The 63760-nt window shown below is 48.5% G+C and overlaps 2 protein-coding genes across 3 annotated transcripts in view; both read left to right on the forward strand.

The window, feature by feature from the left end:
- Positions 1-8351, forward strand: part of TMEM127 (transmembrane protein 127) — an 11201-nt gene extending 2850 nt beyond the window's left edge. Inside the window, exons 3-4 of the mRNA XM_039872565.1 lie at positions 5119-5283; positions 5983-8351. Coding sequence (XP_039728499.1) covers positions 5119-5283; positions 5983-6290 — 473 coding nt within the window. The 3' untranslated portion in view covers positions 6291-8351. The remainder of the gene's footprint in view (positions 1-5118; positions 5284-5982) is intronic.
- A 15896-nt stretch (positions 8352-24247) lies between these two features.
- On the forward strand, positions 24248-41575 carry STARD7 (StAR related lipid transfer domain containing 7). Of its 2 annotated transcripts, XM_039872564.1 has the most exons (9): positions 24248-24852; positions 32218-32426; positions 32759-32808; positions 34147-34257; positions 34338-34420; positions 34840-34939; positions 39477-39561; positions 40371-40565; positions 41404-41575. In XM_039872564.1, exons 1-8 carry the CDS (start codon positions 24548-24550, stop codon positions 40553-40555), a joined length of 1128 nt encoding a protein of 375 aa, XP_039728498.1. In that variant the 5' UTR covers positions 24248-24547; the 3' UTR covers positions 40556-40565; positions 41404-41575. The 2 variants fall into 2 exon arrangements, with proteins under 2 accessions (XP_039728498.1, XP_039728497.1); XM_039872563.1 differs by having other exon boundaries at positions 40371-41575.
- The last annotated feature ends 22185 nt before the right edge of the window (positions 41576-63760 follow it).

Genomic DNA, 63760 nt, shown 5'->3' on the forward strand with positions numbered 1-63760 from the left:
GGTCCCTAATTGCTTCTCTTCTTCCTTTTCTCTGTATCTATTGGTTTCTTGGTACCCAGTGGGCCTTCAGACATGCTGTCCTGTGCGATTATGCTGATGCTCAGGGCCTAACAGATGTCTTAGTATGGAAGCCCAGTATAAGTGCTTCCAGGGGGACAACAGACCCTACTGGGTCTCTGTAGGTGACAGGAGAGTTCTCTGTCTCGGCCCCCTGCCTGGGCGCCAGGCACTGTGCTTAGCACACTCCACGCCTGACTTCAGTTTCTCCTAAATAGCCCTTTGATTTGGTAGCTACAGTCATCACCACTACTCCGCAGCAGTCCCAGACTTGGAAGGTCAGGTGACTTGCTCAGGATCGCACAGCTGGTCTGTCTGGCATGGCCTCCACTCTTAGCACTGCACCTTAGTGTACTCCGGCTTGTCCTTCTGTCAGAAGCTGTCCAAGGCTTACTGCCTCCCCATGCCAGCTATTTGATCATGAGCCCCACCAAAGCTGTGGACCTTAGCCTGCATCACCTCAGCATTCTGGTTCAAGTTGGGAATCCTGAGGCAGAGCCACTCACCCTCCTGTTGTCACTCACCTGCCTGAGGTGCAGCAGATTCCGCTCTGAATCCTCTCTCTCTCTGGGCTTCCTGCATGTCACACAGCTCTACAACTTAGGCCTAGGCCCACAGATACGCTCAGATCTCTAGTGGCCCCAAGCAGAGGGCCCCAGATCCTCCCTGCCTCTCAAGTGTGGCCAGCAAAGGCAGCACCCACAGCAGCCTCCAGAAGCACCCTTGCAGAATGAGGAAGTCTGGGATTTGAAGTCTGGTGAATCATGATTGACAACAAGCATGGGAAGGTCAAGGGCCAACCAGGGAGGGCAGGTGTGCCTGAGGGGTGGTGACTGATGTCACAGGCACTTCCAGTCCTCAGAGGCAGCTCGGCTAGGACCTTTGGTATCTGTGATCCCTAGGGGACTCTATTGGCGACTTGTATCAGAGCCTGTCTTGAAGCTAAAGTCACAAGTGGGAGATGAATGCTAAGAAGTGCCTCTAACTCACAGGGACTCCAGTGAAGGGGACGGGAAGGGAGATGGGACAGAAAAAAGGAACTGGCCAGAAGCCACTTTAATCTTCCTACCTGCAGCCTGTTTGGGTCAGCAGGGGGTGAGAGAGCAGTGGGCCCAGTAGACCGGAAGAGCCAAACAGGTGACTCACCAGTGACCTTGGGCAAAGTCAGTGCCTTGGGATCCTATTACAAGGCAGCTGCCTTCTTCTCTGGTGACTGGAGGGGATAGTCAAGCAATAGTTACCAAAATAAACAGGCCACAACTGGAGGATAGAATGTGTCTCTTTCTTACCAGTGTGTAGTAGACTGCATTACTGGTTTGAATTTAAAATGGGCACCCTGATACTTATGCCATTTCTGCCCACAAATAAAATAATGCCTACACAACATTTGGGGATTCTGTTTCTGTTCAGCAGCCCTCTCAAAGGAGCAGATATTCGTGGCCCTCCTTCCATACTGATGTCTGGCAGGGGAGGAGAGAAAGAGACACTGAGGTCCTGACCCAAGAGAGCCTGAGCTGGGTTCTGAGCGGGTCCGGGATACTGCCTGTCCACTCTGTGTGCTGAGACCCTCCGAAGAAAGACTGCCTAGGCTGTGGGTTGTCTGTGAGCATCATTCCAAGGGAAGTGCACCTTTGGTTTCTCCACAAAGCCCGAGGGTTTACTCACACCTTTGGAGTGGAGAAAGGCAGTCCCGTTGAAACAAACCTGTTTGAATTTTGGGTCAGAAGGACACATCACCACCCTGGTGGGGCAGATCCTCAGTCTGGCTTTTGTGGGCTCTTTCTCTATCCCACCCTGGCTGACGTGTGTGTGAATGTGGAAGTCTCGGTGTCAGGAGGAAGGACACTCAAGGGCTGCCGATGCTGTGGCCCAGCTGAGGGAGTGGGCCATAACAGCACAGACTGCTTTGCACATGGGGCAGGAGTTGCTGCCTTCACTTGACAGGTGGGAACGCAGAGGCCAAGGGCAGTTAAGTGACTTGCTCAAGGTAACACATAGTCTGTGGTGGGTCTAGGATTTGATGCCAAGCCCATTGCCTTCCTGGTGTCCCCACTGCTTCCAGGAGCCAGACTGATGGCTGCAGAAGCTTAGACTGCACCAAGCAGGTCTTGCCCAGTAATTCCCAGTATGAGCTCTTTTCATTGCTTAATGGCTCAAACCTATTTTGCCTAGAAGAGATTTTGTACTTCCAGGTGTTCTCTTAGCTCAGCTGCTGCTGGCTGTGAGGGTGGCTCTGACAGCATTCTGTTAACTTCTGATTTTTCATTCAAATGCTTCTCTTTAGCATTGGATGGATTATTCCAATAGGGAAAGATAAAACTCTGGTGCTTGGTGATTCCAAGGATCACATGCAAGGAAGCCTATCCCAGGCTTCCCAGCTCTGCGCCGCCGTGGGACCTGGAGGAAGCCACTTAACCTCCTGGAGCCTCCAGTCCCTTATCTAAGCTGCATGATTGATCCCCAGAGTGAGCGAGACTTAACTAAGGATAACGTTTGACCTGTCGGTGTGCACAGGCCATTCCTGAATGGAACATGAGAAACTGCCAACAATGTTTGTCCCTTGGGAAGAGCAGTTGACATCTGGAGGGGAGGGACCTTCTCTCTGAAGCTTTTTATTATGTGTGACTCATTAAAATAAGTGTCCTGTGAAACACGAGATACATGGGGGTGTATGTAATAGACATACGTTTTAAAGGATAATAAAATGAACATTTTTACTTACTATGCCATGTGGACCCCAAAAAGCCTAAGAACTATCTTTGAAGCCACTGAGTATGACTTTTTCCAGTTAAGACTGGTTGTTAAATCAAAACTTAGTTGATTTGGAAGAACCATAGTGAAAGCCCCACTCTGAATGCCTGGCCACATTAAGGAATCGGAACACAGCCCGCTGTGGAGCACAGTGCAATGTAAGCCCTTACACTTTACCTTTAGCAGGCGATTCTTGGAAGCACTAGAACATTTTTGTCCTGCTCTATCCCTGCCTCATGCCATGTGGACCCCAAAAAACACAATATCAGAGCTTTTAACAATACTAAGCCAGAGACAGCCCCAGATCCCAGGAGCCTTCTTTTGAGCGAGGCCACCTGTAGGCCCACTGCCAGGGCTTGGGCTGGGTGGGGCTGTTTGCAGACAGAGCCAGCACCCAGGCAAAGCCTCCTGGCAGTAGGCGATCACCAGGCTGGATGATTGGGCCCAAAACAGATGGTCTGCTGACAAGAGAGAGACAGATAGCTCCAAGAGCAGCTCAGAGGATGACCTGAAGCCAGCTTGCACCATGGGTCTGGTGTAGGCTCAGCCACCATCTGGCGAATTCTGAGCCTGAGGCAAAGAATGTAAGCTGTCACCAAGGCCAGGGTCTCCTCGTGTCTGCTCTGGTCCTGCAGTGTGGAGGCCGGCCCTTAGTTAAGTCTCGCTCACTCTGGGGATCAATCATGCAGCTTAGATGAGGGACTGGAGGCTCCAGGAGGTTAAGTGGCTTCCTCCGGGTCCCACAGCGCAGAGCTGGGAAGCCTGGGATAGGCTTCCTTGCATGTGATCCTTGGAAAGAGTTTTATCTTTCCCTGATGGAATAATCCATCCAATGCTAAAGACCCCAGAATATGTGTAGGTTTGAGTCTGCTTTGTTGGGTTCAGGCCCTCTCCCTGGGTCCTTGGACTTTTTTCTCAGCCTCTCTTCCTGCAGGCCCAGGATCAGTGGCCACCTGCACGGGGTATTTGAGCTGCTCGTTAAATCCAGAGTTCTAGGCCCTGCTCCAGACCAACAGCTCAGTCTCTGGGGCCTGGAATGTGCTTTCGGCCAGTGCTCCGGGGGCAGTCAGTAATGTGCCCTGGGGACTAATGGCGCCAGCCTTCAGCCTGAGGGCAGGAATTAGGGAGGGAGCCTGCAGGCTAGGTCCTGCCAGCCCTTCCCAGATTCTCCTCCTCACTTGGTGACCAATGACCTGAGTGAAAGAAGAGCCTGCCAGAGGCCCGAGGGGAAGTTGGAGAGGAAGTAAAGGCCCATTTTCTACTTTTGTTAAACACAGTGGTTTCTTTTTGGATCAGCCTTTATTTTGTCTGTATGTTTCTGGGAGATTAGGCAGGCAGCTCACATAGCTAACGAAGGGTCTGACAGTGTTGCCTGGATGAGATTTAGAAGGAACAAGAATGGTGTTGCGATCCTAGAAGGACACTTTAAGTTGCTGTCTGGTGACAGTCCTCATCCTAGGCTCTCCCTCCACCATGACCCTGAGGACCCTGAATGTCAGCATCCTTTCCCTTGGTTCAATCCCTCATTTGAGTGGAGCGAACCCTTTAGTGGCTTCACGTCATTTTAGAAGGTATTTGGTGCTGTCAGTTTCTGAACCTTACCATGCCTGGGTGGAGTAAATCTAGTAGCTTCTTAGCTTTCCCACTTCTGGCTTCCACTTCAGCTTGTCTAGTCTTTGAAGTTGATTCCAAGTAGCTCCAAGTTCCTTTCCAGTTTCCAGAATTTTGTGCCCCTTTCCTCTTTGTGTGGGTTTATGCCTTTAAAATTTTTTTGTTTTGTTTTGGTCGGGAGTGAACAAAAATCAATGTGAAGGTCCCATCTACCTTCTTTCCTGATTGATTTAGTACTCTTGTGGAGGGTGCATTTCTCTGGCTTCAACATCTTATTGAACAAAAAGGGGACAAATGAGTGGCCGGGTAAAGGATGGACGCTGGGTGGCCTCTGCCGTGCCTCTCTTGCTGTCTCAGCTCAGAGATCAGTGGGCGCTTCCTGCAGTGCAGTTTCACAGAACCTGATGACACATTGGATTAATTGTTAGGGTCTTTAAAAATGCTTAGAAGAGCATGGCAAGTATGTCAGAGAGGCGTGCACTTAGGTTTTGTTGGAAGAGAAGGAGCTAAGCACCTGGGAGCAGCGACCTGGGTTCCTGTCTGCTAATTTGGAGGCTGTCTACCTCCTCTGTGGGTCAGCCAGGAGCAGGAGCTGTGACCGCTCTGTCCAGGCCCCCCACGACTTTGGCAGAGGGAGACAAACTCCCCCCAGGTGGGGACTTCCTGTTTGGAGCCCTGAAGATTTGGTTCTCCCTACAGATTTCTGTATGAATCCGCAGACAGTGCTGCTCCTGCGGGTCATTGCTGCCTTCTGCTTCCTGGGCACCCTGTGTAGTCTCTCCGCGTTCCTCTTGGATGTCTTTGGGCCCAAGCATCCAGCCCTGAAGATCACTCGTCGCTATGCCTTTGCCCATATTCTCACAGGTAAGCCCGGGCCTGCTTCTGGTGGGGGAGGGACTGCCACTGGGGGATGGGCGCTGTCTGGAGCTGCAGGCGGGGACGGTACGGTTTCTCCATGCAGACAGTGGTCCAGATGCTCATTTCAGCTCCAGCCTATTTTGGAACACTGGGGCGGAATGGCGGCTTGCTTCTGTCGTTTGCATGTACACCTGGCAGGACCACCACCTACTCAGCCCAGCTGTCAGGAGGGGGGATGTTAGGATTCCACAAGAAGTCACATGGCTTTCCAGGAACTGGGTTTAAGGCTCAGCAGGGCTCCTGGGACCTGGACAGAGCAAGGAGGGAGCAGGGTATCTCACTGTGCCTACTGAAGGGCATGGTTGTCGGACTCATTCCTCCCCTCCTTTGGGCTGGCTGGGTGGTGATCTGACTTGTAGGGGCACCGACTCCAGCTCCCAAACTACATGGCCTCGTCTGCTCCTTTCAAGCACCCAGTGACTTCTAGCAGCCTTCGTGTCCTGATTCCATTCTTAAGACAGAGAGAGTCTGACTGGCCCAGAGCAGGGTCAGGCATCTGTCCCCAGCCCTGGCCTGAGAACTGTGGCCTAGAGAGCCCACCCTGCAGGGTCGAGGGCTGGGCAGGTCCCCTGACAATGTGATTTGGATAGAGAGGCTGCATTGAGCCTGCTAACCCCCTTTCCGTGCTGTCCCTCTGTTCCCCAGTGCTGCAGTGTGCCACTGTCATTGGCTTTTCCTACTGGGCTTCCGAACTCATCCTGGCCCAGCAGCAGCAACATAAGAAGTACCATGGTTCCCAGGTCTACGTCACCTTTGCTGTTAGCTTCTACTTGGTGGCAGGAGCTGGTGGAGCCTCGATCCTGGCCACAGCGGCCAACCTCCTGCGCCACTACCCCACAGAGGAGGAGGAGCAGGCGCTGGAGCTGCTGTCTGAGATGGAGGAGACCGAGCCCTACCCCGCTGAGTATGAGGTCATCAACCAGTTCCAGCCACCCCCAGCCTACACTCCCTGATGCCAGGCCTGTGCCCCCTAATGCCAGCCCCCTGAGGCCAGCGGCTCTCCTCCTCCGCAGCCCTGCCCCCACTCCGCAGCCCCACCCCTCCCCAGGAGCGCCTTCCCTGGCAGGCCTCACTGGTAGGATCCTGACCATCGTTACCAAACCATCCCCAAGAGGGTCTCTGTCTTTGGGTTGTTCATGTGTCCCTGCTCTCGAAACCTGGGCTTTGCGGATTTTATATCATGCACTTTTTCCCCTCTTGCCACCTCCTCTCCCTTTGGTCACTAGTCATTACCAATCATGGGTGGTTATACAAGTTTTCTCCTTTCATGGGCCATAGCTTTGAGACCAGAACTTTCCTTAGGAGCTGCTGACAGTGAACAGTCCCAGAGAGAAGTATCAGCAGGGCCCAAGGGAAAGGAGACTATGCCCTGCAGCTTCCCTCCCTAAGGGTTAGTGCTGGTTCCACAGCTGCAGCACTGGGCTGATGCTGCCCAGTTTCTTCTCAGAGTGCCCAGTACCAAGCCTCCCGCTCTGCGAAGTTCTCTGCACTTCAGCCTTCCCACCCGCATTCCAGTTTGACAGGAGAAGGAATTGCTGTTGGAAAGCAGAGCGGGCGTTCTCCCCACCCTGGCTTGGCTCGGGTGGCTGGCTCTGCTGAGGGGAGTGGCCCCAGGCATGGGCCTGAGGCCTCCAAGTGAGGGGGCCAAATCCTCCAGCCCCTTCACCTTTTAAAATGAGTGATTTTGAAAGGAGAAAACAAAACCAAGCCACAGCAACAATTAATCTCTTTTTAAACTTGCGGCAAGACTGTTGTCATTTCTCCTATATTTATCCTGTTCTTTTGGGCTCTGCAAAGTTTTGGGCCACAGCTCCTTCCAGCCCATGGTAGTTACTCCTCGAATGTCTCAGAGGAATGCAGCCCTCTCCCTATGCTCCCTCCCTCCTGGAGACCTCCCTGTGGAATGTGGAGCCCCGTCAGTGGAGGGGCTGAGGACTGTGGCCTGGCTGGCCGGCCAGTGTGGTGCTCCTCAGGACTGTGGCACTGAGATGTAACCTGGCCTCCATGCAGGAACAGGGGCCCCAGCAGGGCAGGGAACCCTCCGCTCTCCACATGGGACCACAACCGGTGAGCCCTGTTGCGTGAGGTGTCAGACTGGCAGGCCTGGCTCCGTCCTTCAGGCTCAGGGTGTCCCCTAGACTGTAACTTGGGGCAACAGCTTGCTGCATGCCCCCTCCCCTTCTTGAATGTACTCTGGCCTTGCAGTGTGCCACTGGCTCTTTCTTGTCCAACCATTGCTCTGGCTGTCTTGTTTGCCACACTTGGCCTTGGGTCTTGCTGAGTTTTCTGCCTGATATCTGGGGCATCAAGCAGAAGAAACTTGAGAGACCTTCAGGGTGGACCCAGGTGGCCAAGCCTTCTTGGAATCAGTGTCCAGTGCTGAGCTGAAAAGCTGATCCCAATTTCCTACACATGATAGAGCAAGATTGGAGAATGGACACCACTGTTGAACTGTGGCTAAGAAGGGACTGTCATGTGCCTCGTCCTTTGGCCAGGCTGCCTGGGGATGTCTGAACAGATGCCTGTGTGGGTGGTGAAGACCGAATCTGCACATGAGTGAGCGGCTGCCTGGAGATTGCTGTGATGCCCAAGTGTCTCCTTGTGGCGGCTCTCACTTACAGACTCTTAGGCAAGAAAGACTGCCGTGTGATACCTGTACACAAAGCTGAGAGCCACATGGTCTCGTCTCTCTGTCAAGTATGAGTTTGTCTTTGGCACCTTTCCAGGGTGTGGACAGCTTTCACTGACCATGGGTGTCTGAAGGGCAGACCAGGAGATCAGGCACTGGGCACACACGCCAAAGCGTCCGGTTATCTCAAGAGGACCCAGACATGACCCTGGGGACTGTTCCACATGATTTGGAACCCACTTTTTATTAGCTTCCCACGCCTCCGGGATTCCTCTTTTCCCTTCCCATCCTGACACTAATAGTTTGTCATATAAATTCCCCTGGTTTTTTTTTTCTAGGTAAAAAATAAAAAAAAAAACAAACAAACCACAAATAAGAATGTAAATGTCAGTGGCTCCCTGTTGTTTTTTGTTGCAATTGCCCGGAAGTGGTTTGTTTCCTTCCTCTTTCTACTTTAGGAGAAATTGATGAAGTGCGTAATTTTTTAAAAAGTCAAAAGGAAGTACATTTCCACCTGGATGTGCCTTTAGCCCCGATACATCGAACGGCAAGGCCTCCCGCCCAAGTGCAGAGCTTAGAACCTGTCCCCTCAGAGTCCCCAGTGATCTGCAGAAGAGCACTTTGGTCCTTGTGTGAGGAGAAACAGACCCCAGGGCTGAGACTTGCCAGAGAAACTGCACTTTCTTCTGAAGCCCTGGAAAGTGGTGCCTTCCTTATGGGGAGAGCACGTGCGTGCCAGTGGTTGGGATATAACTTGTGGTAGAGCTTTTAGTGTCATGGTGTCTCACTTAGCTACCCACGCTTTGTTCATTCGTTCATTCCTACATTCAGCCGGCACGCTGGGCCCGAAATGTGCATCATGGGAAAAGAGCTTAGGGCTCCCTTCGAGGGTAGCCTGTTTGGGTGATTTTTTTTTTTTTTAAACTCCTGGAAAGAGCACATGTCTTTCTTGGGAGCTGGGAGCGTGTTATCTCTTTCATTCCAGATGTTTCTGAAAGGTGCCTCATGTACAAAGTGTGAGGCATCACAGAGAAACGTGGTGACATCAGGGCCCTGTCTCCAAGGGTTCTGTCTTCTCAGTTCAGGGGATGGCTTCTCCACGGAAAGGTGGAGTGAAGTGGTCTGCTGGACAGCTGGGGAAGGGCTGTGCCCACAGGGAAGTGGGTTCTGCCCCAGTCACTACAGAAGGTGGAAAGGTAAGTATTTGGAGGTAGAGTGGGGGCCATTCCCGCTGACAGAGGAGCTAGAGCAGAAGCACAACTGATGACCAGGAGGTGGTGAGAGCAGAGATTAGAAAAGGAGGGGCCGTGAAGTCACCAGACACCTTGGGGAGGCTGGAAGGGTCCTGAGAAGAAGGAAAGACCAGGTTTTTCTTAATGACTGGTGACCGTGTGAGGGAGGGTTGGCCTGGTGTGAGTGAACAAGTCTGAAGGCATAGGGACTGGGGGCCGGATGGGGATGGTGTGGAGGTTTGGAACCAGCCGAAGGGGAAGAGGACAGTGGGCCACAGGGCCTGGTGTCTCAGCAGTTGTCAGTGGGGGCCCAGCAGCTCCAGTCCCTGCTGACTTGTCACGAGATGGAAGGCAGAGCTGGTGGTACAGGTTAGGGGCCTCTGCACAGGGTGCAGGAGGGAAGCTTGGGGGACAGAGAGGACTAGTTGCATCTGGGGGAGAGCCCTTCTCTTAAGAAACTAGAGTATCTTCTCAGCTGACATCTCCCCACAAATGGCCACGCTCTCGGCCACTAAATTAGTGGGTCACAAGGTTCTGTGGGAAGATACAAAGGAACTAATGAACTTTATGGCCCTTGTTTTCAAATAGCCTAGAACCTTCCCTCTTCCCTGTTTTTGTGGTAGTGGTATGTTAATGGAGGCTAGGAGGTACATGGGAGAAAGTGTCACCTCTGAATGGGATCCCAAAGTGAAGGCACTGTGTTAGGGACATGACTTGGGAATTAGGCTGCCAGTTCCTATAAACTTAGTGGGAAACGCTGGCCTTTGCTGCTGGGGCCAGAGGAGGGGGCAGTTTCCTCAGGAGAGATTTCACTGGTGTCTTAGGGCCGAGGGGTTCATGCTGTCCTGGCCCCCCTCTCACCCCACTCAGCTGGGGGAAGCAGCACAGCGGTAAGGGCCTTCATGAGATGTTCAGGGAGAGAGAAGGCCCCTCAGCCCAACCATGTGTCTCCAGAGGTTGGTAATGAGAGGACTTTCACAGAGATGAGACGTCAAGTTTCATCTTTAAGGGAACGGGGGCGCTGGAAGGGGTGGTGCCTGCAGGCAGCCCTGTTTGGACACTTCCTGTCCTCTGTCTCTGTAGCAAACATGACAACTAGCCCCTTCAGGAGCTTCTGTTCATGGTGAGGTCTGGCTAAACCCTGAAGCCCAGGTTCCCCCATGGTTTTAACTTCCTCTTGGGGTTCTCCTAGATTTCTAGTGCCACTGCTATTGGTGGAGTGTTTCCTTCTGGAATAAACTTGGGGTTGTGGGTGGGTTTTTTTTAATAAGAGGAGGGTGTCCCTTATCCTTTCCCACCTGTGCCTCCCTGTGCTCAAGTTTGTGCCTGTGCACACACATGTATACACACACACATACACACAATTTCTATTATGACAGCAGGCTTTATGTCTTGTTTTTTACATTGTAAGTTCATTAGGGCCAGAGAGGCATGCTTTCTTATGCAGTGTTCACTCATCAAATACACTGAACACAACTGGTTTGTGAAGGTTGCAGATACTAACACATATGGTCTTTAGCCACTGGAGACTGTCATGATACAGGAAGGCTTCATAAAGGAGAGACTTACTCTGGGCCTGGAAGAGTGGGTGGGCTTTCAGGAGAGAATGATGCAGTCAGTGTGAAAGCAGGAAAGAAGAGGACAGGCTTTGGGAAACACTGAGTTGTACTGTGAGGTGGTGACACCCACAGGCTGGGCGTGATTAGATGGATGGGCCCAGCCCATGGGGGCCTGGAATACCGAGGTTATCATTGGAACACTACAGTGGCAAGGTACAGAACTATGAACACAGAAATAGCTTCGTTAAGTTATTCCCGTGACTGCAAAGGGACTTGGCTGGATCTGGGGACTTAAAAAGATGACATGAAGATGTGATTTCTCTCCTTGTCTGCTCTGCTCATGGGCTCAGGCATTCTCTCTCCATAGGTGGTGAAGGTGGTACCCAGCAGCCGCAGGCTCATGCTGACCCCTTGCCCAAGGACTGGGCAAGTCTCTTTTGCCTAACTTGGATCAGGGCCCTCCCCATGCACTGTGGCCAAGGACTTGGGGCTTCATCTACGGCTCAGGGTGAGGATGGTTACATGTTCATGGTTCAGAGATGGCACCACGAATGGTGGTTGGGATATGTGAGCCCAAGGGCAAGGCCTACACCAGCCAGAGGTCCTTGCTGGCATGAGCCTATAAAACAGAGCCGAGACACCTGTAGTCACTCCCTCAGTCCTCCTCACTGAGACAGGACAAGCGGCCACTTCTGCTTTTTGCAGAAGTTCTGTGTGTCCTATTGTCCTGTCTTTGACCAAAGCTGGGCCTGACTCAGGCTTGCTCACTTTCAAGCAGGCAACCTGGGCCTTCATTACACTGGACCTGGCCTCCAGAACTTTGCCTTGTCCTCTCCTCTGCTGGTCCCCTTCTTCCCGCCCCATCCCAGTGCCCAGGCAGCTCTGACTTGCCCGGCTCTGCCTTCTCTGAGCTAGCTCAGTGCCTGGCCTGAATAGCAGTTACACTCCTGAAGACAGCTTGCACACATCCTGGCTGTTTTGGGGAACTGTGCGCTTAACCCCAGTCCCACCCCCATATCTCCATCATGAAGTCAGTCCATTCGGATGCAGAGGGGAGCTGGCAGCAGCAGCAGGCCAGCAGAAGGCAGCGGGCTGATGCCATGTACCACTACCGAAGCACATTTTTGCATTAATTCTTTAGAACTCAAAATTTTTTCTGGTCTTGGAACGATGCCTTCTTTCACTCATTTCACTATCTAACATGTATCGCTGGGGGCGGTTTTCTTCCTCCAACCTTGGGCCTCCGTATTTCAGAGGAATGTTGAGAAATTAGAGAGGGTCCAGGTGGGCATTCTGAGAGAATGCAAGGTTAGAAGTAAACAGCTGGAGGGGAAAGGAAAGAATAGCTACTTGAATTGTGCAGGCGAATTACCAGATGGTTACCAACTGGGTGCCTGGCCTCTAAAAGCCACTGCTGTTTGGGATTCAGTTCCTCTTCTGCAAATGAAGGGCTGAATTGGATGACTTTAAAGTTCCTGTCATCCCTAACCTGTGACTTCCGGAAAGGGAGATGCCACCATCATCAACATCTGCTGTGGTGGATCAAGAAGGAAGAACTCTGAATTTCTTTAAGTGTTTAAAACACAACTTTGTTTTGAAAGAAGTTTGTACTTGACGAAAAGCTTAAGAAAAAGACAAGTCTCATATACCTTTCAGCTAGTTTACCAATGGTTACATTTTTGCCACATTTATTTTTATTAAGATATAATTCACATAAAATGCACCCTTGTAAAGTATAATTCAGTGCTTTTTAGTATATTCACAAGGTTGTGCGGCCATCACCACTAATTCCAGAACATTCTCATTACTCCCAAAAGAAACCTGTACCCATCAGCAGTCACATACATGTGCTGTATACCCTTCTAGATTGCTTTTCCAGAACTTGGAGAGGTCTGAGATTTGACTTTCTGCCTGCCATAGTCCCATAAATGCTCTTAGCCCCAGCAAGCTGCTGGGTCAGTGGGAAAGGAAGATTTGTTACTTACAGCACAGCAGCAGAGTATCACCACTTTTGTGCGAGTTCTCCGAGCCCTGGTCCCCAAGGGGTGATGTGCAGGCCAGATGACATCTGCATACACACCACAAAAAACAGTGAGCTTATTAGGAAACCCACGTCTTCAATAGTGGACAGTTGGAACTCTGGTCAGGATGTTTCTCACACAGACAGGACAACATATTACTTTCATTTTCACAAAACTGTGCTATGAACAGGCATTTCTCTCCAATATCAAGTTTCTTCCTTAAAAGTCAACTAAAAGACGCAGACCCTGGTTTTATCAGGTTGTGTGCCAGTCATTTCTTGTTATGGAGCAATATTACCACCACACGTTCATGGCTCTTTCACAGCTTCAGCAGTTGCGGAGATCGGGCATGGGAAGTGTTCCCTCCAATGTGGGTCTCATAAGACTGTGGCCAGGGTTTAGGCTGAGATTGTGGTCCCATCTGAGGGTCTGCAAGGGAAGATGCTTCCACTCTCACTCCAGGGTGGGCGGGAGTCAGTTTCCTGCAATTGGGGGACTGAGGGGTTGACTTTCTTGCTGGCTGTGGCTGGAAACCCACGCCCTCAGCTCTGAGAGCCACAGGTAGCTCCGTGTCACATGCGGCTCCTCAGCATGGGCACCTGCTACTTCACAGGCCACGAGAGGGCCTGCAACTCCACAACTGTGCACATGATTGACTCATATGACGCCAGCCCACAGGCGTCATAGGTGTGACCTCACCCACACTCAATGATGTCCCTAGGACATGGTCTCTAACATCATCTCCACTGTGCTGTGGGGAGGCTGGGGAGGCCCCGAGAGGCACAAGGCTTTTCCAGGACAGAGAACTGGTCAGAAAAAAGAGGTCTGAACTCCACTCTCCGCTCCAAGCTGAGAACATGGTACGTGCCCCAGGAACCATGGGGAGGGCTATGCTGGATATCGGTGCGTAGGTGACCTGGGTGAGGAGGGGGAGCAGTCAATAGCCCAGAGGGGGCTTTAGGTGGCTCTGATTGGAGGAAGGGGCCCAGGTAATGGAACCTTGAAGAGGTAGCCTCACTTCCATGGTGACAGACCCCAAGAGAAGTTGGAACTCTGGTGACCAGGCACACACATTCTAGAGACGGCCCCGGTCTGAAGACAGTCAAGGGAGCAGGATGTTTCCTTGCCGTTTCCTGACTTTCCGAGGTTCTGGCTGAGGACAGCCCGAGTGAGAGATGTTTCTGTTGCCACAGACGTTGGCACAGCCCTGACCTCCGACACCGCTGGCCCTTTGGCACAAGGCTCCTTCAGGTAACCCAGGGTAGCCCAGGGCAGGCCAGGCCAGGCCAGGCCCTAACTGTGAACCCACCTGGGCAGTCCCACACCACTTACCCTGCACCATGTGTATGTTCATACACGCACGTGTGTGCATGTGTGTATGTGTATGCCTGTGTGTTGGGGGTGGTGAGGGAAAGCTTGGGACAAGCGGCGCCCACCTTGGGCAGGACCAGCTTGTTTAGGGGTCAAAAGCTGGGAGGGTCTGTCAGGTTCACATCCCAGGTCATGGCTGGCAGGATGGGAAGGTGAGTGCTGGGGACCAAGCTCCTCTACCCACCTGTTAATCCTGAGCCTTCATGTGTCATCTCGTCCTGTCCCTGGCTGGATGTCTTGCAGATGCTCCTCTGCCTGATCTGGGGAGCAGAATGTGTGGAGAGCAGTGCCCCAGGGGCAGTGTCCGGGCAGGCCCTGATGCCTCATGGCCCAGGACTGTGGTCTCTGCAGAGCCGCCCCCCTGCCCGAGATAGTGGAGGATTTGGCTGACAGGTCCACCCACCCCAACCTCAGCTCTAGGTGCAGGTCTGCCAGGCCAACAACACCGTCCAGTGCTGGACTGAGTTGAGAGCTGGCCCAGAGGGGTCTCCACAGCCAGGACCCTGAGATGACTGGGGTGGCCCTGAGCCCAGACTTAAATCTGGGGACTCCCCTGGGTCCTCCCAGGACTTGCACACATGGTGTTTCACAGGCCCACTCCGCCACCAGCGGCATGAGAGGGTAGAAAGACACCCCTCACACATCTGTGGGAATATCAGAGAAACACATGTTGCTTCACATCGCAGTAGACCATGAGCACAATGCATCCTGTCGTTTCGTGGTTTTAACCCTCTGCCCCAGGAATCCTGGGCAGCAGCCAGCTCAGCTGTTCTTGCAGACTTCTCCAGGACTCACACAGCATCACTCTCAATACTGTGGTTCACACACAGAAGGGGGAGGACAAGATTAAGCTGTCCCAACCCTGCAAGGTATCGTCCCCTCGGTGGCGCTTCGATGCAGACTTTACAACCCATTCTCCTGTTCTGTCAGGTTGGCTGCTTCAGGATGATGGGAGCAGGGAAAGGCCAGCGAATTCATGAGTGCAAATGGGCCCACTGTCACACCTCATTTCTACGCAGCAAGTCCCTTGAGAATGTGATCCTCAATCTATTCCATTGATCTGTATGTCTATTATATTATATGTATATCTTTATGCCAATAAAATGCACTGCTTCATTACTGTTGCTTTGTAGTAAGACTTAAAATCAGTAAGTACTTGTCTTTTTTTCTCCTTTTCAACACTGTTTTGGCTACTTGGAATTCCTTGCAATTCCACGTGAATTTTAAGATTAGCATTTCCATCTGCAACAAAGATTTGTTGGGATTTTATAGTGATTGCATTCAAAGTGTGGATTCCTTTAAGGAGTATTATCATCTTACCTATTAAGTCTTTCTATCCATAAACTTGGGGGGTCTTCTTACCTATTTATGGCCTCTTTAGTATCTTTCAGAAATATTCTGTAGTTTACAGAGTGCAAGTCTAGCACCTCCTGGTTAAATACATTTTTAAGGATTTATTGTTTTTGATGCTCTTGCAAATGGAATTTTCTCAGGTTACTCGTTAGTACAGAATTATAGCAGTTGTTCATCTCTATTGCTGTACTGAATGACAACTGATATTTGAATGTTGCATCTTGTATCATACAACTTTGCTGAATTCATTCATTAGCTCTAACAATTTCTTTGGCTTCTATTTTTGAATTACTCAATCATTTACATATATAAAATCATGTTACCTGCAAATAGAACTAGTTTTATATTAGCTAGTATAATATTGAGGGTTTCTGCATCTATATGCACAAGGGATATTTGCCCGTATTTTCTTTGCTTGTGAATTTTTAGTCTGTTCTATCAGGGTTAGGCTGGACTTTTAGGATGAGATGGAAATTATTTCTTCCTCTTCTTTTTTTTTTTTGAATGTCGGATAGAAAGCTTGTATTTAATTCTTCTTTAAATATTTTGTAGAATTCACTCTCAAAGCCATCTGGTCTTACTTTGTCTTTGTTGCAGGGTTTTCTTGTTAGTTTGTTTAAGAATTCGACCTCTGTACTTTTTGTGTCTATTCAGAGATTCTATTTCTTCTTAGTCAGCTTTGTTAGTTTCTGTACTTGTAGGAGTTTGTCCACAATCTGGATTGTCAAATTCATTGAAGTGCAAATATTCACAGTACACTCATAATCATTTTTATTCCTGTAGAGCTGGTAGTAATGTCCAACTTTCATTTCTGGTTATAATGACATGGACTGCTCTCTTTTTTGCTAGTTAATCTTGCTAAAAGTTTGCCAATTTCGCTGATTTTTTCACGGAAAACACTTTTTGCTGATTTTTCTCTATTGCTTTTTTATTTTACCTGTGTTCTCATATTTACTATTACCTTCTTTTTGTTAGCTTTGGGTTTACTCTTCCTTTTCTACTCCTGAAGGTGTAAAGTTAGGCCATAGTTTTGAGATCTTTCTTCTTTATAATGGAGGTATTTTACTATACATTTCTGTTAATGTTTCTTCATCTGCATGCTATAGGTTCTGGTATGTTGTACTTCCATTTTTGTTTTATTCAAGGCATTGTCTAGAATCCCTTTTATTTTCAGCTTGCATCTGTTGGGTGTTCTAGTATGTTGTTTAATTTTCACATTTTTGTGATTTTTTTTTTCCAGTTTACCTCCTGTTCTTGATTTCTAGTGTCATTCCATATGGTCAGAAATTATACTTTTTTATGATTTTATTTTTTAAAAAATGTCCTGGGAAACTTTTCATAGGCACTTGAGAAGAATGCATATTGTACTGTGTGGAGATTAGGCCTAATTGCTTATGGTTCTGTTCAAGTTGTTTCCTTATCAATACTCTGTCTGGCCGTTGCATCCATTATCAAAGATGGAGCAGAGACCACCTCTGCTGTGCGTGGCTGTCTGTTTCTTTAATTCCGTCAGCTGTGCTTCCTGTTCTGGGGGCTCTGCTGCTGGACACGGACACATATGACTGCTGCTGCTTCTTGGTGGGCTGTATTTTTATCAGCATATCATGTCATTAGGGTGAGAGAGAACTTGAGGAGCCCACAAGCCATCCCAGGACCAGACTGGAAGACAATCACAACAAGAACTGCAAGATAGGCCTGTGCCACATGCCGCAAGCAGGACCTCATCTTGTTAGGTGTCCTGTGTCCCTGACGAGGAGACTGCCTGTAGTGGGTACTCAGTGAGCACTGGCTGGGTACAAGCGAGGAGCATTGGCTGTGATGGCAGCACTAGCTCTCATTTAGGGAAACTGAGACTCTTGCTGGTGGCAGAGCGAGGACCAGAACCCAGAGGTACTGACCTTCTGTCCAGCCTCCCACTTGTCCATGATGCTGGAGTTGATTTTGGTATTGAATTCATGGCCGAAAGATTCATTCATCATAGCCTCCTTCTCTTATTCATTGCAAGGCATTACTAAGTCACAGGCATGAACTTGGTCACTGTGAGTAGAACTTGGGCATAGTGAGAGGGGACAATGTTAATCATCACCACAAAGTATCATATTATGTAAAACAATAACTGGTATTTAGTGAGAGTTCAGAATATGTCAGGGATGGGATTAAGAGTGCTTGGATGTATTAATCCATTTTAACCTCAAAATAATTTTGATATTGTAGGTATTACACCCTGTTTATATATAAGGTAAGAGAAGCACAGAGAGGCAAAGTGATGTGGCTGAGGTCACATGGCTAGAAACTAATGGTGTGGGGACCCCAATACCGAGTCCTAGTTTTCTCAGTTTCTAAAAACAGAATGACAAAGACCAGTTGTTCAGACTACGTTGAGGAAGAGAGAGGTCTGGCAGACACATCTAGCAACATGCCTGGGTTTACAGTAGACACTCAATTTTGATTACTGAATTTCAATGGCTTGGGGACTCATGAGGTCGATGGGACTTTCATCAACCTGTCTGTGGGTCTCCAGAGCTCTTTAACAGGCTTTGTGCGTGACTTTGAATGGGTCAGGCTTTGAACATGTCCCAGGCCATCAGACCTTCTGCTGGAACGTGAAGGATGCTGGGCCTCCCTGTAGTGGTCTAGCTCGTCTCCAACCCTTTGAACCCCACCCTCCTCAGACAGCCTGAGGCTTCCTGCTTGCACACCTTTGCTCATCGCCCCCATTTCTGCTGCCTCAGACAGGTAGATTTCCCACACGGCCTCACCCTATCAGAGATAAGCTGTGTCCCTACCTCTCAGAACTGAGGTGAGGACACACCCATGTTTCAGCGTGTTGCCCAGCACTATAGGCGGGAGCTGATGTCCCCTCCTCCCAGCACTGAGCTGTCTGCGGCTCCAATTCCCAGCCAAGCTCTCTCCTAGTGACAGTAAGAGAGCTGCTTAGCCTCCAGCTCGCCTCAGAGCACCGGGTTCTACAGAAAACAAAGCTCTTCCCTTTCAGTTTATAAATGTCCCAGGATTCACTCTGATTTGACCAACTTGGGATGGACCTTGTGCCCAAATGAGTCCTTGTGGCCAGGGAGATCCAATGTCTTGACCAGCCAGGCCTGGGGTCACTTGTCTACCCACATAGATGAATGGGTGAGAGGAGGGAGGGGTGGTTCCAAGTAGAGGAAACTGAAGAATTTTCACTAAGTTTGGGGGTATGGGGTGCTGAGTGGTAGAGTCACTAGTCTCCCAGAAAGGGAGAGGATGCGGGGCCCTAATCCTCATCTGTCCCCTCACTGCAGGGCTGGGCTCCTGACAGAGGTGTGTCCTCAGCCCCAGCAGTGCACTCACCATGGGGTGCTGCCACTGTTTGTTCCTGTGTTTCTTCCAGTCCTTCAATCATCTCTGTTTACCCAGCTGATTTCAGAGTATCCTCTCTAGATCTCAGCCAGCATGGGAAGGACATAAGGTAGTTGCCCAAATAATGAAACATCATACTAGAGACACACCAAAATGCAATGAGAACTCAAAGAAGGGCAAGGTTGAAGGGGTCAGGAAGGGCCCTGACAAATAAAGGAGTGACCACCAGGAGCCAAAAATATGTTATTGTTAGAGAGGGCTGAGTACACGGAGTTAGTTTGTTAGCAGAGTGGGTGCTAATATCAGTCCCATAAGGGAGGTGACCTCCACCCCATCCCATAGGATTCTGTACCCTGCAGACAGCTCACACCTGGAGAAGCTGGCCTATGCATGACCAGTTTCCCACCCATCACCAGAGCAGTAGCCTTTGACTTTCTCTGAGGCCAAGTAAATAAAGGGTGGCAAGAGGACAGGAGTTTTACCCCTGGTGGAGCTCCTTGCATGCTGAGGTAATAGGTCGGGTTTCGAAAGGTTTCCAGATTTAAGATGGGTCTTTCCAGGTCCTGAGCAGGAGGGACTGAGAGGCTTCAGGCCAACTCTTAGATGCAGCTTCTCTCCACACCACTGTGCCCTACCCTGGTCTCATGGCTCCACTGGCCACCCTCCTGTTTGACCCCCGCTCGGGTGGCTCCACCTTCTGTACTCTGGTACCTCGGTCCTGACTTGCCCACATGTGGTAGTGCATCTCTGTGCCCTAAGATCCTCCCCTGCTCCCGCTAAATGGTTCCTCGGCACCTGCCCCCCTGCAGTGAGCTGGTCCACCTCCAGGTGCAGCAGCCCCCACCGCTGGGCATCTCCCCACTGTGTAATGGGTCAGGCCAGAGACATGATGGCACCCTAAGCTGAGCTAGAAAGCGCTGACCGCAGGGAAGGAAGGAAGCAGGAGGAGGGACATGTGCCAGCACTTCACTCCTTGGGCTCCAGGGCATCCTCTGTCCACTTGGGAAAAAAGGGTAAGTCTTGCCTACGGGGGGCAGGGAACTCTTACTCCCAGGGCGGGGTGTTGACAGAAGCTGCCGGAACATGGTTCTGACCTATATACAGCCCCACCCTTGACGACAGACACAGATGCATTCATGGACTGTTCCAGGAGATGAATCGGGGAAACTGCCTACTATGAAGAGATTCATATAGTGGCAAGGGGATGAATATTGTAAACACTCTCCATTCTGAATAATAGATGAATAGAGTTTTGGGTTATCAACCATTTTGAAGAAAAGCGAAGGCGATTACTGCTGGCTTTGGCCTGACGGTTGGAGCCCAGGGAATGTATCAGACTTACACAACTTCCTTTCCAAGTACTTGGGGAAAAGGGACCAAGGTGTAGGCACCAGAGCTGAGCCTCATTAAATTAACCCCCTAGGGAGTGCCGGAGACATGTCTATGCATGCTGCTGCTAAGCCAATGAATGGAGCCTCCTCACCCTCGGCCAGGTCCCCAAACCAGGAGAGATGATGTCCAGTCTGGGGCTGGGAACCTGCAGGCCATGGGAGATGCAGGACAGAGGTGCAAGGGCATCTGCTGAAGGAACCCAGAGAAGACCGGCTGGAGAAGGGGACAAGTGCAGCGCCCCCAGACTTCCCAGGCGGAGAGCTGTGACCTCCGTCCAGACAGCAAGCACTCTATCCAGCTCCATGACAGAGGATATCTGAGGATGGGTCCCTGGACACTGACTGTGAGATGGAGATTAGCTCTTCCCGTGGTGATGGGGATGCACTCAGTTCAACAGGTCTGGAGGGGAAGCAGCAGCCTTGGTCAGAGGGAGCAGGTGGGGAATAGTCTCCACGAAGGCTCAGTGGACCCCATGGAGAGAGTTCTGAGGTTGGAATGGCCTTATGGGTTGTCCCGAGTTGGGGCGAGGGACGAGGCCTCTGGACCCTGGCCAGTCACTGGATGTATGCTCATGGGTGAGGAAGCTCTCTTCACTTGGGGGCAATTCCTGAAGAGGACTGATAACTGAGGGCTATGAGCCAGCAATACCCCCGGTGGCCAGAGGCAGGAGCCCTGCAGCTGGGTTGCTTATCCTGCTGTCCGCCAGCTCGTATGCTATGCAGAGCACTTCTTTGTACATGTTCTAGGGGAAAGCGACAGTGGGATAAATCGGTCCCCACCACTGCAGCTGGTCTTGAGGCCCCAGCTGACACTCGTCGTCTGACTTCTACTACCTGTTCTAGGTTCTAACCTTTGGGCAGCATTTCTGCTTTTCGGGCCACAGCTGCCACACTTGTCCGAGCAAGGGTGTAAGAGAGATCCCAGAGGCATCGTCTGGGAGCCAAATAGCTCCCTGTCTGCTCCAAGAGAACTGCAGCCCTGGCTCTCCTGATGACCAGGGCCAATCACTGCAGCCAGGACGGTGCCTCCTGCTTCTTGCCTACTGGGCCTTTGCCATGAAGGGCTCGAAGTGCCTGGTGGCAAGTGTAAAGTGTAAAGTGGTCATGTGCCACTGACACGCCTCCTTTGCTTTGCAAGGGGTCCTTTGGTCTGATGTGACATTATGTGGGATCTCATGTCACTGGGTCACACAAGAAACACTCGAGATAGTGGTGCTAAGGCCCTACAGGCAGAAATGGCAAATCATACCCAGAATGTGACAATCGCAGTCAAAATAAATTGCTGCCATTTCCAACGTAGTCAGCTTGTCATCAAGTGGCTGGTTGCTCTCCTGGAGGAAGACTGCCATTTTGGGGGCTCGGCATGGAATTCATTGCTGGCAGGTTGGACACCCAGCAGTGCCAATAGCCATATCAGCCTTTGTGAGTGGAGCCTATACTCTTTGGTACATGTATGGCTCCCTTCTTGCTCCATGGCTACCCCATTCACATGCCCATCGTGCCAGTGCTGAGGTGGCCGATGGCGTCTGGCTGACATCAGCTGGTCATTCTCTGCTTGGTGGCTCAGTGTCTTTTATGTAGTTGCTCTCTGGTAGACATCCGCACACTCCCTGTCTACCCACACAGCTTGTCCACATGCCTCTATCCCAGACCTCCTTGTCCTTGATCTTCTAATCTCTCACCTCTCAGGCTCCGAGCAACCAGCTAAGTCAACTGCTAGTGCCATGAGTCCGTGTGTATTTTACCCTTGGCTCTATTTCTGTTCACACCACGTAAATGACCAGGGGCACCGCTCAGAGGGATTATCCACTAAGTGGGGCTATAGTGCAGCTACCACTCATTTTTGGCTTGTACCCACACACCATTCTGACTTACTGACAAATCGAGCTTTGCTTTTTCCCCTCCTTTGTCGGCTGGTCATAAGGGGACCCTGTCCCCTATGCAGCCATAGGTGTGACTATGCAGCCATAGGTGTGAGCTCAGGGAGAGGCATCAATGCAAAATGGTAGGTAACATGGATTTCTAGGCCGTCTGTTTGTGTAGCTTACCTGTGGCCCTGGCCCTGCTCATGCCCAATTCTGGATGCACCACTTGTGTTCTTACTGTGGATTGTTGCTGGGACTGCTCAACCTTATGTTTTGATAATCTGATAGGCAGAACCTACTTATACAAAATGAGCTCAAGATAAAGAATTTAGGATCAAATTAAAAATATAAAAAGGGAATTAAATTTTTCAATTGTTCTGGGATACACAAGCAAAAAGTTTGTTGATGATGGTTTCGAAGGGAGGATAGGCTAGAGTACAGTTAGAGCCTGAACAAAAATGTCACAGAGAGAATGGTATAGAAACAATTGATTTTTAAGATTCTAAAGGGGAAGAATCTATAGGTACAGAAATGGAGACAGTGAGCACATTAATGCTTTCCTTTTAAAAACAAAATCATAGCTGTGAAAGGAAGGAGAAGGGGGTGGTATCTGGAAAGAGGAAGAGTTAAAGGCTTTTTTTTCCTCCAAGCCTTTCAAAGATGGACTTGGCTGTGTTTATGCACGGAGGGGCAAAGAGGCAGTAGAGATGGAGCAAAATGGGGAGATTACAGGGGTGCTTGGCTGCAGTTCCTGAGAACTCAGTTTGATAAAAAACAAACAACAACAAAAAACAGAAACAAAACAGGAAAATCAAGCAGAAGTGTTAAGCTCCTTTTAATCAAGAAAAGCAAATAACTAGGAAAGTTCAACCTCCCTGCCCACTGTCCCCTCCTGGTCATCTCACCATCACTGAGAAAAGCCTGGTTCAAGAAAGCATCAAATACCATTTTGTTATATACCCATTTCTCTCTATCTGCTTTCAAGGGAAAATAAACATCAACAGCAATCCCCAGAGTAAAATCACCATCTAGATAGGATAGATCTAAATTTCACCTCCCAGTAAAGCATGATTTTCTTTTTCTTTTAAGAACACCTGAACTTTCTCGAGTAGCTACAGCAAAATTCCTAATGCACTGCTGTGGCATAAGCACAGCCCCTTTCCTATCAAGACGTCCTAATACAATATTTTTTTTTCTTATTTGTCAGTAAAGTACTTAACATAAGTGTAAAAATTTTAGTGTAAGGTTTTCCCATTGGACATCCAGCAGCTTCATTTTCTTGAGGGTGGGGGCAGAATAGTCACTGGATGCCCTTCGAGATCACTTAGCCAGGCTGTATATGGGTGCTGCAAAGTCGGTGTTAGGAAACCTGTTTACCTATTCACGCTCGTACCTCTGGGTCACAGGAGGGACGGCTACTCCCGACCTGGGGCATGTGCCCCAAGTAACTACAAAATGCTACCACATTTTCAGACTGCAACGGGCCACCTGCACACGTGGCTCTCCGGAGTGTCCTGAGATGTAAGACAGTCCCCTTAGGAGCGCTCTCACGTCGCAGGGTTCGCGGAGAGAAGACAAGTGGGCAGACTAACCCTGGGTACCGTGTCAGTGCCCCAGGTATTTATTAATATTAAAGGCGCTTCCGGGACAGCCAGCCGAGGTAGAGGAAGGTGTGGTGGCAGCTGTCACTAGGCCTCAGTAGGGTCTCCATTCGTCAAAAAAGTCTACAGCGTTGTCTCCCCACCTGGATACCCCCAGTGCCCCGCAGAGGCAGTGGCAATGCCCCATCCCACCCTAGGCTCAAAGTACGAATGAAGCCACAGTCTCCCGCCCATGAGAACCGAGCACCTCGCGGGACTCCTAAGGCGCCCGGCCACGCCCGTTCCTCCGCGGGTCGAGAGCCGGCGGCCCGAAAATGGCGGCGGGGGCGGGGGCGGAGGGCGGGGGGCGGTGGGGCCCGACGGTCACTCCCAGGGCGCCCTTGACTGCCTTTCTCCGCCGCGCTACGTACCTTGCTAGCTAGAGGCCCGGCGCGTGCGCGAAGGGGCGGGGATAAGCACTTGGCGGGGCCAACCAACAGCGAGGAATCGAGGCGGCGCCCAATCAGGGCCCAGGCGGCGGCGACCGGAGTAGGCTGCGGGCGGGCAGCGTGTGTGGCGGACGCCGAACACCCGGGACCGAACCGCCCGCCTCGCTGCTTCCTGCGCGCTTCGGTCCACGCCGCGGTCCACACGCAGGAGGCTGGTGCCCGCCGCCCTCCAGGCTCGCAGCCCGGGCCCGGGAGCGTCTCTTGCAGCGGGCCTAGGCTACCTCCTCAAAGGGGACACCTCCCAGGCGGTTGCGGCGGAGAGACATGGCGGGGTGGGCGCCGGCCAACTAGGAGAGTCGCTGGAGGCCGCGGCGCCTTCCCAGGGTCGTTCCTACGCCCTGGGCGCGCGGCGGACGACATGTTCCAGCGGAGGCTGGCGGGCGCAGTGGCGGCGGCGGCGGCGCGCGCGGGGCTGCGGGGCGGGGGCCTACTGGCCCTGCTGGCCAATCAGTGCCGCTTCGTCACGGGCCTGCGCGTGCGGCGAGCGCAGCAGATCGCGCAGCTCTACGGCCGCCTCTACTCGGACAGCGCGCGCCGCGTCCTCCTCGGCCGCCTGTGGCGCCGGCTGCGCGGCCGCGCGGGCCATGCCTCGGGCGTGATGGCGGCGCTCGCCGGCGTCTTCGTGTGGGACGAGGAGCGAATCCAGGAGGAGGAGCTACAGAGGTGGGCGCGGGAGCGCGCGTTCACGAGTGGCGTGGGTGGGACCTGGGGTCGCCCCAGGTGGTCCTGGGAGCGGCGGTGCGGTAGCTGGATCCTGTTCAGCAAGACGCGTTATTTTATTTTTTATGGCTTCTGTGTGTTTGATTTGTCGGGGCTTGAAACAGCTGGACGTGTATGTTAGTGCAGGGAGGAGGCTTCGAATAGGGAGTAGGACCCTAAAGAAACATTGTAAAAAGTAAAAGCTACTGAAGGCGTGTCCTCATCTTTAAGACAGCCAGGAAGGTGCAAATTCAAGACGTGTTTTGAACTTGACCTAAGGGGATAGTCGTGCAGTTTACTTCATTCCAGATGGGACTTGGTCGGACCTGCCAGGAGAGGAGCGCTCTCTCGTGACTCTGGTGGCAGAATGATGAGGCTGGAAGGGATTTTGTCCTCCTGACAAACCGATAGCCCAGACACTTTAACCTGTAAGAATTAGGTCAGTGTTTTGCTACTATGGGACTTTGAGAGTACTGTTGCATTACTCTCTGAAATCTTGCTGTCATCATCAAAACTTGTGCATGAAAAGTGCAGTACCATTGATTGAATTTATTTGTGGTTCGAAATTTGAGCCGTTAACAGTTTTCAAGTAATCTCACGAGGGAAGCTTTGCTTTAGTTCTTGAATTTTCTCTGTATTTTCTTTTTAATAGATGTTTTTAAACTGCACTCTCTCTCCCCACCCCCCCAACTCTGAAACTGATTTTAGAAACCTAAGACTGCCCTCTCCCTGGATAAATCCCACACAAGTCTATTTATTCCAGATATTTCTTCTGTTGTTTCACATTTTTGGTTCAGTTAAAAATGGAAACACTTCAGTAAAGTTAACACTGTGACTGGAGGTGTAGCAAGCACCCAGATGCCAGGCAGCTACTTGTGCAACACTGAGTTGTGGGTAAATGCAAGCTTATCTGAAGAACTAGTAATACTTTTCCTAACAGGACAGGTGACTGTTTTACAAATGCCATTTGAAATCATAACCATAGATAACCTTATTCACAAAAAAGTTAAGCTAGCACAGTCTAGTTTCTGATATTCTTTTGCTACTTGTCCATTTGTTCTAATGAAACAGTCTCAGAAATAAAAATATTCAGGGGAAGAAAACTTTTAAATTGAAAAATTCATCAATTAACTGTTTGAATTTTTATTCTGTTTTTGATGATGAAATATCCATGTTCCACAGTGGTGAGGTCTGAAAGGAATTCCCAGTTGGACCTCTTTGGGGAAGAGGAGAAAGATCAGATAAGGGCTGCTGGGCCCCAAATGGTGGTGGGAGCTGAATGGTGTTGTGGCAGATGACTCTTTGGCCAACTTTATGCATTTTTGTGGACACGTGTCTTGGAGCCTCTGTTTAGTAGGTCTCCCATTTGCAGGAGCTAGAGGGGAAAACAAGTTAGAAAGTGAAAGCGGTAAACATCTGAGTAACATCTGAGTCGACTGTAGCCACGATCCACTGAGGCACGGAGGTCATACCTGTTGATGACCGGGCCCAGGATTCTTTTCACTTCCCTCCCTTTACTTGTCTCTCACAACCTGGAGGCATTTGAAACACTTTTGGTTCTAATCCAACCCCTAAAGGGATAGCGCCCTGAGTTAACCGGCTTGGGACTTTCAGAAGCTTAGATAAAGGCCATCAGAACACTTAAGGTGGCTTTTTTGACCCTCTCCAGGGTTATAGTAAAAGCTGTCATTAAACATTTCACTGTTCTGTTCAAGCTTGAATTCAGTCATAGACTTAAAATTTGATCAAGTTTTCCATTTTGAGGATTTTAAAATGTTATCTCAATAAGGAGGCAAATAATATGCTATTCAACTACCTTGGTTGTGCGGTAGTTCCATAGGTCTTCGTTCTGATAGTTCATCATGTTTATATTTTATTGAATAAAATATTCTTGGTCCAGATGAACTTTTTTGCTTAAGCGTTTAAGTATTCTATTAGCTTTAACGGAGGGACTGCTGAGGTTGTCATAGCTAGCTTAGAATGTCTTGGATTTTGTTTGTTCTGGTGAGATGGTTTTGGGTAGCTTCCATAATGGAGCACAGTTCAGTGTGCCTGGGGACAAGTGCATTTCTTTCATCGTTAATGGAAGAAGAGCATAATTGTTCCATGAACCCTAAATCACAGCCTTTGGCTCTTCTGTGCTGTTGCTGTACCAACTTGTCCTGGTACAAGCTAATTTTGCTATTGCTGTCTCTGCTAAGCAGTGATGGGGTGTGTAAAGGATGTCTCTTTGCATGTGTGCTTTAAAGTGGTGTGTGTTTTTTCTTATGATATTCATAATGAAATATTTGTCTATTCAGAAAATATTATGTCTATTCAGAATGAAGAAGAACCTTGCTTTTTATTCTCGTGCTTCAGAACATCTTAATAAATAGGATCTCATTAATCTAGCAACAGGAAGAACATCTGAGAAAAGAAGGGAGCCAGGTGTAGAAATTAGGTCTTTTATTGCTTGGTCAGGTATTCTTACCCAATTGGCTTCAATTAAACAAAAAAGGTAAACTTTCAGCTGGCATCCTGTGAGCGAAGGGCAAACCTTAGGGAAAGACGCATTAGTAATATTTGATTGCTTTGGAACATAAGGAAAATTTACAGAAACAGAAAGAGGAAGGAAGTTAAGAAATATGAAAGGCTAGGAAAAAATGTTCCATCAACCTCCCTGTTTTTTAAGTTACAGTTCATTGCTCTAGAAATTTGAGTAAATAAGTGCCAAGCAAGTCTCATTGGCTCTTCTCCCATTTCTGTCTTCCAGGGCATCCAGAATACTTTTAACCTTTCAGTATGCTGTTAACTTGATAACCTGGTCAATAAAAAGCCCTTTTGGCTTAAAAGAACTTTTTTTTTAACCACTGTCACTTGTGGGTATTTTGCTGATGTACCCTTCTTAGATCCTCAGAACTAACTATATAACAGCAGACTTGAATTTTTTGAGATCGTCTTCGCTATTTTCCATTAACCAGCTGAGATTATTTTTATTATTTTTCATTAACCAGCTGGCCCAGAATTGCAGTGAGCTAGGTGATGTCTTTTATTTCTAGGTGTGTCCCATAACAGTTGTCCTTGAAAGTCTCTAACTTTGACAGTAGTTTGGAATTTGAGGAGGGGAGTCTGTGAAATGAGTCATTTGTCTTGCTGAAATTGCTAATTATGGGGATGGCTTTCTTTGAATCATTTTGGAGCCTTATGCCAGGCTCTGCACTGAGGCAGCACCCCGTAGATGAGCCAAATGTGCTTATACTTACTCTGTCTTCATGGGTTTATGTCTTCAGTTTCCATAGCTCAGTCCCGCCTTTCTCAAATATTGAAATGACTCTCGTTTTAGAGGAAGAGGAGCATTGGCTGTCGTTCCCTGATCCTCTTATCAATCTGCTCGTTCTGTTACTATTTGGAGAATAATCTTTTTTGTCCTTTTCTCCCCTACTGCTTGTTTAAGTCTCTTGGATAAGAAGGTTTGGACACCCATCCGGCCCAAATGAGATTTGGCACAAATCTTGTGAAGACGCGGTGAGAGGTTTCCCATTCCTCCATCGCAGCAGAGTGACTAGCTTTGTGCACCTGCATGCTCATTACGTCTGTCATGCCAGCATTTCGCAGTTGAGGCCCTTCTGAGATTTTTGAACCTGAGGACAACAGTCGTTTACGTTTTCATGAGGCGATCTTGCTCCAGCATTCATGTCGTTTCTTCACAAGACATTTCTTACCCCCTTAGGAACTTAATCTCATAATTTTAACCAAGGCCACCTAGTGTCCTTTAATTATGCATGAGAGGCAGATTAAACAATGGATCAGAGGCTCTGTACCACGAGGAGTCTTAGGCCGTTAAAAATATTGCTTATAGTTGTATACTTTAATTTTCTTAAAACCTTATTCCTGTGTAATTTAATGAGCCTTTGATGTGTTTTCACATATTCTTGCCTTTCTTCATTACGTCATAAGAATGATATTTGAAAATGATGCCTATTTTTAATTAAAGGATGTTTTACTAGTCCTGAAATAATGGGCACTGTGTGATGCCTGACTTGTTCTGCCAGCAAATACAACTGTGGTTTTACTTTGCTTTCTCTGGAAGATCTCATTGCCTAAAGTTCCTTCCCTGTTTCTATGTGTGTTTGCAGTGGTAGCGGTCAATCCTATTTTGCAACTTTTAATTCAAATTAAAACTTTCTTAATGGTTAAATCTTTCTCATCAGAACATCAGTGTAATTTGTACTGGCTAGAGTTCTGGTTGCAAACAAACTGATATTGGTTAACTTAAGCCAAAAAGGAATTAATCAGAAAGGTGTTAGGTCACTTAGAACAAGGACTAGAAGGCCAGAGTACAGGCTGGCCAAGAGAGCAACCGAGACCAACCCAGGGGGGTAATCCTAGGGCCGTGTTGTTGCTGGTTTGTTCCCTCTGGATCGTTTGCACTGCCCACTCTCAGCTCCGTCAGGATCGCTGAATAGTCTCCGGAAGGCCCTGTGCCTCCTATTGCTTCCTCAGAATTCAAAGCCTCGACTGGAAAGCTCTGATTAACCTTGCTTAAATAAATGAGCAGTTGTGCTCTAGCTGAGAAGGAGGCTGCATCCCACCTGTTTTGGTATTCTCCCCAGAAGAAAAAAGATTTCAGGCAGTCAGAACAACAAATGTCTCCCTATGGAAATATTTTCATCTAAGTCCAAAGTTTAAAATTCAGACAATAGAATTTTAGAACTAATAGAAACCTTCAAGAAATAATGTCCTCACTCTACAAGTGAGAACAGGAAGGGGCTTTCAGGTAAAATGACTTGCATGAGATCACACAGCTGGTTGGTGGAGCCAGGACTAAAACATGATCTCTTCACTCACTGTCGCTTTGTATTGTTCTAAACTTTTAATCTTGGGTTGCCAGTATACTTTGAATTTTTTGTTTTTAAAGTAATGTAATAATGTAATCTTTTAATAACAATTTGAACTGTTGAGGCCTACTTCTATATTTATTTATTTAATTTATTCAGTAAACATTTGTCGAATGGCTGATGATTACCAGGCACTTGCTGTTAGCTTGGAATAAAATATGAAAAAGACAGATTCTGGGGCATTAGGGAATTATAATTTATTAAGGAAGGCAGATATAAAGATAGATTAATTATAATATGATATATTTCTATAGAGGAATAAAAGTAAATGTATATGGTTAACTCTGCCTAGAAGTTACCCTTGAACCTTGTATTTTTTTGAAGGTTGAAGAGACGTGAAAGGGCATTACAGACACAGTGTATCAGTGGTTGGTGTCTTCCTTGGTCTTGAATCATGGAAGAGTTGTATATGACATAGATGTCAACAGTCTTTCTTTCCCGTTAGTTAAAGGTTAAGGGTAAAGTAAAAGCCATGTTTAGAAACAATAATTATAAAATGTTTCAGATATATAAAAAGGTTTAAAGAATAACATGAGTGTTACAAATAGTTATTTTTAAGGATAAAGTATTGTAAATAAAGCCTTCTCTGTACCCTTTCCAATCGAAATCTCTTCCCCCACAGATTATCTCAATTTGTTGTATTTTATTCCCATCTGTGTTTTTATACATATTTGCATCCTTAAATGATTTTAATGACACATAGTATGATAATATGGTATTATTTTGAATGTTTTAAACCTTTATGCAGTCCGGGACTAACAAACTGAATCCAGCAACACATAAAAAGGATTATATACTATGAACAAGGGGGATTTATCCCAGAAAAGCAAGTTTAGTTTATCACATAAAAATCAGGTTAGTACACCACATTAAAAGAGTAAAGGACAAAAACCACATGACCATCACAATAGATGCAGAAAAAGCATTTGACAAAATCCAGCCTCCTTTCATGTTTAAAAAAGACCAAAAAAACAAAAAACCTTCAACAAACTAGGAATGGAAGGAAACGTCCTCAGCCCAATAAAGGGCATCTGAGAAACACAGCTCATAGCACGGCGCTGGTGAGAGGCTGGGAGCCCCCCGGATCAGGAACAAGACATGTGTCTGCACTCACCACTTCTATTCAGCATTGTACCACAGTTCTTGCCAGGGAAACCAGGCAAGACAAAGAAGTGAGAGGCGCCCAGCGACAGTAGATTAGTGGTTGCCAGGGACTGGGGGGCAGCCAGACAGTGGACATTTCTCTAAAGATACACAAATGGCCAATAAGCACATGAACATAGTTCAACTTCGTTAGTCTTTAAGGAAATACAAATTGAAGACCACATGAGATACCACTTCACACCCGCTACGGGTGCTATAACCTAAAAGATGGACAATAACAAGTGTTGACAAGGATGTGAAGCAGTTGAAACCCTCATACATTGTTGTGACTATAAAATGGTGCAGCTGCTTTGGAAAATAATTTGGCACATCCTCAAAAAGTTAAACATAGAGCGATCATGACCCAGCAAATCCACTCATAGGAGTCTACCCAAAATGGGAAACCTACATCCACACAAAAACGGGTACACAAATGTGCACAGCAGCATTGTTCATAACAGCCAAAATGGCAATAGCCTAAATGCCCATCACCCAATGAATGGATGCACAAAACGTGATGTATCCACACCATGGAATATTATTCAGCCATAAGAAAGAAAGAAAGTACAATGTGAATGAACCTTGGAAATAAGTGAAAAAAGCCAGACACGAGAGATTATATATTGTATAATTCCATTTTTATGAACTGCCCAAATAGGCCAGTTGTAGAGACTGCATTAATGGTTGCCAGCAGCTGTGGGGAGGTGGGAATGGGGATGACTGTTGATGGGCACAGGTTTCTTTTGGGGGATGACGAACATGTTCTGGAATTAGTGGTGATGTCTGCGCAACCTTGTAACTATACTAAATAGCACTGAATTCTCTGCATAACTTATATACTGTAAGAATCATAAAAGGATGATTCTTACAGTATATAAGTTATACCTCTTTAAAATAGAGGAGGGAAAATATAAATACTTTCTAATGTAATAGGAAGACAACTCAAAAAATGGACAGAAGTTTTCAAATGATCTTTCATAGTCATAAACCTTCATAGTTAACATCCAAGGGCCAGTTGTGTGCCAGGTACTAAGCATGTCACGTATAAGTTTAATTTTCAATCAACCTTTGAGGTAGGTCCTATTATCCCCATTTTATGGGTTAAGAAATAGGTCATGGTTACATAATTTCATAGTCTAGTTAATGAATGTTGGAGTAGGACCCACATGCGGAAGTCACGTTTTCATTCACTCCACTTTATGCTATTTTAAACCCATGCTGTTCTTGCATGAGTCTTTGTGTGGACATTTCATTTCCCAGCGCTGCCTCCAGCCAGCTGCACCAGGCCTGTTGTTTTCCTCCCTTCCAGGTCCATTGATGAGATGAAACGGTTGGAGGAAATGTCAACTGTGTTTCAGAGCTCTGGAGTTGAACGGCACCCTCCAGAACCAAAATCACAAACAGAAGGGAATGAAGATTCAGGGGGCAAAGAGCAGCCGTGGGAAATGGTGATGGATAAGAAACACTTTAAGCTGTGGCGGCGCCCCATCGCAGGCACCCACCTTTACCAGTATAGAGGTGAGTCCAGCCTGGCTGCTGCTAAATGTGCCCCGTGCTCCAGACTTGTCTTCCTTATACTCTCTAAATGGTTTCTTTGGTGGTTTCTCAGGAAGCTGCCATGGTTTACTGTTGGTTGGTGTTCCTCTGCCAGATGATAAGAGTCTCGGGTGTCTTTGCTATACTTTGCTTTAGGTCGTCTTTGTCCGACTCTGCTGCCCCAGTGTGACTTCTAGCTCCTGAATCTGCCCTTATGATCCGTCGGTACTATAATCAAAATGCAGTTATGTGATAGGAATAAAGCGAGTGATGACGGTGTAGCAGATATCTCTCATTCTTTCTTGTCATTCTAGTCTTTGGAACCTACACAGACGTGACACCTCGGCAGTTCTTCAATGTTCAGGTGAGAAATTTTTTCTTCCCAGATTTGGAGCCCCTAAGCCTAGAAATCCACTTCCCAGTGCCCACATGCATAATTTCTGGGACTCGGGCAGTGCTTTGGTACAGCCGTCCATCTCCTTACCCCTCATCTCGCATTGAATACGCTTGGGTAAACATTTGATTTTTAATTTCTTTGTCCAGTGGAGACAAAACCAATTCTGCCCTTTATCTCACAGGGCTGTTTAAAGATTAGCTAGAGGTATGGATTTGGATGCTTTCATGTGTTGTATAAGGCTTTATGGGTTTTTTCCCCCCTAAACAATGGGAGGATAAGTTAAATACCTGGCCCTTTATTCAAAAACCTTCAGTATGTATTTCCTAAAACTAGACATACTCTCTTAACTAACTATGGTACCATTATCAAAGTGAGTAAACTTAACGTCAGTTCAACACTTACATAACCTTCTGTTTGTATCCTGTTTTATATGTGGATCCAGCGGTGTCCTTTGTAGTGTTTTCCCCTCTGCGGGTGGTTGGGATTTAGTAGCCTGGAGCATTTCCACAGTGAGGGTGTTTCAAACTAGGATGAAGAGTCTGTTCAAAGACCACTTTCTCCTTGGGGCAACAAGTGTCTCTCCTGGGGGAGGCAGGTCACCTGGAGTTGTAGTTCTAGGAAAGATTGTTTCCTTCCTGGACTTTTCATTCTTTTTGCTGGATTTTCAGTAACTAATTGATGATTATAAAACCCACTCTAATATGCTAGTGCACACTTTTCTCTAAGCACTGAATTTTGTCTAAAAATTTACATGGAATTTTTGTTGGTTTGGATATGCATGATATGTGTCTTATTTTGAAATTCCTTAGTCACCGGTGATGTTAGGAATTTAAATATGCTGCTTGCATTTCTTCGTGTGAGGCATCGGCTCATACTTTTGTACTTTTTGTCTGGTTAAAACTTTTTAGACTTGTTTCATCCTTACAGATTTATATCACTTTCTGTTGTATCTTCTTCAGACATAACCATTACAGTATTTTTCCTCACACTGTTCTTTGGTTTGCCTTTTTACTTAAAAAATTTTATGATTTTTTAATTTTTATTTTAAAATTTTTTTATGTCTTTTTCTGGTGTTAAGGTTCACTTTCAGAATAAAGGTGTTGGCCTATAAGAAGGGGTTTTAAGAACCTCATTCATGGTAAACACAGCCATGTCTTTCCTAAATACTCTTCGGCTCTGTCCTTTAGGTTCGATCACTGTTTTGGAACAAGGTCCTTGGTTGGGTCAGAGGCCAAGCGCCTGGAGAAGCTTCGACAGCTTTGTTTTGAATCTCTTAGCTCTTCATGGTCTTTTCTGTCTCCACAGCTGGACACGGAGTATAGAAAGAAGTGGGATGCCTTGGTCATCAAACTGGAAGTGATCGAGAGGGACGTGGTCAGTGGTTCCGAGGTCCTTCACTGGGTAACCCATTTTCCTGTGAGTGTTTTTACTCCTGCTTTTCCTTCTGTCACATCCACGTGAAACTGAGCAATAACGTTGGCCTTCCTTTTCCTCAGTATCCGATGTACTCACGGGATTATGTATATGTACGGCGGTACAGCGTGGATCAGGAAAACAATGTGATGGTGTTGGTGTCGCGGTATGTGCCATTACCTGGAGTTCCTGCTCATCCCATCAGCTGGGTTCTTCATGCATGCTCTCTGCATCTGCGGCGGGTTTGCGTGTTCTTGGGGCCCTTATGGTGAAGCCCGGGCCCCACCTGTCTCAGCCAGAATGTGAGATGGAAGGGATACATGCTTTTCTTTAAACCATTTCTTCAGTTTCTTAGTGTTGATAATTTTAAAAAGAAGTGCTCTGTCTTCAGCACAGCCCAGTGAGCCAGGTTTCACCAAGGAGCACGCCTTGGTTTTAGAACTTGGCTTGTGTTCATTTGTCTCAGTGACTCCTGTGTTACATTTTAAATATTAGAGCCAGCTAGTTAGCTTTTCCTGTTAGTCTTAGTGCCTGTGCTGCTATGTGCAGACATCATGCAGCTGCCTTACCTCTTCCCCTCACTAGAGCTGTGGAGCACCCCAGTGTGCCAGAGTCCCCAGAGTTCGTGCGGGTCCGGTCCTATGAGTCCCAAATGGTTATCCGTCCCCACAAGTCATTCGACGAGGTAAGTTTCACATCATTGAAGAGGTGACATGGATTACCAGGGACGCTTTTCTTTTTCTTTGCATTGGGGAGGCAGTGGGTCTCAGGACCCACTGGAGCTTCTAGAAGCACCATGCTAGGCTGTGGGCTGAGCGCTTGCATTTTTAGGAGTCCCCAGTGAGACAGAGGCTGGGGGTCTGGGAACCACACTTCGGGAGCCTCTACTGTGGGCTGGTGTACCTGGGGGACCCCTAGGAAGAAGTCCCATGTAGCTGAGGGACAGTCAAAGAAGGTGATGGCTTGGTGTGGCAGCATTCTTTAGGGTTTAGGGCGAGTCCTTTTTCCATCAGAATGTCACTGCAGTGACACAGTTTTTCTGGACTTCTTTTTCCTCGTCTGTAAGATGAAAGCCTTAGAGCAGAATTCTCTGCCTTCTTTAAAATTCTGTGACCTTTCTTTGAAAGTATTTTCTTCAACTTAGGCGTTTGTTTTTGCTTTTTTGGCCAGATCTCTGTTAAGTGTACATATTGATTCCAGTGCTTGCTGTTTTTAGTTCTATTTCACTTTATAATGGTATTTTTTTTCTCTCTCTGTCACTATTGTTATGTTTTAGAGCTATATGAACTGTGTTCTTCAGGTGTTCTGCTTTTTCATCTAGTTGTTGTGTTTATATTGCCTGAGTGGTATATTAAATATGACAGAAAAGTGGTGGTTCACCTCAGTGTGGTATTTGGCTCTCTTTTACTGGGAAATTTTTTTTTTTTCCTTTTTTTTTTGGTATTTACTTCTGTACCATTTTTAGAGCAGTATTTTTCAAACCATGGATTGCTACCCATTCATGGGAGACAAAATTAATTTGGTGCATTATGACCAGCTTTAAAAAAAAGGAAAACAGTAAGAGAGAGAAGCTATCAGAATATAAGTGTATTTCCTGCGATTTTTATTTGGTTACATAAGTATGTAGGAATGAATGTGTGTCTATGAGAGAGAGAAACAGTTGCAATGTAAAAGAGATTATTTACAGTGTGCTATATTTAAAAATGTTTGTAAGTCCTCGCTTTAGAGGAAAGGAAAGAAGTAAGGCTGCTGTCATGGCTAATTACCTTTGGGAAGGGGAGCCTGGGTCAGGCTGGGGACAGTGTGGGAGGCAGACGTATGCTTCACTCTCCTCCTTTATGGGGCTTTTCAAATTTTAACCTGTCCTCCATGTATTTCCTATTTGAAAAAAAGTGACTTGGGTTCCAGCATTGAGTTCCTGCCTTCAGAAACCATGAGCATGAGGCAGGCAGGCGTAGTTTAGCTCCTAGCAGTATGTGGTGCATCTAGTAGGCACCTGCTAAGTAACTTCTCTAGCTTGGGGTGGGGGAATACTGGGAATTCTCTGTATCATTCTTTCAGTATATTTGTGGCAAGCTCTTAGGAAAAAGGTAGGGCTTGTAAAAAGGCAGGCAAACTACAGATGGAGGAAAACAGAAAGGCCCTGGAGGGAGAAGACATGACTCAGCAAAGACAAAGAGTGAATCCCAGTGCTCCGAGACTACTTGGAAAGGCACTTGGGGAGGAGTGACCAGTGACATTGACCCGCACTGAGGACACTGAGAGGCAGCTGAGTTTGGACTTGGCTGATGGGAAGTAGATCTTTGAGCCAAGGTGTGGTGTTTTGTTTGTCTTACTTTTTATTATGGAAAATTTGAAATGTATGCCGAAAATAAAGAGTTAGTGAGAACCCGGTGTATCCATCCCAGCTGCAACAGTGATCAACTCATGGCCAAACTCTGTACCTGTTCCTGTTCCCTTCCCCAAATCCTAGCTTTGCTACAGAGGAACCCATGGATGAATTCTGTAGGCTGTTCAGTATTTATCTCAAAAAGAGGTTTTTTAAAACATAACCTCAGTATCATAATGACCCTTACTATCAAATAGTCAGTGTTAGATTTTCCTGATTGTCCATAATTTTTTTGTAGTTGGTTTATTTGAGTCAGGATCCAAATGAGACCCAGACACTGCAGTTTGTTCACCCTCTATCTTGAGTCTTGAAATCAATCCCTCCGTTTTTCCCTGGTGGTTGTAGTTGTTGAGGAGCAAGGTTCTTTGTCTTGCTGACCGTTCCTGTAGTGTCATTTTACATGCTCCTCTGTCCTCTACTGAGGAAAAGGAAGGCCAACGTTATTGCTCTGTATTTCCTGGATATTTATTGGTAGGTAGATACAGAGGCTCGAACAGATTCAGGTTGTTTGTTTAGGGCCAAGACCACTTTATTAGAAGGCTACTGGTGTCTGATTGTCCCTTTTGTTGTGAATTTAGAAATGATTGAGGATCATTGCTCTGATTCATCGTTTCATTAGGATTACAAAGTGCTGATTTTGTAATTCCTTCATTCATTCTTTATTTATTTTCATTTATTAGTGGAAATACTTTAGCTATTTGGTTTCATCAGCTATTTGGTGTCCTATAGTTTACACAGGAAAGGGAAATAAGAGAAATGCTTAATTTGTTTCCTTTATATTATGGTTTTCAAAATAATGAATTGGTTCTTTCAACTGGGGTTTCTCCAGAGGTAAAGTTTTTTCTTTATTTTCTAATGCCATTAAAAACTCACAGATTTACCCATATGTAGTTAGCTTTGGTTCATTATTAATTACGTTTATCCTTATAGATGCTCACATTGCCCCATGTTTGGCCTTTGGGAGCCTGTCTCACCGGCCTGAGTCCTTGGACTTGACCTCAGGAGCGCTCTTTTTTTCTGGTGTTATAGAATGTCCCAGTTCCACCTTGTGTAGTATAAACTCTAAACCTGGGACATTTTCTTCAGGGAGCCCTAGGTGCTCTTAAGGAAGCATCATTTAAGTACCACCATTTGTCCTTGGGATCGCTCAGAGCCACTGGCCTGCTCATTGTTTTTAGGCTTTTCAGAATAAATAAATTCTAAGTGCATACTAATATTTAGGATATGTTGATTCAAATTCAGGACAGTAGAGTTTTTATGTATATTTTATATCTTACATCTGTCCTCTTTCTCTGTGATGAAAAATTCAGTTCTCAACTCATCGCCTTCAACATAATTACTCATTTGCTTTTACCTAGAACACACACACCACCAGCCTCAGAGCAGTAATACCAACAAGATCAGTAATGTGATGACAAGAAGTTTGTGTTTCTACCATCACATAAGACATATTCAGAGTAATTTGGCTCATACTCCTATTTCTTTTACCCAGTTCCTTCCTTTTTCACAGAGGTATCTATTGTTTTGGTTTTGGCTTCCTTTTTTAACATAAGTAGTGGATGAGAACCCAGTTCTTTTGACTTCCCAGTCTAGGTGTTTTTTTTTTGAGAAGAATAGTCTTTTACATGTATTTAACCCATTTATCCTATCGCCAGCCTTGGTGGTGAGTGCCTTTCCCGTGTCCTGGCTTTACTTCCCCTTCCTCTTTCCTTCCATAGTATTCCATCTGTTGCTTGTTTATGGTATTCATTTATCCCAATTGGAAGCACCCGAGGGCAAGGACTCGTGCCAGGCAAATAGCAAACATTCAAACATAATTCAACAGTTCACTCAGGGAAAAAGAAGGTAGATTTCAGTATAAAGACACAAGAGTTTAAAGTCTAGATCTGCCACCTGACGTTGCGTCCAGTCTGCCTCAAGAAGTGCAGACACACATGTCCCCTTTGGTTGGGACATATGTGGCTCAGATGTCTCCTAGGGCCAGGACACCTGTGCCTCTCCTTATCCCTGTACTCCACTGTGTCAGCAGCGAGAGAGCTGAGCCAGAGAGAGTGGGTGTGTGGGCCCTGCGCCTAGAGTCCTGGGCTTGTCTTGGCTCTCGAGGAGTACAGGGGGCAACCTTGGGGACATTACCTAACCCCTGCTGAGTTTCCTGACAGAGCTTGCCTCTTGGGGTTGTTGTCGGGCTGAAGCAGTTCCTGCCACAGAGTTAAGCGCTATGTAAAACGTTTGCTGCTCGTAGCAGTAGAGTTAATACCATTTTGGTACAGATTAAGGTCTTTAAACATCAGGGGTATGTGTTGGGGTCCCCAGGACCACCCCTACTTTCGGAGATTGACGAGAAGGGCTCATAGGCAGACTCAGCACATAGTTGTCCTCACGGCTAAGATCTAGTGCAGTTGTGTAGCAAGGACAGCGGGTCACGAGGGGAAGACAGGTGGAGTCTGGAGGGGCCCACATGTAGGCCTCCTGTGCTCTCTTTGCCACGAGAGCTGCCGAAAGCACATTCTTCTCCCAGTGACAGAAGTGCCCAGAGAAGCCTGTCAGAGCCTAAGCCCTGAGATTTTTTCCGGGGTTGGTCATGTAGGCACCCTCTGCCCAGCACATGCCCACACTGTAGAGCCCCAGAGGGAGTCAGGGCCTGGGGAGCTGCCTCGGCAGTCTGTGGAGAACACTCAGAGCCAGGCTCCCAGACCAGCCGAGGACCAGCCTTGCAGCGAGCTGCCTGCAGGTGTCAGCTCCCATGCCCGGGACTTGGGTCATCCTTACCTTGTGGGCTGGAGGCTGTGGTGCATGGGCCAGGTGCCCTCACTTCCCTGTTCTTCTTTTCCAGAATGGCTTTGACTACTTGTTGACATACAGTGACAATCCCCAGACCGTGTTCCCTCGCTACTGTGTTAGTTGGATGGTTTCCAGCGGTGAGTGGGCGCGCACAGGCCCAGGAGCCTGGGTTGAGGGGCATTTTGTTTTTCTTGAGCTTCTTAACAGCAGCGGGAAGGTTAGTGCTTGTCTCACCAGAGCCCTCTGGGGATGTTAAACGTCCTTCCCAGCTGGTGCTTGAACACTGCGAAGGAAACTCCCAGCGGGGGTTGGAGTGATGGGAAGTATGGATCCCAGAAAGGAACTTGTGCGCAGAGAGGAGTTTTAAGAAGAACATCTGCTTAATGCCTTAAATATGGATGGTGGATGTTGATGCACTTACGTTTTCTCCTTGGATAGTGTTGGCGGCCGTAAATCTGCCATAGTAGGCATAAATCTGGGAGTAGGACAGTCACCTGGAGAAAGGGGCAGCGCCTGTCCTAAGAAAGGCCGCGTGTCATGCTGTATGCACTTTTCCCTTCTAGCCCCTTGCCTCAGCAAGCGCCCTGATGTGATTTTCTTCTAGCAGTTTCTTGTACTTCAGGGGGAGAATGGAGAGGAGATGAGGTGTTTCTGTGTGACATTTGTCTAAATGAGATTGACAGATATGTAGGCTGTGCCACTGATCAGTGATGTTTTCATCACCTGAAGGAGCATGTGGGACTCGCGTAGCCTGAGCGGGAGCCCTTTTTAAAGGCTTTCGAGGTCACGGATTGTTTTCATTCTCTAGACACTGAGCGGCAGCTGCCACTGAGGCTGTGATTTCTGTGAGGAGGGGTGGGCTCTCTCATGAAGGAAATAAAGCCTTCTGATTTTGAGCCCAGTGCTGGTTTGTCTGCCAGCCTGCTCACATTTCCCTCTCCCACAGGCATGCCAGATTTCCTGGAGAAGCTGCACATGGCCACTCTGAAAGCCAAAAACATGGAGATCAAAGTCAAGGACTACATCTCATCTAAGCCACTGGAGATGGGCAGTGAAGCCAAGGCCACCAGCCCGTCTCCTGAGCGGAAGGGCGAGGGCAGCCGCAGCCCTCCTCGGATCGAGTATGCGTGAAGGCTTTGGGGTGAGAAGGGACAGGCTGCTCCTAGCCTTGCCCCGGTCCCTCACCCTCTGCCACGGATCGGGGACACGTATTAGAAGGTGTCTGCTGTAACCACCAGTGCAAGATAATTCAGTAACTGCTGTCTGGTTTCATTCAGAGCCTTTGTTGCTCTTTATCAAAACAGAAGGAGGAGGCTTCTGTGGGGCGTTGTCACATTCTCAGGCCAGGCATTTTGCAATTCAGTATTTCACTGAGCGAATCTGGAACAAAGCTGACCTCAGGCCAGAAGGAGACAGCTTGTTTTGCTTCCCTGAGTAGTTCCTCTGCCCACATTCCAGTTCCCACCATCGGATCTGAGCACTGGGACTCCTCCACCTCCCGGTTGGACTGGGAAGGGCAGTCACTAGTTGATGGTTTGGTGAGGGGTCTTTGGGAGTGCTCTTGGCACAGTCCTAGTGTTGCATGGATGTGAACTGCTGTGTGGCCATGTAAGTGCCTTGTCCTCACCTTGCTCCTGCCTTTAGGAACATAAAGTCTGCACCAAGAAATTTCTCTCTTCGCCTCCCAGATATCACCCCTTCGACTATCCACGGCTGCTCTTGGTGGTGGGCCTGTCCTTTGTCAGGCTGGGCATCTCCGTCCTCGGCTGTTTACCAAGAGCCCTGGGAAGTGAATCCTTTTAGAGAGTAGTGTTCTCTGTCATCAGTGTTTTGATAGGGTCAGTGGAGATGCTCAAAACATCACACCATTTTTTTTTTTAATCTTCATGTCAAAAAGTAGGAATTGGGGAGTTAAATAGAATTTCTGCACAGTCCGCTGTCCAGAAAACCCCACTTTGATTCAGGCATTTTCTACACAGGTTTGACTGGATGCTGAGGACCCATCCTCCTGGAATGGCTAAAGGCAGAGGAGGTGCATTTCGCTCCCCAACACTGGTCTAATGGGATGTGGTTTACATGGCCCTCTTGTTCTTCTGGAAGTTCCTTCTCTTCAGATATAAAATAAAAGCGAACTACGTTGTTCAGACGAAGTCACAATCTGATGGTGTCACTTTGGCCTCGCTGATTCGGCTTTTGGTCATGCTGCCATCTGACAGGAGACCGAGATCAAGTTTTAAATCCTCTTGCCTCCCTTTTTTTCCTTGAATGACTAGATTTTCCCTTTTTTTAGATCCTAACCCACAAGTTAACAAGCCCATACGACTTTTATTGCCTGTGAGGTTTTGTGCCAAGGAAATGACCAGTGTTTCTTGTCCTGTCTTCTCTGAGTCGTTGGCAGGGTACAGGTGCGTCCAGCAACCCCAGCTTCTTCCTTTGGTCGTTTCTCTTCTGAGGACCTGACAAGCCAGCGGGGAGGCCCTGGGTTACATCTGAGCTGAGGGCCTGTGACCGTTGGGTATGGGTGAGAGGGCGTGTGAGTGCACAGGTGCCACCGAGGCTTGTTGCTGCTCATGTTCTGATTTGGGGGAATTGACTGTGCTCTTGGGGTCTGTCTGTATAGTTACTGATATCATCGTAATGATTTCACTTCTAACTGTGACATTTTTATCAAACGTGTGAATAAATACATATTGGTACAAAAGAGTGTTTGTTTTTAGACAGATGGGGGTGGGGAAACCTCGCATAGTGCTCTTATTGCTTCTCTCTGATCACAAAGCGTGAGAAGGGTGTTTCTGCTTGTGGGACCAGTGCGGCAGGGGCTGGCTCTGTCCTTCCTGGTGTGGCTGACATAACCACCTGTCTTTTTTAGACAGCCCTTTCTGGGTGACCAGTGGGCAGCTAAAAACAAGCCATCTGTTTCTACTTTCTTGTCCTGATCTCCTAAGCCATGTCTTTTGCTTTTAAAGTAGAAACAATGCGGAGAAAATGGTGGCAGAGCTTCTCTGATAAAACATGGAAGGGAGCTGTGGCGGGGGGCAGGGAACTCGAGCAGGCCCAGGTCTGGAGTTGTGGGGGGCACTTCAGGACCCCGCTGAGGGGGCAGTGACGGGCTCAAACGTGCTTGGCCTGTGGGTAGCAGGGTCACACAGGCAGTTCTGCTAGGGTGCAGATCCATTCCAAGAGGACTGAGACGACCATAGTGGGAATTTAGAACTTGTGCAGTTTTGCCTGTGGGAAATAGGGTGAAGGCCGGCACACACCCACACTCTTTGCAGCCCTCTTCCAAGTGTCTCTGAGGTAGTCTCTGGAGAGACACCTGTCCTTGCAGACTCTTTGTCAGGCACACACGTGTCTGTCTAAACTAAATTTGGGGAGCTGGCTCTTGACCTTGCCCCTGCCACAGAGGCCACTGCACAGCGCCCCTGGCATGGTCCCCAGGCTCCGTGAAACTGACAAGGAGCAGCTGAGCTTACCTAGAGCAACGTGCCTGGTGCCTGGCAGCTCTGACTCCAGAGCTTCAGTGAGGCTTGGACTCACCTCCCACCTCTGAGCAGCAGAGGTGGCTCAGCTTTCCCAGGCTTTGTCACCAGTAGCTGCAGAAGGCCCCCTGCTTCTTGTCTGGAAAATTTTCATATATTGAAAAGCTGGAAATAATAAGCCTGCGGACCCTCCTGCCCTTGTGGGGAGTCAACAACTTGGTGTAGTTTGTGCTTTACCTTCTCTACATAAACTTCACTGCAGACTGAACTGTGTCCCCTTAACGTGCATGCTTTGGAGGCGACTGGGATTAGGTGGGTCTGAGGGTACGGTCCCCACAATGGGATTAGTACCCCTGTAAGAAGTGACACCAGAGGCTGGCTTGTTCCCTCTGCCACGTGAGGACACAGAAGGAGCTGTCGGCAAGCTTCAGAGGGGAGGGCACTCACCAGGAATCAGCCAGCACCTCCACCTTGGACTTTTAGCTTCTAGAAATATGAGATAAATTTCTGTTGTTTAGGTCTGTTTTGTTATGGCATGCTTTTTCATGAGGATCTGAAAGGTGCAAACGTGATACTTCACCCCTGAACTTTTGAGCATGCTTTTTATGCCAAGAATGTTCTGTATAACCACGGTGCCATTTGCACAGGTAAATAGTACCTAGTAATTTACTCCACATTCAAATTTCTCCAGTTGCTCCCCCAAAGGACTTTTCTAGCATCAATCCAGGGTCCAGTTAACTATCCCGTGTTGCATCTGTGGCTCTAGTCCATATAGTAGCTAAGTAGCCAAGTCAAGTGTAGCTTTACAGGTTGGGCAGTGGTTCTCAAACACATTAGAACTGCTAGGGGGTGAAGTGCACGATGTTAATGCAATCAGAAGGGCACAAGATGGGCAACACCCTCCCTTGATCTGCGAACTGCCAACACAAGGTGTCGTTAATTTGTCACCAGTCTTGTTGCACTGTCGGCTCACGTTCTTGGTGGTCAGATAACTGCCTCCATTACTAGACACTTGCCAGGCTGGATGCCACACTTCATGCTTTCAGGCAGGACTTCATCTCATCCTGCCACAGCCCCGGGACAATGTAGCTGTCCCTGTTTTAAAGGTGTGGAAGTAGCATCTGAGGTTAAGTAATTTTCTTGCTCCAAGTCACAGGAAGTGGGAGCCAGGATGCAGACCCGGCTTTGACCTCTCCAAAGGCACCTCTGTGGCTTCAGACTCAGTTTAGTTTCTCACAAATGCTGCAAATTCCTTCCCAGGGTGGTTGACTTATTTTGGAATCTGGGTCACAAGTGTCCTTTTTATCCATTGTTAGCTTTTGTGTGGTTTTGCCTCCTCCTACCCCTTATTCTATCATGTGATTGTCAGTTGTTTCGTGGTGCTCTCAGGAGTAATGGAAACATAAATATTACTTTTCTGGAAGCTTTGGGATGTACACCACTACTGTGACACAGGGACAGGGTGGTATTCTTGGGGACATCTTGAGATAGCATTTTCTAAAAGTACAAGTTACAAAATAACCTGTCTTTGTACCCAACACAGTAGGACGGGAGTCTGGAAATCCTTTTGAAAATGAAAATATTCTTCGTAAAACTGAGAACTCTGATTTCTAATGAATAAACTTGAAAGTTTAAAAAATTTAAAACTATAGCACATGGATGGAAGTGACCTGAATGTAAAATGTGCTCGTTTCCACAAACCTCAGTGGACACTTGATAGAGCATCATTCTTCACAGAATCCCCGGGCCGCACATTGTCACAGTTGCTTTACAGGCTTATGGTTGATTTTGGTCCATAAATGCACTTTAAAAAAATTTTCAAGCACGTAACTTATAAATGACCTAACTATTGTCTACTTTTAAAGAGCCGAACCATACCTAAAAAGGCAGAATGACTGTATGAAAGTAGTCATGTTTGCATGTTTTAATGGTTAATGCTTTTTATTGTATCTTAAAACCTTGCTGAACATATGCGTCAGGACTGTGTTCAGCCACAATATGGCCCCTGATATTCTCTGATGAGTTCTGTCTGGTCCTGTCTCCTTCCCACCCGGCTGGAGTCACTGTTATATCAGGATCTCTAGGGAGAGACTCCAGCGCTGTTCTATTTCTGGATATACTGTGGCTTGTCAAGGCTTTTCTGAAAATGGGGAGCCCAGGGCTGGACTTGGCTCTGCCCCTGGCAGGTGAACTCCGTGAGGATGGGGGCCGTGTTTGCTCACTGCCTCGGTGTCTCATGGGGTTGCTCCACCTCCATCCATGACGTCTGGTCTGCCAGTGGGAAGGAGCAAAGGGGAAAAGAGAAGTCCCTCCCCTAGGACACTTCCAGAATGGCGTACCATTTCTACTTACTGCCCAGGTGCCAGAATGCTGTCAAAGGCCATACCCAGCTGCTGAGAAAGTCTGTACCTCGAGCAGCCATGTGCCCAGGTAAAATTAGTTTTGCTGAGGCAGTACAGAATGGGAATGAGGACAACTGGCAGGTGCTTTGCGGAATCATAGCTAACATGTACCTACAGCTTTAAATGCATCACTTCAAAGACTGAAAAAGGCAAAAAATCCCAGTAGATACTGTGGGTTTGCTGGGGCTGCTATGACAAAGCACCATGATCTGAGAGGCTTGCACAGAAACACATCGTCTCCCAGCTCTGGAGGCTGGAAGTCTGGGACCAGGTGAGGTGGAGAGTTCCTTCTGAGGCTGCGAGGGAGGGTCTATCCAGGCCTCTTTGAACTCTTGGGGGGTCGGTGGCATCTTTGGTATTTCTTGGCTTGTGGACGTGTCACCCTGTCTCTGCCTCTGTGTTCACATGGCCTTCTCCCTGTGTGCCTGTGTCCAAATGCCCCCTATTTGTAGGGACACTGGTTGCATCAAATTCGAGGTCCACTCTATTCCCGTGTCATCTTGAGCTAACTAATGACATCTGTAGTGGATCTGTTTCCAATAAGGTCACATCCTGTCATCCTGGGGTTAGCAGGCCTTCAGCATATGGATTTTGAGGGCACACCATTCAATGCCCAGCAAGGGGAGAACTCAGAACACAACTGTAGAACGGCCATTTTAATTTTATTAGTTTCAAGTATGCAGTACATTGGTTAGACATTTATATAGTTTATAAAACGATCCCCCTGATTGCTCTTTCTCTAGCTGGCTCTCCATCCAGCCATTACATTAATGCTAACTGCATTCCATATGCTGTGCTCTCCACCCCATGACCATCTATCAACTACTAATTTGTACTTCTTTAACCCTTCAACCCATTCTCCCAGCCCTCCAATCCCCCTCCCCTCTGGCTGTCATCAGATTATCTTCTATATTTGTGAGTCTGTTTTTGATTGTTCTTTTTGTTCCTTAGATTCCCCATATAAGTGAAATCATATGGTATTTATCACTTTCTGTCTGACTTATTTCACTCAGCATAATAACCTCTAGGTCCATCCATGTCGTTACAAATGGTGGGATTTCATTTTTTTTAATGCTGAGTAATATTCCATATATATATGAACCATAACTTCTTTATCCAATCATCTGTTGATGGGCATTCAGGTTGCTTTCATATCTTGCTACTGTAAATTGTGCTGCCATGAACATAGGAGTGCATAGATCTTTATGAATTATTGTTTAGGTTTTCTTTGGATAAATACCCAGAAGTGCAGAACGGTCTTTCAAAAGAGATGGCCCCTTAGGAGTCTAGAAAGACGTCCTGGCCTGGCGGGTCTCCTGTCCTGTAGTGTCCGTGTAGCAGCAGCAGGGGGCAGGGCTGCACTGTCTGCAGAGTGACTCCCCAGTCTGCCTGTGCTGCTGGCAGGATGTCACAGCCCATAAAAGCTGAGGGTTATCTGGAGATGAGGAGGCCTCAGTCCTTGCTGCCTCCTCCTTCTTGGCCTTCCTGTTCCTTGTGGCCCAGGCAGTTCCCAGTCTGGGAGGTGGGTCACCCCCAGATCCAGCCAGGACTAGTAGGCTGAGGGGGGGCCCCATCTTCCTGCTAGAACTCTCATTTGCCTGTTGTATTTCTACCCCTCTGGGAGAAGGTGCAATGATATTCAGCAAGGAATCACCTGAGGTCCACTGTGCCTGCTGGCTTCCCACAGAATTCTGAAGCCCTGGAGAAATGACACTAACATAGACAGAATGAAAGGAGTGTCACTTCCCTGTGGCAAGGAGGGGGCAGGCCAGTGTGAAGTCACTGACGAACTATGGAACACACCGAAACATACTGACTCAACACTGAGAATATTCTCGACATGCTTCTCTAGTTTGCCTTTATATCCTTTTGTCTTCCAAAGTAATAATTATGTGATTGAAGAAGTAATACATTTATTTTATACATAAAAATATAAAGTGATCTATCACCCTTACATGCCGGAGAGTCAATGTCTTTTTTTATTCCTACCCCTGTATATAACACTTCTTTTGTAGTTTTCCCTAAGCATTTGTGCACACAGTTTAAAAAGTCAAATTGTTCCTACGAAGTCCACTGTGAAATCCTCTCTCCTGCCACTTCCCCTTCCTGGGGACAGCCAGCTTCACCTCCCACGGGGATTACATTGGTATTTTCCTCCAGGTCTGTAAATAACATGTACATTACCAATCTCTGACTTTTCATTTTAGGCGTCACATGAAAATTCTTCTTTCTTCCCCCTCCTTCACCCCTCTCATCCTCTCGCCCTCCCTGAGTCGTTCTGTCGGCTTTTAGTTACAGCGTTATTTGGTGTTTATGTTGTGATGAGCTTGAAAACATCATCCATAGATGGGACAAGGCACTGAGATGACTTCTGGCACATCTGTCTGTTTTCCTAGCGTGAGCACTCGGTGTTTCTTTTGCTCTACCGTCTGTGCCCCTTATGGCATCTCCATACTCAGGTGTTGGATTTCTCCTCACTGAGGAAGTCTGGGCAGGTGGCGCTGAGATCTCCCTTCCCCCTTGCCTGGGGTCCTTCCAGGTCTGGCCATGTCCTCTGTGTCCTGTCCCTCCTCTGTCTTCCTCGATCGTTAAAGTGTCCACGGGAGGTAACATTTTTTCAGATCCTCACAGGTTGGCAAATTCAGCCAAAGACTGTGTTTCAACAGAAATGCAAGTTGGAAATAGCTTGTAGTTAGAATTCTGGCCAAGTCTGATGACGTTTTGGTTCCTGGTCTCTGATCTGTGATGTGCAGCCTCCCCCATCTCGGCCCCCACACTGTGAGCTCGGGCTTCCTTCCTGGTTTCTGCCCGAGTTTTCTTACCTGTCCAGTGCTATATCACTGGACCCTCACTTGTAAATTCATGCCTTTCAGTTCTGGAGAATTTTCTGGAATGACTTCATTTTCCCTCTTCTCTCTTTTAGCCCTTCTGTTAACAGATGTTCAATCACCTGAACGTCCTCTCATTTATCTTTTTACTCCTTTTTTTAAAATACGCTGGTCTTTCTTGCCCTGCTTTCTGGAAGTTTTCCTCACCTTTATCTTCCAACCCTGATACTGAGTTTTCAATTTCTGCTTATTTTTACTGCTCAAGAGCTGCTCTCTGAATGTTCCCTTTATTGTGGTAACTGTCCTTGTTTTACAAGTGCCATATCTTCCCCTCTAAAGATGTTTGTGATTTTTTTTTGTTAATGTTTTCTTCTTGTATAATTTGTTTCATCCGAGTTGCTTTTTCCTATCAGCTCCATTTCCTGCACAATTGAGGCTTTGCCTGGGTGACTGAAAGCCATTGGCTGTTAGTTCGTATTGAGAGACTGAGGCTATATTTAAAATGCACAATCTGTTCAATTTTGACATATGTATATACTCGTGACACCATCATCACAAAGATAACATTTTAGAACCTACAGAAGTTTCCTTGTACCCCTTTGTCATTCTCCCCCAGCCTGGTCCCCAGGCAATCACTGACCTGTTTTCTATCTCCACAGAATAGTCTATACTTGCTAGGATTTTATATAAACAGAATCCTACAGCATGTAGTATATTTTCCTATGGCTTCTTTCACTCGGCACAACGATTCTGAGGGTTGCTTGTGTTGCATTTATCTGTAGATCATTCCCTTCTCTTGCTAAGTGTTATTCCATTGAACAGGTGCACCACAGTTTACCTGCAGACTGACACATGGATGGTTTCCAGATGTGGCTATTACAGATAGAGCTGCTATAAACATTTATAAGTACAAGTCTTTGTGTAAAAATGTTTTCGAGGGTTTTTAAAGGTAAATACCTAGAAGTGGAGTGGATGAGTCATGTGGTAGCTATATGTTTAAATGTTTTTCAGTAACTTCCACAACTGTTTTCCAAAGTGGTTGTAACATTTTATGTATTCCCGCGAGCAGTGTATGAGAGTTCCAGTTGCTCCATCTTCTTGCCAGAACTGGTATGGCCAGTTTTCTCAGGATACCTTTAATTTGCCTTTTCCCGTGACTGATCATGTTTATAGCATCTTTCCAGGTGTTTATTGGCATTTGTAAATCTTCTGTGAAGTGTCATTTGAAATATTATGCTCATTTTTTATTGGATTGTTTGTCTTCTTATTACACTGCAATTTTTATAATATAAGAATTTATTTTTTCTCCTTTTAAAAATCGAGTTATAATTCATATACCAGAAAATTTGCCCCTTTAAAGAGTACCAATTCACTGTTTTTTAGCATATTCACAAAGTTGTACAACTATTGCCACTATCTAACTCCAGACATTTTCATCCCCCAGATCCCAGACCCAGTAGCATCCCTCTCCCCCGGTCCTTGGCAACCATGAATGTACCTTCTGTCTCCATGGAACATTGGACGTAAATGGAATCCTACAATACATAGTCTTTTGCGTCTGGCTTCTTTCACTTGAGAGAATGCTTTCAAGGTTCACATGCTATGATGTGAATCTGTACTTCATTGCTTTTTATGACTCAGTAGTATTCCATTCTATGGATATACCGCATTTTGTTTATCCATCCACCAGTAGCTGGACATTTTGCCCCCACTTTTTGACTATAATGAATAATGCCATTATGAAAATTCATATACAAGTTTTTGTGTGGACATATGTTGACAGTTCTCTAGGAGTGGAATTACTGGGTCGTATGCTGACTCTGTGTTTAACTTTTTGAGGAACTGCCAGACTGCCACAGCAGTTGCACCATTTTACATTCACACCAGCAACTTGGGAGGGTTCGGTTTCTGCACATCTTTGCCAACACTTGTTATTGTTTTTTTATTCTAGCCATCCCAGTGGGTGTGAAGTGGTACCTCATTGTGGTTTCCACTTGCATTTCCCTAATGACTAATGATGTTGAGCATCCTTCATGTGCTTATTGGCCATCTGTTTATCTTCTTTGGAGATGTGTCTATTCAAATTATTTGCTTATTTTTAATTAGATCATTTGTCATCGTATTGTTGAGTTGTCTATGTATATATTTTAGATGTAAAATATTTGTCTGGAATATGCTATGGAACTATTTTTGCCTCGTTTGTGCACAAGCTTACAATTTTGACAAAGTCCGATTTATCAGTTTTTTCTCTTAAGTTTTGTGCTTTTATGTTCTAAGAAACCTTTGCCTTACTCAAAGAGGCAAAGATTATCCCCTATGGTTTCTTCTAGACATTTTATAGTTCTCGGTTTTGCATTCAGGTTTGTGATCTGCTCAAGTTATTTTTGTATCTGGTGTGAGATAAGAGTCATGTTTGACATTGAGACTTTCCAGTTATTCCTTGTTCTGTGTTACTACATGTATGTGGACACTGCATGTTCTTTTATGTTTCATGTGAGGCAGAATGGCAGTGTCACCCTCCTTCTTACCCCATCCCACCCTGTCCCATATATAGAAGGTTTTTCTGGTTTTTTTTTTTTGTGCTTTTTCTTTTTAAGAGTAAAGAGACAGAGAGCTTTTGCCAATACGTAGTGCACTTTTTTGACTCAATACTTTGAGTCACATTGCCACATTGCTTTTCTTACTTCTTTGACAACACTCAGTATTATCTAACTTTGACTTTTAAATTTTTACTTTTTTTTTTTTTGCCTATTTGGATGGTGTAACGGGACATCTCATTGTTTTATTTTTTAATTTCTTTAATTGCTAAGAAGTTTAAATATTCTTTACATACTTGTTAACCATTTAAATTTTCCTTATGTGAATGAATTGTCTATTATGGCCATATCCATTTCTCTATTGATATTTTTCTATAATTCTCTATTGTTTTTCTTGATTTGCAAAAATTCCCTGTATATGCTAAATTAGAACTCAATAGTTTGTTTTATTTGTGAAATTAAATATAATAGATATGCAATAACCATTGTCAGTTTTAGACGTAAACAGTTTCTTCCAATCTGTTACTCACCTGTTAACTCCAAGATAACAGAGATCTTGAATTTTTATATGGTCAAATCCATCACTTTTTCATCTACACTCTGTGCTTTTAAAATCTTCACTCCCTCAAGGTAAGAAAGACGTCTTCAAGCTCATCTCTTAGCTTCATAGTTTTACCTTTTATGTTTAGATACTTACTCCATTAGGTATTTGTTGTGGAGTGGGTGCATCCAACTTTATTATTTCTCTCTTGGTTTACCAGCTCTGTGTATAAGTGTAGCTGGCGCAGCAGCTGATGGGCAGGAGAGGGACCCAAGGGTCAAGGGCGCCCTGAGTTGGGGGCAGAGATGGCCGTGTTTGGTGGTTTTCTCAAGCAGCATGGAGCTATCAGGACCCAGAGCTGGACTGAGGCAGGTGTCAGGGTTGGAAGGGCAGAGAAGGAAGAAGGTTCGGGGCCGGGCCGGGGGCAGGAGTAGACATGAGGAGCCATGAAGTGCTGTGGACAGGAGCCAGGGTCTTGGTTCCTGTGGATAGGTATTTGAGACATGCTTCAGTAACAATAAATGAAAATGTGACCAGGAAGGCGAGTGTGTGGGCGGGAACTTGGCTCCTGAATGTGACAGGAGGGATTTCCTCTATCCCTGGAACAGACCAGGGCAGAGCGATGGCAGAGGCTCTGAGAACAGGGCAGTCAGAGTCAGGCCCTGTGGCAGCCACCCTGCCATATGGCAAAGACTGGGCCATCCTGGAAGTGAGCCCCCCTCACCGTGCAGGAGGCAGAGGATATATTAGACCTAGATGTGAGAGGGACGTTGGGGAACAGGGGAGTAGGGCACAGAGAGAGGTTTGTCCTAGTGTAGGCAAAGGTGGAGCTCTCCAGCTGGGCTGTGCAGGTCAGGAGGGCCGGGTGACGCCGCACAGCAGTCCCATGTTCCAACCACTTGACATATCAGCAAAGGTCAGGGCTGGCTCACAGGCCTCCTGCCTGGGGTACCCAAAGACGAGCTCTTCTCCATCAGCAGAAGGAGGAAGGGAGCCTCACTGGACAGTCCCATCCGGCGTTTTAGGCGTCAGCCTGGAAATGACATTTCATTGGCTGCAATGAGTCACATGGCTCTGCCCACCTGCAGGAGAGGACAGGAATGGCAGGCCTCTGTGCACCTGGCAGGTAATGTCTGGAGACGTGCCACCTGCAGCCATGTCCACCAATGGCTGTGCGATGTGTCCCTAGTCAGGACTGGCTTCCTGCTGGGCCTGCTTGGGCTTCCAGCCCCTTGCCCCCTCCCCACTTGCCCCGGGGCAGGGGAGATGTTGATGAGGGGGGTGTTGCAGGGTGTGGGGAGGGCTGCTCTGCACCGAGGGGCAGTTAGACCAACTGTGAGGAGGGTGAGTGGGGTCCCTCTGCACTACCAGGGCCCCCTGCCAGGCCTTGTCTTCAGTCATGGGGCTCCCTCCCTGCCCCCTCACTAAGTACACTTGTAAGAGGCTTGCACATGGGAGGAAGTGACTCCAAAGATGAGCCTAGGCAAGTGTGGGTGATTCCGGGCTGCCTTCTCCCCTCTTCTGTTTATCCCAGTTCCCACAGTATGGATAGACTTCTAAGACAACTAGTTAATAGCAAGAGTTGTGTGACCAATGTGTACAGGTGGCTGTGGTGGAGGAGGCTTCTGTCCCCAGGGACACAGGACTGGGACGTCTCAATGGGGCTTTCACCTTGGGCCACCCCTTCGGATCCCCACTTGGTAGCCGAGGAAAGTGGGGCTTAAGTTCCTCGCCCAAAGTCATAAGACGTGCTGGTGGGATCCAGACTGGGAGCCCAGCCTCGTGGCCTGGCCCTGACCCTCACCTCCCCTTTTTCCCCTCCAACCTTGGCACTGGTCTAAGCTGGGCCTGCCCCTGGAAATCACGTTTGACACATTAAGATCATCCCTTCAAGAGAGCAGGATCAAGAGTAAATGTCTTCCAACCCCCAGGAGTTAAAAATAGGAGGCCTGTGCTCCCTAGAGCAACACAGGAAAGGCCATGTGAAAACCCAGGATGCGGGGGTGGGGGCGCAGGGCTTGGGGCCTAGGGTGTCAGAGTGGAAACAGGATGTGAGCAGAGAGGGCCTGTGAGAAGAAGGTGGCTCCTAGCAGAGGCAGCCACCTGGTACATCATGTTCTGAGCCACGGAAAAAGACCCTGGGCTGCGTGGGAGGTGTCACATCCTGCTCCCTGCCAGGCCTCCCCCAGGCCTGCCTGGCTCTTGGCCAGGCCAGAATCTGACCCCGGGGGCGGGGAGTGAGGGGGGAAGACAAGAATATTACCTTTTGGAGAGATGGGGATTAAATCTTAGCAAGGGCTCCCAGCTCCCCCAGGGAGGCGTGTCGCCCAAGGGCGAAACCAAAAATAAAAGAGCAGGGCAAAGAGCTCATTCGTCCATCTAGTCAACACTGGTGGAGGACCCGCTTGGCTAGGCTGAGCCAAGAGCAGGGAAAGTGGAACTGCCAAGGCCCACTCCCCGACTTCAGGGAGGCCGTGTGTTGGCAGGTCTTGCGACTAGGCCTGTGAATGGCAGAAAAAAGGCTGGGCTCTGGGAGGCCCTGGGAGAGGCCCCTGATTCTGCCTGAGGATCTGAGAAGGCTTCCTGGAGGAGGCGAGGCTGAAGGGGAGTCTCGAAGAATGGGCAGCTGAGGGTGATGGTGCCAGTGTCACAAGGCACAGTGCGCTGACAGGACACTTGCCCTGAGGTGTGCGAGTCAGTGTCACTCGGGGCCTCTTTTTGCCCACCTGGCCAGAGCCTACCCCCTTGCCCTGCCCAGGGCCTGTAGTCTCCCCTCTAGCCTGGCCTGTCACTGCATTAACATCTGACATTCTCCTTCCTTGTCAGAGCAACCGCCCCCGCCCCACAGCCCCCAGCAAACCTAGAGTCACCCCCAGCTCTGGCCAAGTCACCATCAACCTCTGGGAGTTCAACCCTCTCCTTGGTTTCTAGAGCTCTTTCACATAGTCATATAGAAGAATCTAGAGTGTCCTCTTTTTTATAGAAATGACATCATGCTCTATGACCTTATTTTGCAACTCGCTTTTCTCACGGGGTCTTGGAGCTGGTTCTGCTTCAGTACGCGTAACTGTGCTTCATTACCCTTAACACTGGTGCTCAGTGGAATTATGCAAATTGTGTGTTATATTTCCTCCAGTACAGACAATGCTGCACTGGCAATCTTTGTATAATTCTCTCTTCGCAGAGTGATACCCAGACGTGAGGTTGTGGGTCAAAAGGCATGTGCTTTCACCATTTGGGTAGGTCCTGCTTAATTGTCCTCTAAAAAAAAAGATACCAACTTACATTCCATCGAAAGTGCACGAGGTTCCTTGTTTACCCATCCCTCCCAGTACCGAATGTTTGCTGGTCCGATGGGCGAGTGGTGCCATCACTTTGTCCCCACTGAGATTTGCATGCCTACTGGATGCTTACGTTCCTTGGCCTGTGAGTTCTGTGTTGCTGTTCTTTCCCCCTTTTCCTATCGTGTTCTGGGCTGTTTCTTACTCATTCTTGGAGGGCTTCACCTCTCAGCTTGCCTTCCACACACTCCCTCCCCTCCTTCTCCATTTTGTTTTCCATGACTGCCATCTGACGGTACTCTGTGTTTATTTCCTTATTGCCTGTCCCTCCCACCCTATGAGAACGTAAGAACCAGGAAGGCAGGGATCGGGCCTGGTGTGTAGTAGCCATCCTCTAATTAATTGTTCTGTGAATGTATGAATGAGTGAGTGAATAACAACCTTTTATCTGTTATTCGTTTTTCAAATATTTTCCCCATGTCTCTCACTTGCCCTTTACTTGTTTATGGTGAGTTTGATGATACAGAAAATTTTAATTTATATAAATTTTATATAAATTCTAATTTATATAAAATCAAACCTGCCCGTTCTTTCACACAGGGTTTTTGTGTTCTGCGTTTAGTTTAAGTCTCTTTTTTACCCCAAAGTTATAAACTTATTCTGGTATATATTTTTCCTAACATTTGTATATTTTGGTCTTCTATCAAGTGATTTATTCCATGTGGAATGCATTTTTGTGAATAATGAGATATGGATCAAAAACGTGTAACAACTGGATTGCCGCTGTCCTGTTGTTGTAGATTAGAGTCCAGTCTTTGTTCTGTTGCTTTAAAACACCACCTCTATCACTAACAGAGATTTTGGACTTTCTCACTGGTTCCATTGACTCATTTGTCCATGCTATATGCCAGAATTACACTTCTAAAATCACCAGACTTTTGTAGTCTCTTTTTATGTCAAGTGGGACAAGTCCCCCCTCTTTCTTCTTAATTTTCAAAAATGTCTTTGCTATTTTTGTACATTTTCTCTCTCAGACAAATATGAAAACCAGCTTGCCAGGTCCCATGAAAACACCCTGTGATTGTGACTGGGCTGTGGTGCATTCGCAGATCGCGTCAGGTAGAACCTGTCAACTCTTCCTGTCCTATGTGTGATACACAGCTCTGTATGGTTAGCTCCATCCTGTCCTTCCACCAGATTCTGTAGCCATCTTCATATGGGTCTCACACATTCCTGTTAGGCTTATTTCTTGGTACCTTACAGTTTTTGTTAACGTTTTGAATGGCAACGTTGTTACAGTGTCCCATTGGTTTTCCCGGTGTATGGTGAGCAAGGGCTGTGGCACGTATTCATTCGATCCCCTGGCTGATTTCCCTTTTCCTGATGCCATTTCTAAACACTTGTCAGGTGCCACTCTTAGATTTTTCTGACAGTCAGTCGTATTTTCTGCAAACAGTGATGGTTGGTAGTCTCTTCCCGCCTCTCATTCTTGTCTCATTGAGAGGCCGGGACCCCAGAACACGGCCTGGCACACCTTCTGCTGGGTGCGCTCATCCTGTTCCTTCAGTGGGAACGGGCCTGGGCTTTCACTGTTAAGGACAGTGTTCGCTGGAGTTAAGGAGGCTTCTGTCTTTCTGATTCTACTGTTCTATTGTCCCTCTCTTCTATTATCTTGAATGAGTGTGAGATGGTATCAGTTTTTAGACAAGCCTGCTCGCTGTGGTAGAGACTGTGGGATTTCAGCTGGGTGCGTGGCTGCTCAGGGTAACGAAAGCCTTTCTTGCAGTTGGGTGTGGCCAGGTGGCTATTGTCTGACCATTGGAGTACAAGCAGGAGTGACTGTGACTTCCCAGAAGTGTCCTTCAAGTTCTTAAGGGGGGCACGTCTTTCTTTTCCTTTTCCTTCTTTCTGCTGGCTGGAATGTTGATGTGAGAGCAGGAGCTAGAGCAGCCAGCTTAGACTACAAGGTTATGGAAATGGAGGCTGTATACAGTGGAGCCACAGGATGGAAAGACCTGGATCCCTGGATGCTTAAAGGAAGCAAGGCTCCAGGCCAGCCCTGAGTACCTACATCCCAGCTTACGCCTGAGTGAGTGCTCTGTCAGCCCAACTCAATCCCTACCAATGTACCTGAGTGCTGATGGTGGGCTGACAAAGGCAAACTCAAATTTTAGTAAGTTCACTCTGGCTGCTATGGGGAAGATGGACAGTCAGGGCCAGGTTGGAGGTGGGCTCTGTCAGTCCCCTTTGGCCAAAGGCCACCAGGAACACACCTATAGTAGAACAAGTTGCTTCATTTACAGCCAGGGAAAGCACAGAGCACAGGAAACTGTGGGGTGTTTTAGTGAGAGGATGTTAGAAAAAACCCGTCACAGGACCTGGCCTGCCCCTGTCACTTACTCTGACAAGTCTCAGAAGCAGAGTCCACCTCGATGGCAGAGTAGCAAAACGTGGTGCTACTGCTACAGTCTGCCACTGAGCCTGTCTTACATTTTGGGCTGGGGGATGAGGAGAGGACAGGGTGTCATCAGCACAAGGGCCGTGCAGAGGGGCCGTCCCACAGGTCACAGAGGGAACCAGCCACTGCCCAGACTGCTGTGCCATGGCAGGGAGGGAAGCAGGGGCCTGAGCACCCAGACTCTTGCTTCTCCTGCTGTCCCTTTGCAGGCTGGTGCCTCCTGGGTGACTCTTAGGAGGCAGAGGCCCAGGGAGCCCAGGCAAGGTATCCACATAGATTGGAGCAGGGAAGGAAAGAAGCCTGGAAGAGGGAGGGCCAACAGAACAGCTAGCGCAGCCAGACAGCCCAGAGCCCATGGCAGGTGGCATGTCAAAGCTGCTCCATAAACATGTATTTAGCGGATGTCACAGTGGCTGCCAGGCTGGGCTCCTCTAACGCTCTAATGTGTGTCCCTGGGGTCTGGCAGCCCTAGTTCTTCCTGGAGGCGGGGACTCTGAGGTGGATGGAGGAGGTGCAAGAGGGGATAGGGCCAAAAACAGTGTGGGCAATCCCCAGGTTTGACTTCAGCCCCGGGAGGGTGGCCACACAGAAGGCAGCCTTGTGCCTGGGAGTAGCGAGCAGAAAGCCCTTTTCTGGGGTCTTCTCATAGGTGGGGGCTGCCCTATGTCCTGGAAGGCCAGCTACCTTCCCACGCTTGTGAGTCTGTTTTTCCCTAATTATTTACAGTATTAATACACGGCAACCCTTTACAGTTTCCAAAGTGCCTTCCGGGATGGTGGCTCATTCAATTCCCACCACAGCCAGTAGGCAATGCTGCTCTGGCCCCTTCTTAGGGGTGGTGAGGCTGGGTGACTCACGGAGGGGCTGCCCAGCAAGGCTGGCCAGGAAGGGGAAGGCCTGTAAACTGCTGGTATACAAGCACTTTCTCTTTCCCTTAGTTGCCGGGGCTGCGGGTGGCCTCTTCTCTGCTGGGACCTGTCACCTCAGTGGGCTCAGTCTCTGGGAGCTGCCATGGCCCACTACGGGATGGGGGCATGGGATGTGCCCCTCCTGGCCTCTCCTCAAGACTTCCAGGCTGCCGGACACTGCCTTGCCCTGTGAACCCAGGCCCACGCAGCCACCTCACTTCTCTGGACAAACACCTCTCCCGGCCCCTGGGGCTCTGGTTGGGGAGGTGGGAGGTCATCTGAGGACAAGCCCGGAAGATGCTCTGTAACCTTCTCCACAGCCCCACTGCCCAGCTTGGCTCTGGCAGGGCCACCCTGTGGGCGGACATGGGAGAGCTCTGCAAAGGGCAGAGGGTAGGGAGTACCACTCCCAGCAGCCTGAACAAGAGCTGTCCTCCACCCACCAGCCCGCACCCTGGTCAGGGGGATGCACTTCCCCCTCTGGGCCTCAGTTTCCTTGTCTATGAAGTGGGGCTGATGAAAGTCCCTGGGGTGAGGACTGGGTGAGCAAAGCCGGGAAAGGTGGGCCTGGTGCACGAGAGCACTTTGACCCCAGTCCTGTGCCCGGGACCCAAAGGGTCCGAGCGGGGCACGCAGGCTGGGGCAGCTGAGTGCAGCGAGTCCAGTGGGACACATGGCCTTTCTAGCTGCTGTATAAGACACCTCCTCAGGCCACTCCCTCCCCCTGCCCTTCTGGGGGGTTCTCCTGTGGGCTCTGGGCATGGGTGGCACACCCTCTGGGCTCTCCTGTGTCTCTGTTGTCCCTCTCTTGCCCTCAGCACCCAGCCCAGAATAGAGAAGGCTCTAGCCACCTGGGTTTCTGGCCTGATGATTATGTCTCCGGGCTGCACCAGGGGCGCAGGGCTCGTCTGGCCTCCGGCCTCCCTCACACGGCCCACTGCTGGGTGGTCTTGCAACCGCAGCCAGCCTGCCCATGATGGCAGGGACGCCGGGCGTCTGGGCATACCTGGTCCCTGAAGGCTCTGGGAAGCTGGCCCAGGTCACCACTGCCCTGCCTGGCCTTGCCTCGAGGGCCTCTCCTATCTCAGACTAAATTCAAAGCCCATCCCTGCCCTGGGAGAAACTGAGGCAGGAACTCCTTGCCCAGGCCCTGCTGTGTGTGAGTCAGGCTGGGGACAGGGGCAGCAGCTACATCCCAGGAAGGAGCAAGGCCAGCAGTGATGAGGTTTCCTGGTTGGGGTGCTGGAGAAGGGCCCACTGAGAATGTGGCTGGGCTACCCTCTCCCTGGAGCAGGGTTCTGACTTGGGGCATTGAGTAGGCTCCCAGGGGTTGTGTCACTTGGAGGGACAACAAGCCCAGCCCCTTGTGAAGCGTCCCGGGGGTGCCCAGCACAGGGTCTGACACCCAGAGGACCCTTTCCAGCGCATTTGTAAAACCAAAGACTAATATGGGCCATCTTGTTTTAGCCTCTCATCTCCTGGGTGACATCTCCTCCACAGAGCAGCACTGATAACGTGTGTTATGTCAGTATGAATGTGAGTGTGTGTGTGTGTGTGTGTGTGTGTGTGTGTGTGTGTGTGCATGTCCAAGAGGCCAGGCCTGAGAAACAGCCTGCCTGGACCTCTGCTGTCTGAGCCAGCTTCCTTCTGGGGCAGTGTGGACAGGATGAGCAGCCATGCAGGGAAAGGCATGTCATGCCTGAGCGTATGACTGGTGAGACTTTTGTCCAGGTGAATGCTGGGGGATGGGGAGAGTCTCAGGGCTGGTGGTCATGTGTGCAGGTATGCAGGCTGCACAGAGCCAAGCAGGGTATGCATGGCAGTGTAGTGGCCCCAGAGCTGGGCCCTCAGTTCTGTGCATGGGCCCTGGGACCACTGGGGTGGGGGAAGTGCTCATGGAGGGGCTCCTGTGGGCTCTCCTAGAGCCTGGGAGGACATCCCAACATCCACAGGGGTGGGAAAGTACTTGGGTTTGATCGTGCGTGCTGGTGTGACACCATGTGTGCAAAGACAGGTGCATGTGTGTGCACCTGTGTGTATGTGTGCACCTGTGTGTGTGCACGTGTGTGTGTGTCTACACAGCCCTCCCTGGTGTCCAGGGTGGCTCTGTGAGCAGTGGTGGCGTCAGCTTTTTTGTCATCAAGGGCAGCATAATCCGATTTGGGGCCCTAATCTGCCCTAATCCTCTCCAGGCACTTCCTCCTGGTACTCCCATCCCCCATCCTCACACTGGCCATCTGCGCTGCCAACCCAGCCTGAGCCCAGGCCTGTCCAGGTGCTGTCCCCTCCAGCCCCCCAGCAACCTCCCCCTCTGCCCTTCCCCTGACATGTGTCCCTCTTAGATTATACAGGCCTAGAAGAGGCCTGGCATGAGCTGAGCGCACAGAGCAGCTGGCATCAGTCAATGGCTCCTGAATCCCTTATCTCTGGAGCAGGTGCCCAGGCAGACAGGGAGCCTGGGCCTCATTGTTCCCTTAGCCGGCCCACCTTTGCTCCCCGCGATGGGGAGCCCTCCTGCACTGTTCCTTCTCCCTGACTGGATCCTGGACCCCTCCTCATTTTCGTTGTCCTGGGCCCAGCACTGTCCCCTGAACCACCATGGCACCCTGACCTCTCCCTGCAGCCACCTCTGCTCCTATATCCGTTCTCCGCCCACAGCAGGAGGGGCTGCTCTAGCGTCCATCAGGTGGCTCACTCCTGTCATCAGGACCTTCCAAAGATTCCCACAGGCCTTTCAATCAAATTAGACCCTCATGGGGGCCAGGCAAACCCAATAGGGGCTGCTTCTGGGACTGCATGTCCCCAGCTCCTCCCCGGCCTTCAAGCCTGTCTGGCTGGCCCTTCTCATCCCTCAAGTCACAGCTCCAAGGCCATCTCTTCCCAGAGAGCCCTCTGCCCACCTCATTGCCCTCTGGGTGTCCTTTACCACACTCACCCCTTTCTGACACTATCTCAGGTTTTACTTACTTGTCTATCTCTGTCTCCCACTGGAAGTTCAGCTTGCGAGGCAGGAATCTTCCCTGTCTCGTTGGCAGCGCATCCCCAGCACCCATGCAGAGCCTGGTACACAGGTCATACCTGGCAAGCGAGCCAGTGCAGCCTGCCCGGCTCTGAGCTGCAAGTGGCCGAGCTTGTCTTGGAACCCAGGACAACCATCTCCCCTTGCAAGTTATACGGGGCAATGCTATTCAGGCTGGTGTGTTTACTCTCTGGAACTGTCCTCTGGGACCTGAGGAGACATCTTTTTGCCTGAATCAGGGTAAGTGGGGGTGAGGGGCCCAGCAGGGCCCCATCCTGACACTGACCTCTGTCCAACGTTGTAGATTTTCAACCTTCCCATGAGGGCAAGCTGGGGGCGCAGAGGTGAGAAAATGCACCTGTAGAGGCACGAGTCTGCCCTGGGAGTGGGTGCTGGGCTCCCCACTGCCCTGTGTGTCGTGCCTTCCCCGGAGGTTAGAGCTGGGCCAGGAGATGGCACCAGTCAGCGAGGTCCTCCTGGATGGTGGCCGTATAGCCAAATCCCAGCCGAGAAGGTGGAGGCAGATGGGAAGAGCCTGGGTGGGTCGGGTAGGGGAACCGGGATTCAGGGGCAGGCTGGAGGGACACAAAATTGTGAGTTCAAACCCTGGGTCCAGCATCTACCAACCATGACAGTTTGGGTCAGTTAGTTGGCCTCTTGGTACCTTGGTCCCCCATTTGTATTTTGGGTGCCAATAATTACCACCTTTTAGGGCTCTTTGGGGTTTTAGAAGAGGGCTGGGCACATGGCAAGCCCTCCGTGTGAGTTGTTGAGGTGTCTTTATGAAGAGCAATGGGACTTGGTGGGAGGGGTATGCTGGCGAAAGGGGTGGGTGCAGGACACGGGGGCCTGGCAGACCCTGCCCAGGGGCCAGGCAAACTATGCTGAGTAGCCAGGTTCCAATCTCTGTCCTCCTCCCACCTCCAGGTGTGTGGCCTGGGTTCAGCCCAATCCCTTTGGGCCTGGTTCCCTGTTTGCAAAGTGAAGGTGCCGAGGCTGCCACCCAGGCCTGAAGCTTAGAAGCAGTAATGCCTGGAAGGCACCTGGCTCAGTGCTGGTCCTCGCTACTGCTCAATGAGGGCACAGAGAGGTTAAGTCACTCGTCCAAGGCCACACAGCGGGGAAGCAGCCACTGTGTCTGAGCCCAAGTGATGTGGTCCCTGAGTCCCGGGGCTCCCTGAAGCACACTATTGCTGCCGTAGCCCCTCAGCTGCTGGTGTTACTGATCTTTATAGGGGTGGTAGCCTAGCCTGGTCTCGGGTGGTGGTAACAGTGTCGGGGTGGCAATGCGGGAAGAGCAGTCTGGGCCCCTCTGGGCCTCGAGGTCCCCTTGCCACCCCACACTGAAACCAGGAGTACGCTTGACACAGCCATGCGCCCTCTGACCGACCACAGTGGCCACATTTCTGAGACTCCCTTGCCTCTTCTCAACTGTTATACAGGTGACAGAGTCCTTAGCAACGACCCCTCCCTCCTTGGCCACCTGGGCGCAGAGGTGCCCAGATGACAGGGTGGCAATGGGCTGGCTCACTGCTGCCATGGCTGGGGGCTGCAGGTGTGCTGCGGGTGGGTGCGTGCCAAGGGAAGAGGCCACAGAGGGGGTCTTCTCTGGCCCCAAGCCCAGGTCCCCTTCCTCCAGGCATGGCCTCCTCTCCTCTCTGCATCTCGTGCTCCTCGTGAAGGGAGACCAGGGCAGGAGGGAGAACCAGACCCCACAGAAGGCACTGTGCCAAAACTGTGAGGGGCTATGGGGACCCTCTCTGTGGCAACATGTCCTAACTCTAGTGTCTCCTACCTTGTCACTCTCAGTAGCATCTTTGGTATCATCTGTGCCAGCCAACTCAGTTGTTATGAACCCAAAATTTATTGTAAGAGGAAACTATATCATTACTCTAGGTAGTCTCGCTTGCCGTGAATACAACATAATCGCAAAAATAAATGTTATTGCAACAGTGAGGTCAGCTCCTGAAGGGCAGTGATTTGTGATTTATTGCTGTGTCCCTAGCTCCCGTAATTGCGCCTGACACATCGCAGGCAGTCAGAATATATCTTCTGAATGAGGGGCCGAGCAACTAAATGAATAGGCGTAGAAAGGGATGCATGATCTGGAATGAACGCACTGAGCCTGTTTGTTAAAATGGGGAAAAGCAAATATTGCTGGGGCATCAAAGCCACAATGACCCCAGATGGAGACTTTCTTGTCGTATTCACTGTGTCCAGCACAGCTGCCCAAGTATGCTCCTGCCTACACACACATGAGATGTGACAGTCGTGTGGTGACAGGCCCCAGCCCCTCAGCCACACGTGGGCCCACTTCTGAGCCAGCCTTGCTGAGGACTGGGTGCTCCAAGTAGACCCTATCCCCCCAGTCCACCACCGTGGAGAGGGCACGAGTCACCGTCCTTGTCTGGCAGGAGCCTGTGGGGGTGGCCGACCTCGTGGCAGAGGCCGGGCACAGGAAACCTCATGTCATCCTGACTCACTCCTCTGGCAGGGCTGGGGATGGCCGTCACTCGTCACTCTTCATTCTTCACTCTTACCTTCATACCTGCTCAGCTTAAGGATCCCAGCCACCCTCTTCATTTCTTCCTCCCTCCCCAGGGCATCTGCTTGGGGCAGAGATTCTGACAGACGGAAGAGGAAGGGAAGCACAATGGCAGGCAACCACAGCACAGAATTGGGAGTTTGGTGACTGTAAACTGTAAAGTGCTGTGCATGGGGGCTCAGGCTGTACTGTGGGGTGAGGAAAGGCCGGGGATCCCAAGGGCAGGGGCCCAGGGATGCCAAGCCAGCTGTCCAAGCAGATACTTACAAAGAAGAACACTGAATCATCATGTGTTCCAGTTGGGTATTTTAATTAAAAAAAAAAAAAAAAAAAAAAAA

Source organism: Pteropus medius, unplaced genomic scaffold (assembly GCF_902729225.1).
Source record: "Pteropus medius unplaced genomic scaffold, Ma_sr-lr_union100, whole genome shotgun sequence".
Taxonomy (NCBI): Eukaryota; Metazoa; Chordata; class Mammalia; order Chiroptera; family Pteropodidae; genus Pteropus; species Pteropus medius.

Coding starts and splice junctions, on each gene's coding strand:
- STARD7 (XM_039872563.1), top strand. CDS start 24,548: ATGTTCCAGCGGAGGCTGGCGGGCGCAGTGGCGGCGGCGGCGGCGCGC. Junction 34,940..39,476: donor CCCACAAGTCATTCGACGAG/GTAAGTTTCACA, acceptor CTTCTTTTCCAG/AATGGCTTTGACTACTTGTT. Junction 39,562..40,370: donor TAGTTGGATGGTTTCCAGCG/GTGAGTGGGCGC, acceptor CCTCTCCCACAG/GCATGCCAGATTTCCTGGAG.